The 71,540-nt window shown below is 44.7% G+C and overlaps 2 protein-coding genes and 2 pseudogenes across 4 annotated transcripts in view; 1 reads left to right on the top strand and 3 right to left on the bottom strand.

Moving 5' to 3' along the window:
- SH3BP4 (SH3 domain binding protein 4) overlaps positions 1–3,816 on the top strand; it is a gene marked incomplete at both ends in the record, with an annotated part of 13,401 nt that extends 9,585 nt beyond the window's left edge. The window contains 2 exons of the mRNA XM_080346798.1: positions 3,177–3,365; positions 3,592–3,816. Coding sequence (XP_080202924.1) covers positions 3,177–3,365; positions 3,592–3,816 — 414 coding nt within the window. The remainder of the gene's footprint in view (positions 1–3,176; positions 3,366–3,591) is intronic.
- An 11,896-nt stretch (positions 3,817–15,712) lies between these two features.
- LOC308041800 (UDP-glucuronosyltransferase 1A1-like) lies at positions 15,713–22,648 on the bottom strand (the record flags this gene model as incomplete). Its single annotated transcript, XM_080346709.1, has 5 exons — positions 15,713–16,010; positions 18,287–18,506; positions 19,310–19,397; positions 19,664–19,795; positions 21,797–22,648. 5 exons carry the CDS (start codon positions 22,646–22,648, stop codon positions 15,713–15,715), a joined length of 1,590 nt encoding a protein of 529 aa, XP_080202835.1.
- Positions 22,649–30,604: 7,956 nt separating this feature from the next.
- Positions 30,605–58,439, bottom strand: LOC308041707 (UDP-glucuronosyltransferase 1A8-like; annotated as a pseudogene). The gene is made up of 5 exons: positions 57,599–58,439; positions 33,631–33,762; positions 33,277–33,364; positions 32,254–32,473; positions 30,605–30,902 (listed from the first exon to the last, which is right to left on the bottom strand). The product of its transcript is annotated as a UDP-glucuronosyltransferase 1A8-like (transcript).
- A 1,945-nt stretch (positions 58,440–60,384) lies between these two features.
- LOC308041785 (UDP-glucuronosyltransferase 1A8-like) lies at positions 60,385–69,666 on the bottom strand (annotated as a pseudogene). Its single transcript has 3 exons — positions 68,826–69,666; positions 60,759–60,890; positions 60,385–60,492 (listed from the first exon to the last, which is right to left on the bottom strand). The product of its transcript is annotated as a UDP-glucuronosyltransferase 1A8-like (transcript).
- Between the last annotated feature and the right edge of the window lie 1,874 nt (positions 69,667–71,540).

Below are 71,540 nucleotides of genomic sequence, written 5' to 3'. Positions count from 1 at the left end.
CTGGGCCTTGCATGGTGGGTGCAGGTGAACTTGGTGATGCTCTTCACTCCTGGGACAAAGGAGAAAGGTCTTTACTCCTTTAGTTTGACTGAGGATGGGGGAACAAATGAGACCCACCTCCAGCTCAGACAGCTTCTCTAGATTGCGGGGGTCAGGGCCGTGCATTTGTGCATGGAAGAGCAAGCAGGGCTGGAGGCTTGTGAGGTCAGACCTTGAAGGTTGTGGTGATAGTCATGGGTGGCCATGCATCTGCAGGTGGTCTTTGGGGGTTGCCTTTTCCTTCTGGCTTGGCTTGCTTTCTTCTAGATGCTGGTTTCTGTCTTTAGAGGACAGGAAATGGGATTCTGTGTTTCAGAGCCGAGATGTAAATTCAGCCTCCCCTGGATGCCTTTTAAGTAGAGGCGCTTCTGCGTGGCTTTGAACTGGGATTTGAATATCAAACCATCTCCTTTGCTCGCTTGTCTGGTGGAGCTGCATCAAAGCCAACCTGAGGTTAATAAATGCTTTGGAGGGTGCTGGTCAGGTGCAACCCAGGTCACCCCCTGCAGGGAGCACGGCTGGGTACCAAGGGATGTACCCAGCTACCCAGAGAGGTTTGTCCAGGGCGAGGGAGGAGGGTGGAAAGAAATTGCAATGTAATCCTGAAAGCGTCTGCTGGAGGATTAAGTCTGTGAGTCCTGCTAATCCTGGCCAAGCAGTCAGGGCTTTCAGGAGAGTCCAGTGTCTGCCCGTGTTTCATGTATTTCTGTGACAAGAGAGCAAGTTATGCTCAGGCCAGGGAAAAAAGAAGCATTATGCTTATCACTAATATTGCCACTTTGGCTCTGACTTTAGTGACTGTGTCTTTCTTGCACCCCATCCCCACCTGTCTTTGGTGCTGACCCATCTCTCATCATCTCTGCCTGCTCTCCTGCATTTTCCCCAGCTCCTTATTTGTTTGTTGAGCTCCCTAGGTCAAATGAGGAGGGGCAGAGCACAGGAAGTAGGTGGTTCTGTGGCCATCAGTAGGTTTCAGAGTTAATGTGCTGCACTGCAGGGAGCAATCTCTTCCAAAGCTGTTGCTTTGAGTGATTATGCAATTCTCGACTATGTGGCCTCCCAGCTGCTTGACTTGATGCAGTTTCTTGTTTACATTGAGTGCAGAAGGAACAGGAGAATCCGTCTCCTGCAGCTCTATCCTTCTTAACCCCTGCAGCACACTTGGCTCCAGGTGGCCTCCTCTGCTGCCTCAGGCTGCTCGGCCTCCAGCAAGAGATTAAAGTGGCTCATTTACCCTGCTTTGCTAAATACCAGCTTGTTTTGGGGTTTGCACACAGGTGATCCAAGCTGCCTGGAAAGGCAGGTTTGAGGGTGCTGAATCTGCCCTTCCTTAGGACCATCTGAATCCTCTGCCTGCAGAAGAGAGGGTGATGAGTCTAGGGGCTGGGCAGCAAGGTAGCGTTGTCTGGATAGGAAGCAATAATGGCACAGGTGTGAGATCTAAATGCTTCTTAATGCCCTTTGAAAAAAAAGAATTAATTCTCTTTTAAATGTATTCTCCTTTCTTGCTTAACAAGAGGGTTTATTATTTCTCTTGCTCATACAGGAAACCAGTGTAAGCACTTTGGAGGAGCAAACAGCCTCGTCTGCAGCTGTCATTAGATTCAAGCCCAGCTTTAAGCTGGAAACAGATAAGGGAAAATCAACATACGTTTGCTTTGCAAATTGGTGGAGTGGTTTCAGATGTTCCCATCTTCCCCCAACTGTCCCTGTGAAACTGTCTATGCAAGGATTTAACCCTTCTTCTGCTCCAGAGCCAAAGCAGCTAGGGTTTGCTCAGACCCTCTATGGCAGGAGAAGATGTCAGGACCCATGCTGGCAGAAAATGGGCAGATTCTGGTTGCATGTGGACCACCACATCCACAGTTTCTGTAGTAGCTAGCCCCATGCTGTTGTGAAGGTATGGGTGATGTTCCTCATGGGGACACACAGGCCAATGTGGCTCCTTAGGTGCTTGCTGGTGCTCAGCATCCCTTGGGGGTCTGTCTCCTGCATCCCTGAGGTTTATTGAGGGGGAACCCTGTGTTGAAATGCTGAATCCTTGGTGTTTGCCCATCCTGGAGCCACCATCCTTAGTCTGCTAGTGCCAGAGCTCCAGATCTGGCTGTAGGAAAACAAGAGCATATTCAGCATAATTGAGGGTCTGTTTACTTGCTTTCCATGTTTAAAAACCAAACTACCGTTCTGTAGCCACTTAAGATTTGAAGTGGGATTTGCCCAAGGACTGGAGTTGTTGTTGAGGCTCTTGCAGAAGATGGGGAGCCCTGGATGTTGATTCTGTGGGTCAGATCCTGTCCTCCGATAACTGCCACTTAAACTCTTCCTTGTCATGGATTTGCTGCTGTTGCAGCTTGTTTTCCATCTTGAGCAGATGTAAATGTGATTTGGTACCTAAAGATAGGAGCTAACACTGCTCTGTCACTTCTTTTTCTTGGTTAAGTTATCACTAGTTTGGAAACTGTGACTGCTGCAGTGGCTCTTCTCTGCTTCTTCAAAACCATTTGCAGAGAATCTCAGCATTTAGGTCAGTAAACGATGCAGAAGGTGATGGTTTCTGAACTGGCACAGGAAGGCAGGGGGGTGATGAGAGGAGCAAGAACATCCTAAGCCAAGCAATGGTCCTGTAGTGCTGCCAACTGGCCTTTTGCCTGGGTCTTGTCCCACCCCATCTCCTCCCAAGGCTGATGTCCAGGTCTTGTCCCAAAATGTTCTGGCTGGTCTGTACCCACCCATTCATGCTGAAGGATGGTGCTTCTGCAGGCTCAGGGAGGCAAGCTGCATGGGTTGTGCTGGATTAGTTACTTTGATTAGAGGCATCTGTTTTTCCCAGCCTCTGGGATGCTTTAAACTGCTTATGACGGTGCCTGAACATCTTGAGGGGTTGCCTGGAAAATGAGGCTGCGGTGGCCAGCCCAGGCTGCAAGCCTCATTGGACAGGGGTAGGGCACTTCATTCAATTAATGAGATTACTTTGCTGCCAAGCCTGGTGGCCTAATTTCACCAGCGGTCACTAGAAAGGAGGTGGGAGGATTTTTGGGGTAGCTTCTCAAGGGACTTCCCTGACATGGTCCTCTGGGTCACCTGCTATCTACTACCTGCTTTGACTCTATTGTTTGATTTTCACCGCCGTCCTTCAGGCTCTGCTAAAAATGGACTGCCAAGGTCTGGTCGTCCGGCTCATCCAGGACTTTGTGCTGCTGACCACGGCCGTGGAGGTGGCCCAGCGCTGGAGGGAACTTGCTGAGAAGCTCACCAAGGTCTCCAAGCAGCAGATGGATGCTTACGAGGCCCCGCACCGGGACAAGACAGGGGTGGTGGATAGCGAGGTGAGAGTGGATGAGTCTTAGTCTCCATGGGTCTCCTTGGGTTGCGGATACCTCCAAAGCATGTTCTTCTGGAGCTGCTTTGGAGGATAAAACTGAGTTGGGTGTATTAGGGAAATTTGGGGGTGATTTTCCTTAGGATTGTGCTTATTCTGGGATGGGTGATGGCTTGCTTGCCAGCTATCCAACCTATCTGAGCTCTGATTGCTCCTCTGCCCCATCTCCGCAGGCCATGTGGAAGCCAGCGTATGATTTCCTTCTCACCTGGAGCAGCCAGATGGGTGACAGCTACCGTGATGTTATCCAGGAGCTGCACACGGGGCTGGACAAGATGAAGAACCCCATCACCAAACGCTGGAAGCATCTTACGGGCACCCTGATCCTTGTCAACTCCTTGGACATACTGCGGGCAGCTGCCTTCAGCCCGCAAGACCATGAGGATTTTGCCATCTAGCTCCTGCGGTGATGTTTTTGTCCACATCCTCTTTGCTGGGGTTTTTCCTGTGCTTTTTTCCCCACTTTTTTAAGCAGTTGACTTTAAAAAGAAGTGGAGGTTTCCTTCCTCGGGTTTTAAGAGGCCAAAGTTTGCAAGGTCTCCACCGGGACTGGAAATCAGCAGGAGACGTCCCTCCTTGATGGGAAGGCATCCAGAGGGGGTGGCTTTTCTTATGGCATTGATACCAGTTAAACTATTTCTTACTAAAAAAACTTCAAAGGGGGCAAGAGAGGTGGGGAGGGATCACAAAAAGAGATCACGTTTTTTAGGCATTTACAAATAAAAGTCTAATTTTTGTAATGAGCAGTAAAGATTGTAACCACTTTAGGGGGAAACTGTGGCTGGTTTTTTACGTTATAGAAACCACTTTTAAATTATTGTTTTTGAGACAACCATGAGTCATGTAAATAGGTATTTTAAGAGGAAGCACAGTAAATGCCCTTCCCCACCCCACGGTTAGGCTTTGTCTAACTCCCAGATGTGACCGTAAAGCACAGTATGAACTTGGGATTTGGGATGTCTGCAGCCCAATGAGCATCTTACACCAAAAGAGAGCTGCTGCTTTGCTTTTGTTTTTGTTTTTACACACCCTGTTGTTTGATTTTTGTCTTATTTTCGCATATCTCCAAACATGGATTTTCTCATTTGCCGACAAGAAGATGGTTGTTGCCTCTTGTCAGATGCATGGGTACTGTTTTAACCAGGGGAAGCAGCCACAACCCCTTGCGCTTCATCCTGCCCAGGTGCTGCGGGACATCTCTGGAAGAAACTGGAGGTTTGAGGTTCAGCAGAGACCTCGGGAGATGGAGGATGGTCAGAGTGGTTCACCGTGCCATGGCAGCAAACTCTCCAGATGCTCCTGCTCTGGGGAAGAGGTCAGAAAAAGGAAGGGAACTATTTCAATCCACATCTCTATTTACACACATTTGAGATCTGAGTTCATTAGAGGTGCTCTAGATGCACTACATGACTTAACACTCATTGCTGTTGATATCAGAGGGCTTTGAGTGGGGCTCTTCAAGACTCCTGAAGTCCAGTTTAACTTGTAAATAGTCTTTGCTATAAACCTGGTGCCATCAAGCTAAATATTTGCAGCACCAAGTGCCCATATTTTTCCCCGTCTGTTTTATAGTTGAGTCTTTTGAATGACTCCTCCTCCTCCTCCTCCTCCTTCCCAGCTTTCAAATATTTTACGTGGGAGGGAAATATTTTTGCACAGAAGGATTGTTTTAAGTGCAAAGTCTCTTTATAGTGAAATGCTGCTACCACAGAAAGGTTAGTTGTTACAGGATTTTCTTTCAGGTTAATTAAAAAAAAAAGATAATGGGGAAGGTATCTGACAGATAGTGCTGGTACAGCAGCCTCGAAAGGGAACGATCTTCTTTCATCTTCCCAAAATCATGTTCCCAGAGCCGCTCTTGCTGGATCCCACAAGAAGTAAATAGCACCTTAATTTCTCCTCAGGGGCTTTAAGGAGTTTCCTATGCAACTTGATGTAGCACAGAGAGAGGGTCCCTCAGCAACCGAGCCCACTACATGTCCCCTTTCTCTTTCCTGAAGGTGCCCTAAGAACACATTTTTTCATGCACGAGCAAAAAATCTCGTTTGCTATAAGGAATCCTCCTGCCAGGGCATGCATGCAGGCAGAGGGACAGCTTTCTCCCAGCCGTTTATCCAAATCTTGGCTTTTGCCATTCTCCAGAGTGGAATGTGCTGTAGGAGGGGCCGGTCCATGCAGGCATTGGGGCTCTGCAGAACGGCTGTGCCAGGGACCCTCGAGGGTGTCAGCAGCAGGTGAGGGCAGGAGTTTGAGCCTCCTGTGTTTCAGGGATGCCCCTGAATAATTTCAGTATTTTCTTTTTTCTGTTCGTTTTTTGTTTTTGTTGTTTTTTTTAAATCCCCTTTGATTTTTCTAACTACCTCAGGTACTCTGTATATCCAGCTTAACATTTCAGCAGCAGCCTAAGCCAGGCTGTGCTCAGCCCATTGACAGTGTGCACCCTCCCTGAGACTCGGGGAGCGTGGCTGGCATGTTTTGGGGCCTGTGGGGTGACTGCTGCGTTAATTTGTCCCTGTCCTCAGTCTGAAATCTGGTCCTTCCTCACATGCCAGGACTGGGTGTATGTCCTTCAGATGCCTTCTGCCCACTAAACATCAAGTCCTTCTCCAAAACTTCGGTCTGAGCTTTGCATTACCACTCTGTGCAGTGACTGGTTATTGTACTTACTGTTTAATGTTCTTTTTTTTTTTTTCTTTTTTAAAGAAAAAAATTTTCAGAAAAAAAATACTATTAAAGCTGTTACTATTCCAGTGCTCCTGAGTAGATGTCATCTACTGTTGTCTGTTCATCTCAAAGCAGCTTGGATGTGTGGGATTAATTTAGTGGGTTTTCCACCATGCCCACAGCATGTTTCTTGCAGCACATTTCTACACCTAGAGCCAGTGGTCCTCTGGGTCTGATCCCAATCTGATCTTCCTTCCCTGTTCCTTTCCATCCTGACCTTTCTGGGGGAAAGTCACTGGAAGCAATCTGGCCTCCAAAGGTGCTGCTTATGCTCAATCACAAGGTAAGAAACTTTGTGACGTGGGAAAAAATTGTGTTGCAGGATTTGTTTTGATATGGAGACATTTTTCTGGCTGTTTTCTGAATGGAGAAAAAAATCCTTGTATTTAGCCAAGGCCATGAAAGTGAAATATTCAGATATTTGGCTGAGACATGGTGTTTTGATTTTTATCCTTGGTAAACGTGTCTTGTGGTTCATTATGGGAGGGTGCATCCAGGTTGCTGAGCTGGGACTGCTGCATCTTATGGGTGGTGAGGAGGATGTGTTGTGCACAAGGATGTGCTTGGACCTTGCTTGGCACCCATTGCTCCATCTATGCCTGGGTGGGTGTCACTGGATACCCTCCTGAATGCCTCAGCTGCTCCTTCCAAGGAGGATGAGCTTGCATGAGGATGCGCATTGGTGGCAAAAGACTGCACAGGGCTGTGTACCAGTCCCTGCTGATACCAGGCCATCTGGCTCGTGGAAAGAGGCTGGAAATTTCCTTCTCAGCATAATGTGACTTGATTTCCAATGTGAACCCAAGGTCTAGCCTAGGACAAGGTGAAAAGAGCTGGAGGAGAAAAAATAATCAAGTAACCATTTTGTGGAACTTGTGAGATAAGGATTGTACTGAACATCCTTTGGCATTGTCAAAGGGAGTGAGCAAACAAGTTCATGCCAGACTCTTCCAGGGATGATGCACCAGGAGCCAGCTGTTGGTTCCATCTTTCCTCAGTCCCCTGACCTCAGCAGTCTCTTGTTCCCCAAGCAGATCTTTTTCCATTTAACCCATTTAAGTTTTCAGCCCTACATTCAGGAGGCTGTTGGCCTCCGAAGCAGGGTGATGGATGTACTGCTGGTGTGCTCCTCCGGTCCAGGTTTGCTCAGCCCTTGCAGCATCATCCCCACCCCATTCGGTGCCCAGACCTATGGCTGTCACAGGATTTAGGCTGTGGTTCAGATACCACCCAGGCTCTTGGGGTTTCAGTCAATTCATGACCCTTGGTGAGGTGCCCTGGAGAACAGGGCTGCAGCATGAGCACTGCTACAGCCCGGAGGCTTGGCCATGGCTACTGGAAAGCAGCTGTGTTGTAGCCGACATTTGTGCTATAAAATGGTCCATTTGGGGCAAAGTTGTGATTGGGAGCGGGGATGATGCAGTTTACCCACTGTTTCACTTGCTGCTACTGCTTCTCAGCCTTCTGATGTTTCCTGCAGATGCTTTCCTAGAACAGCTCACTGCTCACTTTGCACAGATACACAGACTTTGAGATGTGTGTAAGCTGAGAGTAAAAACGTGGGCGCAATGATCTTGAACCAGATGACACATGGATCTGCTGATCCAATAATGGTGCATTGTCTTGCTTCCCTGAATCCTGCAAATTTCTGTGTATCCCGTTGCCTGCCTTTTCTCTCATTTCCAATTGCTAGCAAGTGTCTGCTGGTCAGAGAAGGTCTCTTAACTCAGCTGCTCGTCCTTACTTGTTTTCTTTTCTTTGTGAAATTGGTCAGTGCCAGTAACCTGTGGCTGGGGCATTAGTTGATGTTAGAAGCTTCACAACAACGTGGCACAAAAAACAACCCTCCAGCACAGGTACCGCCAGTGAGAAAGCAAAAAGTGAGCATCTGTAAGCTGGTGTCCCACTGATGGTCTGCTGTGGCATTTTCTGAATTATTTGCATAAAAGGTTGGTTTCTGCTTGGATTATTGGTCCCATCCTGACTGCCCTGGCACTGCAGGTTTACGCCCAGGATGGGTGCGAGTGATGCCCCACCATGTGCTTCCTCATTTCTACGTGGTCAGGGCAAGAAAGGCACCAGCCGTCTGATTTGGGCAGTTCCCCGTTAGCTGCTTCACTGCTGACTGACTCCCTCCAGTTTTTCAATGTCAAGGAAAGAATTTGGCTTTTTTTCCTCAGGCCAATCAAGGGAATGACCTGCTTCAGCACAGGTCACCTTGCAAAATGCATTTGCTCCATTTTCTGCTTCAGCCATCAAAATTGAATTATTATCTTGTATCAGCACTAAATGACTGAAGGAGATCTGTCAGAAGGGATGCGGAAAGTCACCTCTGGGTTATCAGTGCCTGTACAGGAAAGCTGCTGTATCTGTGAATTTTGCATTGTCCTCACCAGCTCTTGGTGTCCAGACACCCAGCACAGTTTGCAATGAAAACTAGAGTCTATGATTAAAGACCCTGGAGGTCTCTGGGCATCTGTTTTCATCCCTAGAAATCCCTGCTGAAAATCAATTGCTTTGCTTCCTTCTCAGCTCTCAATTAAATGCTGCTTGTGGATTATCTGCTGTCAAGATGCCCCTGTTTTGCAATGAGGGCCTGGTTGTGAGTGCTAGGAGAAGAGCTGTGGCCGCTCATAGGTCTTCCTCTTGTTGGCAGGTTTCTTTTGCCACCAAAACTCCATCCTTCCAAGGACTGTCCCCTGTGTCTGCCTTTCTCTGATGGCAATATCCCCCCTGCCAGGTGAAAGCACGAGGGTTTGCCCTGTGGAAAACCGTGGTAGAAAACACCTTTAGCAAGGATCATGATGCATCACTTGGACTTCTGCCCTGAGCTTTGTCGGCATCCCAGGCACATCTGGCTCAGCAGTCCTGTTCCAGGTTTGCGTTTCCATGTCTGCTGGACTCTTATTAGCCCAAGCCAACTTAATCAGGCCTGGTCCCTTGTAAAACGTGATGACTGGCTTGGATGACCATAAATTAATGGAGATGGTGATCATGCCTGGTAATGACCCATGCACACCTCCTGACAAAAGTCCCTTTTACTGATAAAGGGCTTTGCCCAAAGCATCCCATGGGGGCTTGTGTCTTCACAACTCCATAGGCTTAATGCGTTGGTGAAATTCAGGGGCTTCAAGCAACAAATGGCACGTTTTATTTTTGTATAATGGGGAGGAAGAAAGCAGAATACAAAGGTGTGTTTTTCCCAAAGGCTGTATGCAGCAAAACGTGGCCAAAAGAGAGGTAAGCTTCGCTCATCAAGTGGTTAGTTCTGCAAGGGGTGACTATTTGATTTGGGGTAGGAAGACCCTGATGTCCTACAAGAAAAGGGAGGAGCCTCTTGGCTGGGAAGATGAATGTGTTATTTTTGTCAGTGTTTAGCAGATTTGCTCAATGTCAGGGGTGTCGCTAGTTGTGGTTTTCTCTTTCTTCCCCTGCCTATCACTGAATCCATCCCGCAGCATCCCTCATGGTATGCTGAAACCATCTCAGACCTACCCATCCAAGTAGTTTGGACCAACCTTTTGCGGCCAAAATTCAAAGGACGGCCTCACCATCTCTTCAGTAGCCTCTTGAAGATAACGAACCTTGGGTTTCTGCCCTGATTTGATTACCTCCTACTGAACGTTAATTAAAGCTTCCAGCAGATGCTTTGTGAAGTCTCTTCCAGCACAAAGTGAGTCGCTGGGATGCAGCCTGGTGCCTTGCTGGGAGAGAGCAATGGGCCACCTTGGAAACAGATGCACTTTGCTTGGATCTGCCCCAGAAAAGGGGTGACCATGTCCCCCCCCCAACGGTAATCTATGGTAGCATTTGAGGGAAGAAATCTGCTCCATTTGTTCAGGCTGGCTTTTGAAGAGAGGTCACGTGGTTAGATAAGCCAGCCAGTATCTGACTGGGAGGGATTTGGGATTTGCTGATGCCTGAACAGCCCGTGCTGATGACTTGCTTTTATCATCCTAAGCAATCAGATCTTGCATATGAAACCTTTCACCCATCCTTAATAGAAAGGGAATTGATGCTGGGAGCACTTGCTACTACCTGTCATAGCAGAATCACAAGATAGCAGCTTTTTTTGTGATGGTTAATGTGAGCCCTGACACCCACCATAGGCAGGGCAGGAGTTTGCTCCATGAAAGATGATCTTGGAGGCAACATCACCTCTCCCAGAAATACCGACATCCTCAGCCAGTGAGGAAACACTTGTGGATGGAGATTTCATTTTCTCTTTCCTTTCTAAGCCTGGTTCAGTCCTGGTAGCCAGCAGCACAATTACGGACTAAGCTATGGACTGAGCCCAGCTCCCACATGGGCTTAACCTGGCTCACTGAGCTTAAATGCTAAAGCTGGAGCAGTTTGTTCCCCTCTCTGTGTTCAGCAGGGCACATTCCTGCCTGGGGAGGGAGAGGCTGTCCTGCATTTTATGCCAGGCTCACTTTGGCAATTGCTTTCCCCAGGTTTCATCAAGCTCACTTATAAATAACTCCTGAAAACACCTCTGCAGGTGATAATTAATCAGAGAGCTGTGTAGCCATTCCAGCTAAAAGTACCTGGCTTGCTGGTGTCAGCTCCTCACTATCCTCCAGGTGTCGCTGGAGACCGGAGCTGGCTGTCACACGGCATGTCACAGGAGGGGACATCTCCAGTGCCAGGCCCCAGGCTCACCCATGGGGATGCTACATGGAGGTCTGCAGGGATGGTGCAGGACTGGCTCTGGAGAAGGATGCAGGGACCAAGGTATGTTTTGGGACAGCCTTGTCCACTTCCCATGGGGACCGTGAAGGGCTGCGTGGTACTGTCCATACCAGCATTACCCCTGTGCTGCTCTGCAGGCTTTTAGGGAGGAGTACAGGACTCTGGACCATCGCAATCATCACACCTATTGTTCTGAAGCAGCCTTGTCTGTGGATGCATGTGGGTATGGATTTTGGTCTTATATTTTTAAAGAAGCTGGTGCTCCTCCTGGCAGGTTGGCATCCATCACCTACATACCTTTGGGAAGCGGCCATGCACACCACGTTTGCTCGTCTCGAGCTTCCAGTGCTTTCCCACAGTGAGCAACAAGGCTGAAAGGTGGTTTGTGACCTCCTGTGAAAATCTCCAGACAGGAGTCATGGCTGGCTGTTGGCAGCAGTAGGTACTTACTTTTTACAAAGCCACCCAAAAGATCTTTAAAGAAATCAAGTTAGGTAATTTCAGGTCTGAGTGTGAGCATCCACGTGAGAGTGCACAGGGTGAGGCAGCACCAGCACCCATCTGTGGGTGTCTGGCCCTGGGTGCCCTGCACAGGGGAGGAGGAAGAGTAGGTGCTCCTTTGCAGGTTGCTGCTGTTTCTCGCTCTGCCCTTGAATAATGGGCATATTTAACTTCTCAGGGTGTCTTGCAAGGGACAGAGTCCTTCTGAGCGCTGTGTCCCTGTGGGCCCGGGGTCTTCTTGGACCCATCCGCCCAGAGCACATATGGCAGTGGAAAAACCTCACTGCTGCCCTTGGGAACTGCCTGTAGCTGCAGAAAAATGTCAGCAATTCCTGTCATTTCCTGCGGTCTGGCTGGTGGGAAGCAGAGAGAGATGCTGAGAGCATCCTCCCAGCAGAACCAGGGCTGCTCTGCCCCCCAGGACACCCCCATCCTGAAGCCAAAGAGGCTCTCACCTGTGTTTTGCAGTGGGGGGGTCTCCAGGTCACCAGAAAAGCCAGAGGCAGCACTGGGTTGCACCGCCTTGTTTATTTTTTTTTTTCCCCCAACCTTTCTTTTGCAAATCTGGATGTTAAAATCCAGGCAAAAATAAACACAAAAAAATATCTCTGGGTGTGAGCAGAACAGATCAGCTCTCCTCTCCTTTCACAGCTTCAAAGGGGTGCTGTGTGAGTGCTTGGGGATGCTGAGAGGCTGCTGGAGGTGGGAGGTGTTTACACCTCCTTTCTCCAAGGGCAGTGAAGGGATTTTGGCTGCTGTCGTCTGGCAGGTGTTTAAAAACAAATTTGGAGGGTTTGCTGGCAAAGCTCAGCCTGCAGTGCCCAGAGCCCTGGGGTGATGTGGAACCTGTGCGGCTCAGGGAGAAGAGCAAGGGCCGGCCCTGCCTCAGCTGCCCCTTTTGGGAAGTGACTCAGTCTCAGCTCTGTTGCTTAGAAATACACCATGGCAAATGACTTCTCCTTCTCTTGATAAGGGAAGCAGAGCCTTGGGGCTCTCTGTCCTGCTAAAAGGGCAGCACAGCTCTATACAGCACCTAACTAAGGGACAATAAGAGGGGACAGCATCCCCAGCGTAACCCTTCACTTGAGAAGGGTTGGAGCGTCGTGTTGTGGTGATGCTGCAGCCACTTCGGCTCTTTCGTCTGCACTGAAGCTGCTTGTGTGGCCCCTAATTCACTCTAAAAATCCTCTCTGTGATTCCAGAGTCCATATTCCGGGAGCACAGGTGGATAAACAAGTTGCTATCAACTTCCACCAGCCCACCTGGGCTGGCTTGGTGGGGAAGCATGGCCTTTTCTGTGCTCTTTCCCATTAGTGATATCGTAGTGTCCTCTGCTGGGCACGATGTTGTGATGTGAGGGCCCCACATGTCGCCTAAGGCCCCTCTCTCCTCATTTCTTCTGTGAGCCAAGGGAAAATAAGGAGCAGGACAAACTTGTCAGGCGAAGGAGAGTGAAGGGAAAAGGAGAGGAGGAGGAGGATACCTGTTTTTTGCTGTTTTGCTTTGGATGTGTTTAAAGGTCTTTCAAAATTAAATTAAAGCCCTGGGATGGGCATTTTGATTCTTCCTCCCTTTCAGTTCCTTTCCTCCACCTACACAAAAGGTTTTGAGTTGAATGAAAAAAGCCCCAAATAGCTGCAATTATGACTTTTTTTTTTTAATTCTATTCATCTGATCTGAAATGAAGGGGATTTTCTTTTGTCCATGCAGAAAAAGTCACCAGATCAATCCAGAGCCTGTTTGCAGCAGTGTACTTGGACATCTCCATAAGAACATTTTAAAGTGCTTTGTGCATCGGACAGCTGCTGGAAGTCAGCGCCATGCTCAGAGATGACTGAAACCAGTGTGGTTGGTGGTGTGATGGGCACTGCGAGGTCTCGCTGGGTGTCATTTCCAGACGCCCTGCTGTCCCCTGGACCATGGGGACCGCAGAAGCTGTCACTTAAGGAGCGTGTGGAGCTGCAAAAGCTGCATTTTAAAAGCAGATCAGCTCTCATGCACCGTGGGGACTCCCTCTGCATGGCCCAAAGAAGAGGTTTCCATGTGTTTACCAAGGGCAGGAGGTGGGGAGGGAAAGGCAAAGGATGAAAAGCAACAGTTGGCATCAGTCCTGGACAGGGTGCAGGTGGTGTGGATGCCCATGAGAACTGGGCACTGCATGGGGACAGGCTGAGGAGCAGAGCGACCATCCTCTTGAACTAAAATACATGCTTTTTCAAGCAGCAATAGAAAATAACAGCAGCAGGAGCTTAGCAGGACACCTGTGCTGCCACAGCGTACCTGGATGCCTCCGTATGTATGCCTCCGAATATTCTTACATTTAAGGTCTTTTCTGACTTTTTCTATATGTAGCAGTGTGGGGACTGTGGCAACCTCAGGATGTGACCTCTCAGCATGGACCAAGTCATGAGCCAGTGAGACAGTAATGCTGAGCAGTGGCTTTTGTGCACTGAGGTGACTTTCACACCACGAGGCATCGAACCTTTCCCTTCTCCAGCTCTCTCTCCATGACCAAACAAGCGTCCAGGTCCGTATCAAGACAGAAGACATAAGAGCCATTAGTGTTAGTATTGTGGATTTATTTATAGGGCTGGGGTTTGGGTCTTTACCTGAGCATCACTTACAAGGAGTAAATCAGTTGGGTTTGATAAACAAAGGTGCTTACAAAGGTCTCATCATCTAACAGGTAAGCTCCAAATACAGCACTCTGCCTGATGGGGAACTTGGGTGAATACCAGTGGCTTTAGAGCCACTTCCCTGCCAAATTCTTAACTGAGTTCAGGATATTGTAAACACACACAAAATCCATTCAAGGTGTGCGTCTAGCTTGGCTTACGTGACGTATACAGTAAGCGTATAACATTTGCCTCTTCTATGACAACAACTACACAAAGATTTCAAAGTGCTTGATAAAGCTGATAGTCTTAGACTAGAGCAAATTGTTCTCCTAAAGTCTTTGAAGCAAAGTCTTATGAAATTCCTATATACCCTCCATATCTCCGTTGCAGCCGCAGGAGATTCAAACAGCCCCAGCGAGCACTAGTGACCAGGAGGGTTGTGAACAAGCCGCGCAGACAGGGATCAAGAGGGCGCAGCAGTTTGTGCAGGAGGGTGGGTGAGAAGGGCCGTGCACCCTCCTCGCAGGCCCACAGCCCAGGGGCCCATGAGCAAGGTCTGCAAGGAGAAACTGGCCCAGCAGCACACATTGGATACCGCAGTGGGTGACTGTCAGTTAAGGGGCGCTGAGGCACCATCTGCTGACCTGACAGGGAGTCAGGACAGGTGTGCTGCCTTCTGGGAGCTAAGGACTGACAAACATTCCTTAGCTGTCCCCTGAGATGAGAACGAGAAGACCAGCCACCTCAAATGTATGTACACCAATGCTCACAGCCTGGGGAGCAAACACGAGGAGCTGGAGCTCCACAGCCAGTCTGAAAGTTGTGATATCATAGGAATAACTGGAAGATGGTGGGATAATTTGCACATCTGCAGGACTGTGATGGATAGCTATAGGCTGTTCTGTAAAGAGAGGCAGGGCAGAAGAGGAAGAGGAGGAGGAGTAGTGCTTTATGTTAAGGAGCGCCTTGAATGTATAGAAGTCAACTATGGTGATTGTGGAAGCCTTTCAAATGCCTCTGGGTCAAGATCACTTCCTATGACAAAGTAGCCTGCTTGGTTGCTGTGGGGAGAGCAGTGGACGTTGTCTGCCTGGATTTCTCCAGTGTTTTAGGTGCTGTTTCCCACAGCCACCTCCTAGAGAAACTGATGTGTTACAGTCCACACAAGTGGTGTCTGCGGTGGGCGGGGAACTGGATGACAGGCTGCACCCAGAGGATGGTGGTAAATAGGTCATTTTCGAACCGGCAACCTGTCATGAGTGGGGGCCCAATGCTGTTTAATGTCTTCATGAATGATCTGGAGGGTGGGATCAAGCATTGGCTGATGAAACGTGCTGATGATACCACACTGAGTGGGGAAGTGGGCACTTTGGAAGGGCAAACCACCCTGCACGGTGGAAAGGTTGGACCAGATGACCCTTGAGGTCCCTTCCAACGTGGTATTCTATGATTCATAGAGAGGTTAAAATAATATGTCACTGTGAGCCCTTTGTACACTAAGACAAGGAAGCCAGGAGCCTTGGACTCGACACTATCTTCCCAAACGACTGGAGCACTTCTATACAACTTATTTTTAACAATCAATTCTTAATTAAAAGCAAAAATTATATCAGTGAAACAACCCCTCCTATGGTGCTATTTAAAGGAACACAATTATTTCCTGACTGAAAGCCAGCAATTATTTGAGTGAAATTTGAGATGTTTCCTGATCCTTCTGGTCTGGAGCAGAGTCCTTATTCCCTACCACCGGTTCCATCTGCTAGTGAGACTTTGCTTTGGTTGGCTTTCTTGCTCTTCCCTTCTTCGAGCAACACCTGCGGCAGCAGAACAGGCAGCACTTCAGAGAAATGAAGAGGGAGAGGAGCACCACGGCCAGGAGGAATGTGACGACGTCCAGGGAGTGGTACTGGACCCAGTTCAAGTCGTGAGCAGCGGGGCGCAGGTGTGGGGCCCCTTTGTGTCTCATTACAAACTCTACCCAGTGCACGGCCAGGTCCAGGGGGTGGATGGGTCTGTCGAGGTGAAGCTCAGAGAGGCGCTTGATGTTCTCTTTGTACCTGCCAAGGAAAGATGTTGGGTGTTTTCAGTGACTCGTGCTGCTGAGACTGAGACCCCAGAAAAAAGGGATGCAGTGTTAGTTGTCTGATGGCCCACTGGAGACTTCTCTGGTGGTGTCCTCCCACCCCATGAGAAGGATCATGGGAAAGATACAGGCCCAGAAAAGTGCTGTTTTCAATGATTAAACAAAGGAGAAAAGGTATGAGAAAAGAAGAAAAAGCTCAATTTGAGCTGTCAGCAAAATCTTTGGGGTAAAAGTACCTGGCTGAAATGTGTGACTGGGTGTAGAAAAGCCATCCAGCTGAAGATCACGATCTATTATTATTGTAATTAGTAGTAGTAGGTATTGTTACAAGAACAGTGGTTAGGAAACCATGGCAAAAGGTGCCATTTCTTAGAAACACACTGGGGGAGAGGATGCCAAGGACTGAGAGGCCCTAAAACCAACAGAGAATGGGAGTGGGGAAGAGGAAGGTATGTCACACACAATATCACACAGTATCACAGTATGTTTGGGATTGGAAGGAATCTCAAAAGATCATCTAGTCCAATCCCCCTGCTGGAGCAGGAACGCCTAGGTGAGGTCGCACAGGAACATGTCCAGGTGGGTTTTGAATGTCTCCAGAGAAGGAGACTCCACAACCCCCCTGGGCAGCCTGTTCCAGTGTCTGTCACCCTCACTGAGAAGAAGTTTTTTCTCAAATTTAAGTGGAACCTCTTGTGTTCCAGCTTGATCCCATTACCCCTTGTCCTATCATTGTTTGCCACCGAGAAGAGCCTGGCTCCGTCCTCGTGGCACTCACCCTTTATATATTTATAAACATTAATAAGGTCACCCCTCAGTCTCCTCTTCTCCAGACTAAAGAGGCACAGCTCCCTCAGCCTTTCCTCACACGGGAGATGCTCCACTCCCTTCATCATCTTTGTTGCCCTACACTGGACCCTCTCCAGCAGTTCCCTGTCCTTCTGGAACTGAGGGGCCCAGAACTGGACAGAATATTCCAGATGTGGTCTCACCAGGGCAGAGTAGAGGGGAAGGAGGACCTCTCTCGATCTACTAACCACCCCCCTTGTAATACACCCCAGGATGCCATTGGCCTTCCTGGCCACAAGGGCACAGTGCTGGCTCATGGTCATCCTGCTGTCCACCAGGACCCCCAGGTCCCTTTCCCCTACACTGCTCTCTAATATGTAGTTTCCCAACCTATACTGGAACCTGGGGTTGTTCCTGCCCAGATGCAGGACTCTACACTTTCCCTTGTTAAATTTCATTAGGTTATTCCCCGCCCAACTCTCCAGCCTGTCCAGGTCTCTGGATGGCAGCACAGCCTCTGGCCTGTCAGCCACTCCTCCCAGCTTGGTGTCATCAGCAAACTTGCTGATAGTACACTCTATTCCCTATGTCCTGCAGCTTCACTTCATTGTGATGCCTTAAAACACGTTGGGCATGCTGTCTGCAAGACATAATGTCTAGTGTGGTTCCAGGTACCTCCTCAGTGTACCCCAAGCACATTTTCACTGCTCTGTGCTGGGATTGTCCAGCCTTGCTGAGCCAGGGAGCAGCTGACTGTGCTCATACAGCTCCTCATGAGCACTGTGTGTGTTGGGGGGGAAATGACTGAGAAAACGAGTCTGTAAAATAAATGAACGATAATAGCTATGTTTAGGGAACCCTGCCAGCTGGAGGGCAAAGTTTCTTGATGCAGAACAGCCTCAGGACTATACAGAGGCACTGCAACTTGTCTCCTTCTTCCTGCTGCTGTGCAGGCAGCATCTCTGGACAAGCCTCATGCAAAGAAAACCAGCCAGGCAGCTGAGCCTTTCAATCTTTTCAGGCTGCCCACTGACTCATGTCACCACTGACTGGGGGAACAAAAGCAGTGTGCCACATCTGCCTTCACCGACTGCATTTTCTACCACATTGTATCAAAACCCTCTAGGTCACTGCCTGGTAAATTTGACTTTAAGCAGGCGACATATTTTTTTGTCAACTTGATTTCTTCTACTGCACTTCTAACCCATGTTCTCTGATACCTGCATCCTCTCACATCAGCCAGTTCTTGTCACCTAATGATTATGATCCTGGGCAGTGAGAAGGACAGTGCTGTTACAGGGACAGGACAAGGTTAACCCTGGGTAAGCATCAGCTTCTCAGTGATGTAGCTTTGATATAAGAAAGCATATAAGAACAGATTAGCATTCTGTTAAGCTGGAAGCCAGAGTGCTGGTGTTACACAACAGTAAAAGGAGAAGAGCTGTTTTTCTATATACTGACTTCTTATCATTAATAACTGCTTTCAGGGCAGTGGATATGTCCTGTGAAGTCATTTCAAGTATATTCAGCATCAGTCCTGCTCCCCGTGACTCTACTCGCTTGGCGTTGTCTATCTGGTCTCCAAATAACGGCATTAGTACCATTGGCACTGCGTTGCATATGCCCTCGTAGATACCGTGTGAGCCTCCATGGGTAATAAAGGCACGAGCCTTAGGGTGAGCTGTAGAGGAAAGAAAGACTTGCTTAGCTTTTTGGTTTCTTAAGTCACAGTAATGCATCCCCGGGGAAAGAACTTGGGCAAAATTAGCACTGGCAGTCATAAAACAAGAACTTAGGGCTGTCACATGTATCATTACTTATGGACAGACTCAGGGCTGCAGAGAATGGGGCATTACAAGGGACTGAGTGAACCTTGGGTTGTAGAGCCCTTTCTTGGTTTGGGTAATCTCTGGCAAGCCCTGGATAATCCTCCAAAGCTTCTCAGATTTTTGAGTGAAATCAGAGCCAAGTGATGTTAAGGAGGATGTTACCGTCGCTTACTTTTTTACCATGTCTTCCATTTGCTGGCTTTTCAGATGGCCCACAGCTGAGTTCTGTTGTCTAACAAACAAGTGTACACCTGCCAACAGCATGTACTATTTTCTTACTTCAAAGCCTGATGACTCGCCTGGAAATGCTCTCTCGGGCTCCTTAAATTTTAGTTTCAGTCCAGTAGACAAAAACATGACAACACCCCACAGCTGGCTAGTCAGACGTAAAGACCCCCGTTGTTGACAGAAAGAGTAGAGTCAATTGGTGGAACACCTTTCCAAACAGTGTTGTTTCATAATTTGGCAAATTTGAAGTTGCAACCAGGTAAGTTTCTAAGGGACGAGCTCTGGTTCAAACAGCAAGGGCCAAAACTAAATCCTGTGACCCACAGTGACACAGGGACTCAGCAGAGATGATGCTCATGGGGCCTTACCGCAGCAGTATCAGACTAAAAGAAACACGCTGGAGTCACTCAGGGTATCTCAGACCTACCTAGAAGATCCTTCTGTGGCAGCCATTTGACGAGCTTCACGTTCTTTGGCAGGTTGGGTGGTGCCTTTCCCGTGTATCTCCACAAAACCTGTCAAGACAAGTAAGCACAACATCAGTTCTCAGCAACTGGTCTCTTGCTGCTCCTCAGTGGGTTTGCAAAGCACAGCTAAAAACCTCCACGATGCACAAAAGCTGTTCTGTCTTGCGGAGCAGCTGGGCTGATACTTCCTTCTGGCATCAGGGAGCAGGAGAAAGAAGGGAAGACCAAGCACACCAAAAAGCAAAGGTAATCATGTACTGTATTTGAAGAGAGCATTGAATTGCTGTGCTGGAATTGGGAGAGGGAAACCGTACCGTCTGAGGGACAGAGCCCAAGGCATCTGCAATTTCTTCGGCTTTCTTCATAGGAATCTCAGAGACCATGGAGCCCAGCGAGAAGACAACAATGCCATGTTCTCCAGAGGCATTCACAATAGCTTCAAATTCCTGCCAACACAGAGTGCATCCCGAGTCAAAGTCCTTTCCACGTTACGTGCTGTACTTCGTCACATTTGCACAAAACTAGGAAGGCAATAAAATGAGCAGCTGACACATCAAGATTATGATCAGGAAATTTAGTTCTCTATAGGAAAATGAGTCCTGGGTGAAAAAAAATCGGCACAGGTGGATGAACAGAGTTATGGAGGTGTGTGAGTGTTTGCAGAATTGAAGCCTGAGCCATAATACAGTATGGTCATGAGAAAATATTTACTCTAAAACCTTCATGCAGCAAAGCCTGCGTGCTCACAGACAGCAGTTTCTGTGCACTAAACAAGATCCTGTAGCAATACCCAGGTGAATATATTGTGCTTTATTTTCACATATATTACAAGTCAGGTGCTCTGGATTTGGAGTTGATGCTCTTCTTTTCAGACCATGTAGCTGCAAGAGAAAATGAAGAGTTTTGCAAAGTGTTCTGATAGCAGAAAGCTCTAACTTCTAATATCTGCATGTTTTGGGCCTGCTTTGAGTATAATCATATTGAATCACTGCCAATTTTTTAATCTGTTTTGTTTGTTTGATTAAAATACGAGAAGGACTAGGAGATCTGCCACTGGAATTCAAGAACAAAAGGATTCTGTTGAAGCATAAAAACAGCCAAAGGCTGGAGCAAAAATGTTGCACCTTAGCAAAATATTTGATAAGGCCAGGTAAGGACAGACAAAACTGGAGGGAATTACTGCAGGCATCAGAGTTAAGTGGAATAAAATGAACTAAATGTCCCTATAAGTCTGGCAACTGAAAAGTTATATCTAAGGTCTGAGGGGATAACAGGGATCGACCCTCTTAGTTTATGCCCCATAATGTATTTTTGTGGCTGACCAGAATGCCAAGGCTCTCTGCTTGAGACTGGATCCCACAGAGAAGGAGCCATAGAAGGTGTGGTGACAGCCACATCCCGAAGAGCAGACGTCGTGCTCTCCTGGGGGCAAGCAAGGTGAAACGCAGTTCTAATTTCAGGGCTTGGTTGTGTCTTAGCAGACTTCTCAGAAGACGTGCTCTACATTAAGGCACCATAGATATCTGTTTGGGAGTGCAGTTCTGTGTAAACTCACAGGCATCTGGGAACTGCAAAATCCTCCTTGAATTACCAATGTGCTTTTGATACGAAATTCTTCGGCACTTCCTGATGCAGTGGAATGGGTATGGCTATTTCAGATCATATTTAGCACTGTTTATTCTCTATGGGACCAGTCACATCAGTTTTACTCCTTTCTTTAAATGTTTTTGTGTACCAAGGTCTGACTCTCTCCTCAGGAACGCCACTACCATTAAGAAACTTTTTGTAACACTGCTTTGGAAATAGGTGGGTTATTGTACTAAAGTCTTTTTAACCAGGCTCTGCTTGCATAGGTGGGTGCTACACATGACCTTTATGAAATATCTGCAGTAGACATTAACTGAAAAATAAGAGAAAGCGTTAAGAATTAGGAGGATTTCTTTGGGGAAAGTGACAGATATTCTATACTTAAGAAGCTGGCCATAGTTCTAGCAAAACATAGTTGCAGTCCAGATCTGGGACGAGTATTTTGCACAGAAGACCTCTCGCTCCTTCACTGGGTAATGGGGGTTTCACTCAGGTCTGCCACTGTCTGAAATTCCTGCAGAAATGGTCCTCTGCTCAAGGGCAGAAGACTATAGCATTACCCCAGCTAGCACCAAGTCCTATAAACAGGCATACAAAATGGAATTACTGGAAATAGGCTGCTGGAAAATACTGAGGGAAAAGCCCACCTTTTCATGCACGCTTCTGTGGGAATCTGGAGGCCTCCCACAAAATAACATATTCCTCATTGCCCAAGGGATGCAGAGGTGCAAAATGCTTTCCTAGCCACTTCTACCTCACTCTTTCTCTTATTATTTGTTACTGCCAGGAGCTCCACCCAACGGTGAAAGCGAACGGTGCAGTCATAGCTAAGCTAGAGGGGGTAAAAAAAGGTAACTAACCTGTGGTAATGCTTTTTCCTGAGTGCAGCTTATGCCTCCAATCAAGACCATATTAGGCATTAAGGGCCTGGGGTACTCAAAGACAAAGTCATATTTCATGAGCCAAACAGATGCATGGCTGAACAGCTCGAGCATTGTGGCCTCTTGTTGGAGGAATTCCCTGATCAAACCGTCATATGGTGAATAAAGAAAGCTGCAAGCCAGGGAACTGCTCAGGCTAGCTAGGAGGTTGCTGGTGCGCTGCAGGAATGCCATGCGGTCTGTGTGGCGAGTGTAGAACCTAGGAACGTAAGAAGGAGGATTTGGGCACAGGGTGGCGTGGAAGTCTAGGCTGCACGGCAGTCCCCGTAGGAGGTACACAGAAGGTAGGGAGAGGTGTTCAGCCACTATTTGTCCACATGGGAAAAAAGGATCCATAAAGACAGCATCAAATTTGCTTTCTTCAAGGTATTCAATCAGCTCTTTGTTAGACAGAAGATGTTTGCAGGAATCAAAGAACATGCTTGAAATATTTGCTATTTTTGAGAATTTTTCAAAGAAGGATTGGGGTGTGAAACTGCTATACCCCAGCTTTTTAAATTCTGCCTCCACATACTCCCTGGTATAAGACACAGAGTACGTTTTCATGCTATAATGCACCGATGAATCTATCCGCAAATTTATCTCTGGCGCAAGCACCGTGATTTCATGTCCCCTCTGTCTGAGCCGCTCCACAACCGGGCGCATGCTGAGCCAGTGGCTGCCATCGATAGGGACAACCAAAAGCTTTCCTCCTTCAGAAGAGGTCCACAGGAGCAGGAAAAACACAGCCCAGGAGGCAAGAGGATTAAATCCGGGATTTGAAGAAGCCATTTTCTGTGAGCTGTCAGCAAAGTTTTAACCAGCTGCAAAACTGCTGTAGGGGATGAGGAATGAATCGTGGCATATTTTGCACTTTGTTCTTCACTAAGGTGAGTGTTTAATGTTTAACGGACTGTACGATGGTGGGCAGAAACAAGGGTAATTTTTAACTGTGGGTAAAGACTGGATTTGTCTTCTCTGCAGAGTGAAGGCTTTAAGCAACTGGGCCCACAGCAGTCAGCGATGTCTAACAGTGAAAGGCTGAACAGAGTTATGAATGGGAGGTATCAGCTGACTGAGCATTCTCTATCTTATTAGCAAACAGTTAATGATGAACTCCCTGCCTTGAGTCTGCTCAACTGATTGGACGCAGAACTTGGAACAGAAGTCTGACCTGTGGATTAACTTGTGCTCTCAGAGCCTAAACGGGAAGCAATGAATTGACAGAGATTTGATATCCAGTGGGTTGATAAGGTTTATCTTCGGATTTGTTTCTATACTGTACCAGTTATCAAAGCAAAAGCCCTGAGTCTACAGTAGTAAAAGTGATACAAGCTCAGCAATAACTTCTGCTGTTGCAACACCACCGCGGTCTGAAAAACGCAATAAATGACAGGCATCTGCATTATATGCACAGCCCACTAGGGAGATTTGAACAAGTTAGGGAAAGAGGGTAGATACTTACACTCCTGAAGGTTTCTGTTTCCCATCATCCTCTTCTACGCTTTCTTCCACAAATGTGGAAGGAGCTCCCTCTACTGTTTTTGATTGCCTACCCTGCTAGGATTTGGGGTATTCATGCACATTATTGATCTCTGTCGCACACATATGAAAGCAAAATATCATTGCACCTCAGTTATAACTTCGTGGTCTTTATAACTTCGTGGTCTTTAATCTCTGTCTCCACAAAATGTTTACTGACAGAGGTTGGCGTTCAAAGATCACTTTTTAAACTGTGATAAAGGCGTTTATAACAGTACTATCAAGGGATCTAAAGCAAGAAGTACTTCCGTGCATTTGTGTTATCTTAAATGATTCAGAACAATTAGCGGGGCTTTCCATTTGCAGAGGTAGCAGTTGTTTGTAAAGGGATTTTTCTGGATCAGGGCTGTTAGAGGTGAGTCACTGTGCCTGGAGTTCACACGCGATGTTCTACACGCTGAGCAGGAGCTGGCACGCCAAGCAGTGGTGTCACCAAAGTTTGTGTAACACATTAACCAAACACCTCTTTGTGTAGACAGTGATGCAGCAGAATATGCAGCTCTTGCTCAAGAGGGGAGCTCAACTCCAAAAGAGTCCATAGGTGAGTAGCTCAAGGTCAAAGATCTTTTAGAAGGCAATGATACCACAGAATATGTGGTCCTTGCTCAAGAAGGGCCATAAGAGTTCATAGGTGAGGAACTGTTTCAGACTCCAAATGAAGCAGACTTGATCAGAGAGAGCTCTGAACGTTTTCTTCGTGCTGTGCAGCAGCCTGGAAGAGTCGTCGTGGAGCAGGTAAGAGTGACAGGAAATCTGGTTCATGGATGTCTACCTTTGCTGAAGGTAGTTGGGTGTGACAAGCACATTTTGAGGCTAATACCAAGTGTGTCCTAAAAAGGTTCTCCATATGGCACAATAAAAAAGGTGATTCTCATAAGCCAGCAAGAAGGACTATAACATCTAAGAACACTTCATTTGAGAGGAAGGAGTTTCAGGCACGAATACAGTCCCTTTCTGCAGCCTGTTTTAGTGCCACAGGACAGGCTGTGCTCCAGATGGACAGACAGCAGCTCTGCAGAAAATGACCTGGAGTCTTTGTGGACAAGAAGATAAGTAAGATAAATAAGAATCAGCAGTGTGGCCTGCATCCTTGAGACAATACTGTCCTGAGCTATACAGGTGAGACTGCAGCCAGCTGGCTGAGGAGGGGATCCTTCTGTGTTCAGCACTTGGGAGACATGTGAAGATATGTACCTAGTCTGGGGCTCTCCAGTACAAGAAAGACATTGATGTGCTGGAGCAGGTCCAGCAAAAGCCAAGGGGATGGTTAGGGGCTGGGGACCACTGAGAAACATGAGCTTGCTCAGGATTCAGAAGAGAAGGCTGCCAGGAGATCTTACTGCTGTCTTCAACTCCCCTTGTGGGAGAGCATAACGAAGACAGAACCCAGCTCTTCTCAGGGACTCACGGTGACAGGACAAGAGGCAACAGACACAAGCAGCCACATGGAAAATTGGAACTGGATACAATAATAAATTTTAGATATATTGAAGTGTTTTCACTATAATGGTCATAGGAAGTATTCAAATACATTCAATATGACATGGAATGGAACAACTTGAACTGGATATGCTTTGACTAGGAGGCTGGCCGAGAGTCCTGCAAATGACCTTCCAAATGAAAGTATTTAAGGGGTCTATGATATTTCAAAACATAGAGAATCCTTCTTTAAAGAAAAAAAGACAGGAATGTAGAGGAAATCAGCAATGACAAGTTGGTCCACAGGATGTGTTGAAGGTCTCTTGAAATGAAAATCTGCCTTTGCAGCACATCAACAGCCCTGGGTGATGAGGCACTGAGCAACCTGCTCTAATGTCCAAGCTGGCTTTGAGCAGAGGCGCAAGGCCAACGGCGAGTTTCCCAGAGCTAATTCCAGACACAGCTCTTTATCTGTCTTTATACTGTGACAGTAGGATGTCTTTACTGAAACAAGCACTGGTATCTCTTTGCAAAGCAATAGTAGTTTGAAATCCTGCTACTGTCAATTACCCACAGAAAGAGACTTTTCTAACTAAACCTACCTTACGAATTTTCAAGGGTACGTGAGAACCTGCGAGAAGGACAAGAAAAAGGAGAGTATGACCCACCTGTGTTAGCTTCTTGTGAGCACAAGTTACTCCACTAACCATGACCATGTTGGGCATCAATGGTCTCGGATACTGAAAAACAAAGTCTGTCCTCAAGAGCCAAATGGAAGCCTGGCGTAATAGATCCATCACAGTCACATCCCGCTGGAGGAATTCTGAAGCCAGTGTTGCGTACGGTTGAAAAACAAAATTACAGAGAATATAATTTGGGATGTCATTGTCCTGGTTTTGTTAAAAACAAGTTTCTCTTTCAGTGAATTTTGCCTGTCAGCTACAGCCTTCATATTAACTGCATTTTTCCTGGAGAACCAGACACGTGTTTTGGTAAAACCTAGCAATGGAATGCAAACTTATTGATAAGCATGGATGGACATCTCGCGAGAGGGGCGACGAGAGACAGCTGACCAACTGTGTATAACATTCCATTCACGTGAATACTTCATATAAAATGGGAGATCACGAGGATCTCGGCCCTTCTTTTCCCCTCTTGTTCTCATGACCGACATTAGGAGAGGACCTTGCTGGTTGTCCCTGTGAACTGAGGCCTAGTGACAGACTGAATCCAGCTCTGGTTGGCTGTGGAGTCTAATCCAGGACTTTGGGTGCAGGCTCTACAGTTGCTGAGACTTTCAAGATTGGTTTTGTATATTTTGTATTATTTTCTCTATTCTTATTAGTAGCATTAGTAAAACATCTTTAATTTTTCCAACTCTCTTTTCTCTGTCCTTCTTTTTTCCTTCCAATCGCCTCTCCTGAGTGGAAGGGGGGAGAGGGAGGGGCAAAAAGCGGGAAGTGGGGGGGAGAGGGGGTTAACGATACATCTGCCAGGGTTTTATTGTCACCCCGCAATCTTAACCCTCGACAGTCATATATTAGGTTCTTCACCCGCTGGAGAAAGTTCATGCGATCTGTATGACCTGTGAATGCCCTGGGGACATAAGAAGGGGGACTGGGACACTGAGTGGCTTGTAAGTCTAAATCACATGGTAAGCGTTGCAAAAAAAACACAGAAGGGAGTGAAAGATGCTCAGCCAGTATCGGCCCACAGAGTAGGAAAGGATCTGTAAAGACAGCATCAAACTGACTCTCCTTAAGATATGCGACAAGCTCTTTGTTGTACAGTAAGTCTGAACAGGTAGACAGGAACAAGGCAGAGGAATTTTTCAGTAGTTCATGTGTTTTAAAAAGTCTTTCCAGAAAAGATCCTTCTTCAAACGCATTCTGGCCAGTTCTCCAGAAGGTGCGATCCAGCTCTTCCTGCGTGAAAGGCACTGGGTACGTTTTCATAACAAAATTCTTTGTTGGCTTTATGTGGAGAGTGACTTCAGGTGCTACGACAACTATTTCATGTCCCTTCTGCTTCAGACCATCCAACACTTCCCACATGCTGAGCCAATGGCTCCCATCCACCGGCACCACCAGCAGCTTCCCCCCAGCAGCCAAGCTGAGCATGGACAGGAGCAGAACCAGCGTCGCTGTGACTCGTGCATGAGCACTAAGCACCGGGACCATTTCTGCAGAAACCTGGTGAGTACTGCCCACAAAGAAAACCGCTGGTGACACTGAAGGAAGAGCACCAGCTCTGCGCCTTTAAGCAATCTGTGCTTCTCTTTAACTTTTGATCCTTGGAGTTATTTGCTGTCTGGTAAATGTATAATCACACTTTTGATTAAAGGCTGGAGAACAAGAGATCCGTAATCTACATCGTTGCATAGTAAATGTGGTGAGAGTGCCAGATATGCTCTGCCTGGTTCTATTAGAAAAGCTTTGGCAGCTCTGCTGCCTTTGAGCAGATTCTGCCAGGCCACCATAGCCCCTTCAGGCAAAGTGAGATTGACTTTTCTCTCAGATCTCACATAGCCGTCACCACGGTCAAACCTTGTACATGGAGACAGTGCTTCTTAGCCTCAGGGTCCACAACCTGCAGCATTCCTGCTGAATCCAGCTTTAGAAATAGCCTTGGGAAGCAGACAAGTTCATTGACAAAGAAACAAGTGGTAAGGCAGCAAGGGTGCACCAGGGCAGAAGCCTGATGTGCCTTTCTCAGTAAGTAGCGGACCCTGCAACGATTTGCAAAGTTGTATGGATTACACCTGACTGCAAGACTTTGACAGCCCCTCAGACTTGCCTGCTGCTCATCCATCACTCACAAAGGAAGAGAGTACCAAGTAACTCAGCACCCAAGTGAGAGTGCACAGGGTGAGGCAGCACCAGCACCCATCTGTGGGTGTCTGGCCTTGGGAGCCCTGCACAGAGGAGGAGGAGGAGTAGCTGCTCCTTTGCAGGTTGCTGCTGTTTCTTGCTCTGCCCTTGAATAATGGGCATATTTAACTTCTGAGGGTGTCTTACAAGGGATAGAGTCCTTCTGAGCGCTGTGTCCCTGTGGGCCCGGGGTCTTCTTGGACCCATCCGCCCAGAGCACATATGGCAGTGGAAAAACCTCACTGCTGCCCTTGGGAACTGCCTGTAGCTGCAGAAAAATGTCAGCAATTCCTGTCATTTCCCGCGGTCTGGCTGGTGGGAAGCAGAGAGAGATGCTGAGAGCATCCTTCCAGTAGAACCAAGGCTGCTGTGCCCCCCAGGACACCCCCATCCTGAAGCCAAAGAGGCTCTCACCTGTGTTTTGCAGTGGGGGGGTCTCCAGGTCACCAGAAAAGCCAGAGGCAGCACTGGGTTGCACCGCCTTGTTTATTTTTCTTTTTTTTCTCCCAGCCTTTCTTTTGCAAATCTGGATGTTAAAATCCAGGCAAAAATAAACACAAAAAAATATCTCTGGGTGTGAGCAGAACAGATCAGCTCTCCTCTCCTTTCACAGCTTCAAAGGGGTGCTGTGTGAGTGCTCGGCCATGCTGAGAGGCTGCTGGAGACGGGAGGTGATGGATGAGGTGCAGGTGGTGTGGATGCCCATGAGAATTGGGCACTGCATGGGGACAGGCTGAGGAGCAGAGCGACCATCCTCTTGAACTAAAGTACATGCTTTTTCAAGCAGCAATAGAAAATAACAGCAGCAGGAGCTTAGCAGGACACCTGTGCTGCCACAACGTACCTGGATGCCTCCGTCTGTTTTGAGCCCCAAATATTAACTTACATTTAAGGTCTTTTCTGACTTTTTCTATATGTAGCAGTGTGGGGACTGTGGCAACCTCAGGATGTGACCTCTCAGCATGGACCAAGTCATGAGCCAGTGAGACAGTAACGCTGAGCCGTGGCTTTTGTGCACTGAGGTGACTTTCACACCATGAGGCATCGAACCTTTCCTTTCTCCAGCTCTCTCTCCATGACCAAACAGTATCAAGAAAGAAGACGTAAGCACCGGTACTGTTAGCATTCTGGATTTATTTATAGGGCTGGGGTTTGGGTTTTTACCTGAGCATCACTTACAAAGAGTAAATCAGTTGGGTTTGATAAACAAAGGTGCTTACAAAGGTCTCATCACCTAACAGGTAAGCTCCAAATACAGCACTCTGCCTGATGGGGAACTTGGGTGAATACCAGTGGCTTTAGAGCCACTTCCCTGCCGAAACTTTAATTGAGTTCAGGATATTGTAAACACACACAAAACCCATTCAAGGTGTGCGTATGTGACGTATACAGTAAGCGTATAACATTTGCCTCTTCTGTGACAGCGCCTACACACAGATTTCAAAGTGCTTGATAAACCCGACAGTTCTACAGTAGAGCAAATTGTTCTCCTAAAGCCCTTGAAGCAAAGTCTTATGGAATCCCTATATACCCTCCATATCTCCGTTGCAGCCGCAGGAGATTCAAACAGCCCCAGCGAGCACTAGTGACCAGGAGGGTTGTGAACAAGCTGTGCAGACAGGGATCAAGAGGGCGCAGCAGTTTGTGCAGGAGGGTGGGTGAGAAGGGCCGTGCACCCTCCTCGCAGGCCCACAGCCCAGGGGCCCATGAGCAAGGTCTGCAAGGAGAAACTGGCCCAGCAGCACACATTGGATACCGCAGTGGGTGACTGTCAGTTAAGGGGCGCTGAGGCACCATCTGCTGACCTGACAGGGAGTCAGGACAGGTGTGCTGCCTTCTGGGAGCTAAGGACTGACAAACATTCCTTAGCTGTCCCCTGAGATGAGAACGAGAAGACCAGCCACCTCAAATGTATGTACACCAATGCTCACAGCCTGGGGAGCAAACACGAGGAGCTGGAGCTCCACAGCCAGTCTGAAAGCTGTGATATCATAGGAATAACTGGAAGATGGTGGGATAATTTACACATCTGCAGGACTGTGATGGATGGCTATAGGCTGTTCTGTAAAGAGAGACAGGGCAGAAGAGGAGGAGGAGGAGTAGTGCTTTATGTTAAGGAGCGCCTTGAATGTATAGAAGTCAACTATGGTGATTGTGGAAGCCTTTCAAATGCCTCTGGGTCAAGATCACTTCCTATGACAAAGTAGCCTGCTTGGTTGCTGTGGGGAGAGCAGTGGACGTTGTCTGCCTGGATTTCTCCAGTGTTTTAGGTGCTGTTTCCCACAGCCACCTCCTAGAGAAACTGATGTGTTACAGTCCACACAAGTGGTCTCTGCGGTGGGTGGGGAACTGGATGACAGGCTGCACCCAGAGGATGGTGGTAAATAGGTCATTTTCGAACCGGCAACCTGTCATGAGTGGGGGCCCAATGCTGTTTAATGTCTTCATGAATGATCTGGAGGGTGGGATCAAGCATTGGCTGATGAAACGTGCTGATGATACCACACTGAGTGGGGAAGTGGGCACTTTGGAAGGGCAAACCACCCTGCACGGTGGAAAGGTTGGACCAGATGACCCTTGAGGTCCCTTCCAACGTGGTATTCTATGATTCATAGAGAGGTTAAAATAATATGTCACTGTGAGCCCTTTGTACACTAAGACAAGGAAGCCAGGAGCCTTGGACTCGACACTATCTTCCCAAACGACTGGAGCACTTCTATACAACTTATTTTTAACAATCAATTCTTAATTAAAAGCAAAAATTATATCAGTGAAACAACCCCTCCTATGGTGCTATTTAAAGGAACACAATTATTTCCTGACTGAAAGCCAGCAATTATTTGAGTGAAATTTGAGATGTTTCCTGATCCTTCTGGTCTGGAGCAGAGTCCTTATTCCCTACCACCGGTTCCATCTGCTAGTGAGACTTTGCTTTGGTTGGCTTTCTTGCTCTTCCCTTCTTCGAGCAACACCTGCGGCAGCAGAACAGGCAGCACTTCAGAGAAATGAAGAGGGAGAGGAGCACCACGGCCAGGAGGAATGTGACGACGTCCAGGGAGTGGTACTGGACCCAGTTCAAGTCGTGAGCAGCGGGGCGCAGGTGTGGGGCCCCTTTGTGTCTCATTACAAACTCTACCCAGTGCACGGCCAGGTCCAGGGGGTGGATGGGTCTGTCGAGGTGAAGCTCAGAGAGGCGCTTGATGTTCTCTTTGTACCTGCCAAGGAAAGATGTTGGGTGTTTTCAGTGACTCGTGCTGCTGAGACTGAGACCCCAGAAAAAAGGGATGCAGTGTTAGTTGTCTGATGGCCCACTGGAGACTTCTCTGGTGGTGTCCTCCCACCCCATGAGAAGGATCATGGGAAAGATACAGGCCCAGAAAAGTGCTGTTTTCAATGATTAAACAAAGGAGAAAAGGTATGAGAAAAGAAGAAAAAGCTCAATTTGAGCTGTCAGCAAAATCTTTGGGGTAAAAGTACCTGGCTGAAATGTGTGACTGGGTGTAGAAAAGCCATCCAGCTGAAGATCACGATCTATTATTATTGTAATTAGTAGTAGTAGGTATTGTTACAAGAACAGTGGTTAGGAAACCATGGCAAAAGGTGCCATTTCTTAGAAACACACTGGGGGAGAGGATGCCAAGGACTGAGAGGCCCTAAAACCAACAGACAATGGCAGTGGAGAAGAGGAAGGTATGTCCTGCAGCTCCACTTCATTGTGATGCCTTAAAACACGTTGGGCATGCTGTCTGCAAGACATAATGTCTAGTGTGGTTCCAGGTACCTCCTCAGTGTACCCAAGCACATTTTCCTTGCTCTGTGCTGGGATTGTCCAGCCTTGCTGAGCCAGGGAGCAGCTGACTGTGCTCATACAGCTCCTCCTGAGCACTGTGTGTGTGTTGGGGGGGAAATGACTGAGAAAACGAGTCTGTAAATAAATGAACGATAATAGCTATGTTTAGGGAACCCTGCCAGCTGGAGGGCAAAGTTTCTTGATGCAGAACAGCCTCAGGACTATACAGAGGCACTGCAACTTGTCTCCTTCTTCCTGCTGCTGTGCAGGCAGCATCTCTGGACAAGCCTCATGCAAAGAAAACCAGCCAGGCAGCTGAGCCTTTCAATCTTTTCAGGCTGCCCACTGACTCATGTCACCACTGACTGGGGGAACAAAAGCAGTTTGCCACATTTGCCTTCACCAATTGCATTTTCTACCACATTGTATCAAAATCCTCTAGGTCACTGCCTGGTAAATTTGGCTTTAAGCAGGCGACATATTTTTTGTCAACTTGATTTCTTCTACTGCACTTCTAACCCATGTTCTCTGATACCTGCATCCTCTCACATCAGCCAGTTCTTGTCACCTAATGATTATGATCCTGGGCAGTGAGAAGGACAGTGCTGTTACAGGGACAGGACAAGGTTAACCCTGGGTAAGCATCAGCTTCTCAGTGATGTAGCTTTGATATAAGAAAGCATATAAGAACAGATTAGCATTCTGTTAAGCTGGAAGCCAGAGTGCTGGTGTTACACAACAGTAAAAGGAGAAGAGCTGTTTTTCTATATACTGACTTCTTATCATTAATAACTGCTTTCAGGGCAGTGGATATGTCCTGTGAAGTCATTTCAAGTATATTCAGCGTCAGTCCTGCTCCCCGTGACTCTACTCGCTTGACGTTGTCCATCTGGTCTGCAAATAACGGCATTAGTACCATTGGCACTGCGTTGCATATGCCCTCGTAGATACCGTGTGAGCCTCCATGGGTAATAAAGGCACGAGCCTTAGGGTGAGCTGTAGAGGAAAGAAAGACTTGCTTAGCGTTTTGAATTCTTAAGTCACAGTAACGCATCCCCGGGGAAAGAACTTGGGCAAAATTAGCATTGGCAGTCATAAAACAAGAACTTAGGGCTGTCACATGTATCATTACTTATGGACAGACTCAGGGCTGCAGAGAATGGGGCATTACAAGGGACTGAGTGAACCTTGGGTTGTAGAGCCCTTTCTTGGTTTGGGTAATCTCTGGCAAGCCCTGGATAATCCTCCAAAGCTTCTCAGATTTTTGAGTGAAATCAGAGCCAAGTGATGTTAAGGAGGATGTTACCATCACTTACTTTTTTACCATGTCTTCCATTTGCTGGCTTTTCAGATGGCCCACAGCTGAGTCCTGTTGTCTAACCAACAAGTGTACACCTGCCAACAGCATGTACTATTTTACCACTTCAAAGCCTGATGACTCGCCTGGAAATGCTCTCTCAGGCTCCTTAAATTTTAGTTTCAGTCCAGTAGACAAAAACATGACAACACCCCACAGCTGACTAGTCAGAGGTAAAGACCCCCGTTACTGACAGAAGGAGTAGAGTCAATTGGTGGAACACCTTTCCAAACAGTGTTGTTTCATAATTTGGCAAATTTGAAGCTGCAACCAGGTAAGTTTCTAAAAGACGAGCTCTGGTTCAAACAGCAAGGGCCAAAACTAAATCCTGTGACCCACAGTGACACAGGGACTCAGCAGAGATGATGCTCATGGGGCCTTACCGCAGCAGTATCAGACTAAAAGAAACACGCTGGAGTCACTCAGGGTATCTCAGACCTACCTAGAAGATCATTCTGTGGCAGCCATTTGACGAGCTTCACGTTCTTTGGCAGGTTGGGTGGTGCCTTTCCCGTGTATCTCCACAAAACCTGTCAAAAGAATTAAGCACAACATCAGTTCTCAGCAACTGGTCTCTTGCTGCTCCTCAGTGGGTTTGCAAAGCACAGCTAAAAACCTGCACGATGCACAAAAGAAGCTTTGTCTTGTGGAGCAGCTGGGCTGATACTTCCTTCTGGCATCAGGGAGCAGGAGAAAGAAGGGAAGACCAAGCACACCAAAAAGCAAAGATAATCATGTGCAGTATTTGGAAAGAGCATTGAATTGCTGTGCTGGAATTGGGAGAGGGAAACCGTACCGTCTGAGGGACAGAGCCCAAGGCATCTGCAATTTCTTCGGCTTTCTTCATAGGAATCTCAGAGACCATGGAGCCCAGCGAGAAGACAACAATGCCATGTTCTCCAGAGGCATTCACAATAGCTTCAAATTCCTGCCAACACAGAGTGCATCCCGAGTCAAAGTCCTTTCCATGTTACATGCTGTACTTTGTCACATTTGCACAAAACTGGGAAGGCAATAAAATGAGCAGCTGACATATCAAAATTATGATCAGAAAATTTAGTTCTCTATAGGAAAATGAGTCCTGGGTGAAAAAAAATCGGCACAGGTGGATGAACAGAGTTATGGAGGTGTGTGAGTGTTTGCAGAATTGAAGCCTGAGCCATAATACAGTATGGTCATGAGAAAATATTTACTCTAAAACCTTCATGTAGCAAAGCCTGCGTGCTCACAGACAGCAGTTTCTGTGCACTAAACAAGATCCTGTAGCAATACCCAGGTGAATATATTGTGCTTTATTTTCACACATATTACAAGTCAGGTGCTCTGGATTTGGAGTTGATGCTCTTCTTTTCAGACCATGTAGCTGCAAGAGAAAATGAAGAGTTTTGCAAAGTGTTCTGATAGCAGAAAGCTCTAACTTCTAATATCTGCATGTTTTGGGCCTGCTTTGAGTATAATCATATTGAATCACTGCCAATTTTTTAATCTGTTTTGTTTGTTTGATTATAATACGAGAAGGACTAGGAGATCTGCCACTGGAATTCAAGAATAAAAGGATTCTGTTGAAGCATAAAAACAGCCAAAGGCTGGAGCAAAAATGTTGCACCTTAGAAAAATATTTGATAAGGCCAGGGAAGGAAAGGCAAAACTGGAGGGAATTACTGCAGGCATCAGAGTTAAGTGGAATAAAATGAAATAAATGTCCCTATAAGTCTGGCAACTGAAAAGTTATATCTAAGGTCTGAGGGGATAACAGGGATCGACCCTCTTAGTTTATGCCCCATAATGTATTTTTGTGGCTGACCAGAATGCCAAGGCTCTCTGCTTGAGACTGGATCCCACAGAGAAGGAACCATTGAAGGTGTGGTGACAGCCACATCCCGAAGAGCAGACGTCGTGCTCTCCTGGGGGCAAGCAAGGTGAAACGCAGTTCTAATTTCAGGGCTTGGTTGTGTCTTAGCAGACTTCTCAGAAGACGTGCTCTACATTAAGGCACCATAGATATCTGTTTGGGAGTGCAGTTCTGTGTAAACTCACAGGCATCTGGGAACTGCAAAATCCTCCTTGAATTACCAATGTGCTTTTGATACGAAATTCTTCGGCACTTCCTGATGCAGTGGAATGGGTATGGCTATTTCAGAGTATATTTAGCACTGTTTATTCTCTATGGGACCAGTCACATCAGTTTTACTCCTTTCTTTAAATGTTTTTGTGTACCAAGGTCTGACTCTCTCCTCAGGAACGCCACTACCATTAAGAAACTTTTTGTAACACTGCTTTGGAAATAGGTGGGTTATTGTACTAAAGTCTTTTTAACCAGGCTCTGCTTGCATAGGTGGGTGCTACACATGACCTTTATGAAATATCTGCAGTAGACATTAACTGAAAAATAAGAGAAAGCGTTAAGAATTAGGAGGATTTCTTTGGGGAAAGTGACAGATATTCTATACTTAAGAAGCTGGCCATAGTTCTAGCAAAACATAGTTGCAGTCCAGATCTGGGACAGAGTATTTTGCACAAAAGACCTCTGGCTCCTTTGCTGGGTGATGGGGGTTTCACTCAGGTCTGCCACTGTCTGAAATTCCTGCAGAAATGGTCCTCTGCTCAAGGGCAGAAGACTATAGCATTACCCCAGCTAGCACCAAGTCCTATAAACAGGCATACAAAATGGAATTACTGGAAATAGGCTGCTGGAAAATACTGAGGGAAAAGCCCACCTTTTCATGCACGCTTCTGTGGGAATCTGGAGGTCTCCCACAAAATAACATATTCCTCATTGTCCAAGGGATGCAGAGGTGCAAAATGCTTCCTAGCCACTTCTACCTCACTCTTTCTCTTATTATTTGTTACTGCCAGGAGCTCCACCCAACGGTGAAAGCGAACGGTGCAGTCATAGCTAAGCTAGAGGGGGTAAAAAAAGGTAACTAACCTGTGGTAATGCTTTTTCCTGAGTGCAGCTTATGCCTCCAATCAAGACCATATTAGGCATTAAGGGCCTGGGGTACTCAAAGACAAAGTCATATTTCATGAGCCAAACAGATGCATGGCTGAACAGCTCGAGCATTGTGGCCTCTTGTTGGAGGAATTCCCTGATCAAACCGTCATATGGTGAATAAAGAAAGCTGCAAGCCAGGGAACTGCTCAGGCTAGCTAGGAGGTTGCTGGTGCGCTGCAGGAATGCCATGCGGTCTGTGTGGCGAGTGTAGAACCTAGGAACGTAAGAAGGAGGATTTGGGCACAGGGTGGCGTGGAAGTCTAGGCTGCACGGCAGTCCCCGTAGGAGGTACACAGAAGGTAGGGAGAGGTGTTCAGCCACTATTTGTCCACATGGGAAAAAAGGATCCATAAAGACAGCATCAAATTTGCTTTCTTCAAGGTATTCAATCAGCTCTTTGTTAGACAGAAGATGTTTGCAGGAATCAAAGAACATGCTTGAAATATTTGCCATTTTTGAGAATTTTTCAAAGAAGGATTGGGGTGTGAAACTGCTATACCCCAGCTTTTTAAATTCTGCCTCCACATACTCCCTGGTATAAGACACAGAGTACGTTTTCATGCTATAATGCACCGATGAATCTATCCGCAAATTTATCTCTGGCGCAAGCACCGTGATTTCATGTCCCCTCTGTCTGAGCCGCTCCACAACCGGGCGCATGCTGAGCCAGTGGCTGCCATCGATAGGGACAACCAAAAGCTTTCCTCCTTCAGAAGAGGTCCACAGGAGCAGGAAAAACACAGCCCAGGAAGCAAGAGCATTAAATCCTCGATTTGAAGAAGCCATTTTCTGTGAGCTGTCAGCAAAGTTTTAACCAGCTGCAAAACTGCTGCAGGGGATGAGGAATGAATCGTGGGGTACTTTGCACTTTGTTCTTCACTAAGGTGAGTGTTTAATGTTTAACGGACTGTACGATGGTGGGCAGAAACAAGGGTAATTTTTAACTGTGGGTAAAGACTGGATTTGTCTTCTCTGCAGAGTGAAGGCTTTAAGCAACTGGGCCCACAGCAGTCAGCGATGTCTAACAGTGAAAGGCTGAACAGAGTTATGAATGGGAGGTATCAGCTGACTGAGCATTCTCTATCTTATTAGCAAACAGTTAATGATGAACTCCCTGCCTTGAGTCTGCTCAACTGATTGGATGCAGAACTTGGAACAGAAGTCTGACCTGTGGATTAACTTGTGCTCTCAGAGCCTAAACGGGAAGCAATGAATTGACAGAGATTTGATATCCAGTGAGTTGATAAGGTTTATCTTCGGATTTGTTTCTATACTGTACCAGTTATCAAAGCAAAAGCCCTGAGTCTACAGTAGTAAAGGTGATACAAGCTCAGCAATAACTTCTGCTGTTGCAACACCACCGCGGTCTGAAAAACGCAATAAATGACAGGCATCTGCATTATATGCACAGCCCACTAGGGAGATTTGAACAAGTTAGGGAAAGAGGGTAGATACTTACACTCCTGAAGGTTTCTGTTTCCCATCATCCTCTTCTACGCTTTCTTCCACAAATGTGGAAGGAGCTCCCTCTACTGTTTTTGATTGCCTACCCTGCTAGGATTTGGGGTATTCATGCACATTATTGATCTCTGTCGCACACTGCCAGTGCCTGGGTATACCCACAGAGTTAATTCCACATTTCTACTTTGTGCCCAGTTAAGTCTCCTACAATTAATCAATATTCCACAACTGTTAGGGGTATGAATATGATCTAGCATGATTTTGTCATTTATCTAGATACAGTAGAACTGCCATGATTGTCTGACATTACTTGATATGCTTCCAACAAGCTAAGCTATACCTAGGCAGCTGTATAGCTTAGACAACTTCACCTAAGCTCTTCCGGAGAGAAACCCTTCAGCTGCTCACAGTGCAACGAAGCTAAGGTCTTGTGATCATCTATCAGAGCTACTTCCAAATCAAGCCATCCTGGTATTCGATCACATTTGTGCTCAAGCACAAATACTACTATAGGAAGCATTTAAAAAGGCAAATCTTAAATAATCACTAATAAATGCTATAATGCCCTTAATGGAAACAGTGACAAACCTTCGGTAATGACTTCCTCTGAGCGCAGTTGATACCTCCAACATAGACCATATTGGGCATTATTGGGCGCGGGTACTCAAAAACGAAGTCATATCTCATCAGCCAAACGGATGCTTTGCTAAACAGTTCCAGTACTGTTACTTCTCTTTGAAGAACCTCAGAAGCTAAGTTCTCATATTTTAAATAAAAGAGATAGCATAACAAATCTTCTGAAATCCCAACCAGAAGGTTCTTCACACGCTCTGTAAATGTCATGTCATCTGCACTGGCTGTGAAAGTCTTCGGCACATAAGAGAGAGGACTGGGGCACTGAGCGGCTTTGTAGTCCAAGGTACATGGAAGACCACGCATAAAGTACACTGAAGGGAGAGAGAGATTCTCAGCAACAATCGGTCCACAGGGCAATACAGGATCCGTCATAATGGCATCAAATTTGGTATCATTGAGGTACTTCATTAGTTCTTTATTATATAAGAGATGCCGACAAGCAGAAGAGAATATGTTGGTCGCTTCTGACATATTGATGAGTAAAAATGCAAATCTTTCTAGAGTGGGAGAGTTATCAAAACTGTTTTCACCAATGGACTTGTAGTTTTCATCCAGAAACTCCTGTGTGTAAGGCACAGGGTATGTTTTGATGGTGAACGACTGTGAGCTGTTCAGCAGCAAAGTGGCTTCAGGAATCACTGCAACAATTTCATGCCCTCTCTCCCAGAGTTTCTCCAGAACCACGCGCATGCTCAGCCAGTGACTTCCATCCTGAGGCACGACCAAGAGCTTCCCACCTTCTGCCAAACTCCAGAAAGAAAGGAAAAGAACAAGCCCATTGGATATCTGGTATCTCCGCACAAATACCATGGTGCTGTTGGCAGGAAAATAAACAAACGCACTGTTCCTTCTTCTTCCAGGTCACATATGAAAGCAAAATATCATTGCACCTCAGTTATAACTTCGTGGTCTTTATAACTTCGTGGTCTTTAATCTCTGTCTCCACAAAATGTTTACTGACAGAGGTTGGCGTTCAAAGATCACGTTTTAAACTGTGATAAAAGCATTTATAACAGTACTATCAAGGGATCTAAAGCAAGAAGTACTTCCATGCATTTGTGTTATCTAAAATGATTCAGAACAATTAGCGGGGCTTTCCATTTGCAGAGGTAGCAGTTGTTTGTAAAGGGATTTTTCTGGATCAGGGCTGTTAGAGGTGAGTCACTGTGCCTGGAGTTCACACGCGATGTTCTACACGCTGAGCAGGAGCTGGCACGCCAAGCAGTGGTGTCACCAAAGTTTGTGTAACACATTAACCAAACACCTCTTTGTGTAGACAGTGATGCAGCAGAATATGCAGCTCTTGCTCAAGAGGGGAGCTCAACTCCAAAAGAGTCCATAGGTGAGTAGCTCAAGGTCAAAGATCTTTTAGAAGGCAATGATACCACAGAATATGTGGTCCTTGCTCAAGAAGGGCCATAAGAGTTCATAGGTGAGAGGCTACAGGCCAAAGGTTTATAAATGTTCTTAATAATACATGCTTTTCAAAAGAACTTAATAAGGCTTGGCTGTGGTATAAGCCAAGATAGTCCCACTCCAAGGACTTGTTTAGATAGCCAAATCACATTGATTTGCAGGGGATTTCAGTGACTTATTAAATTATTCTTAAGAAACTGAGTTGACACAACAGCAAATGATGCAATGGATAGTCAAGGGGTAGATGGGTGAATTAAATAGGCCCTGGTAAACAAAGCAGTGGGAGCACATGTGAAGGCACATGAAAACTTTCATGATAAACCTAGGAGAGCAGATATCTGCAGTTTGTCCTTAAAGAAGTGCCTGGCCAAGCAGATTTTATCTGCCATTAAGGAATATTCCATGGAAAGGGAAAAGGTGGATGCCAAAAGTTGGCAAATTTACAAATCCCAACAAGATAAAGGAATGGTATGGTAGCTAAAAAAGAGCAGTTTCTGGGTGGAGAAGAGGAACTGTTTCAGACTCCAAATGAAGCAGACTTGATCAGAGAAAGCTCTGAACATTTTCTTCGTGCTGTGCAGCAGCCTGGAAGAGTCGTCGTGGAGCAGGTAAGAGTGACAGGAAATCCGTTTCATGGATGTCTACCTTTGCTGAAGGTAGTTGGGTGTGACAAGCACATTTTGAGGCTAATACCAAGTGTGTCCTAAAAAGGTTCTCCATATGGCACAATAAAAAAGGTGATTCTCATAAGCCAGCAAGAAGGACTATAACATCTAAGAACACTTCATTTGAGAGGAAGGAGTTTCAGGCACGAATACAGTCCCTTTCTGCAGCCTGTTTTAGTGCCACAGGACAGGCTGTGCTCCAGATGGACAGACAGCAGCTCTGCAGAAAATGACCTGGAGTCTTTGTGGACAAGAAGATAAGTAAGATAAATAAGAATCAGCAGTATGGCCTGCACCCTTGAGACAATACTGTCCTGAGCTATACAGGTGAGACTGCAGCCAGCTGGCTGAGGAGGTGATCCTTCTGTGTTCAGCACTTGGGAGACATGTGAAGATATGTACCTAGTCTGGGGCTCTCCAGTACAAGAAAGACATTGATGTGCTGGAGCAGGTCCAGCAAAAGCCAAGGGGATGGTTAGGGGCTGGGGACCACTGAGAAACATGAGCTTGCTCAGGATTCAGAAGAGAAGGCTGCCAGAAGATCTTACTGCTGTCTTCAACTCCCCTTGTGAGAGAGCATAACGAAGACAGAACCCAGCTCTTCTCAGGGACTCACGGTGACAGGACAAGAGGCAACAGACACAAGCAGCCACATGGAAAATTGGAACTGGATACAATAATAAATTTTAGATATATTGAAGTGTTTTCACTATAATGGTCATAGGAGGTATTCAAATACATTCAACATGACATGGAATGGAACAACTTGAACTGGATATGCTTTGACTAGGAGGCTGGCTGAGAGTCCTGCAAATGACCTTCCCAATGAAAGTGTTTAAGGGGTCTATGATATTTCAAAACATCCTTCTTTAAAGAAAAAAAGACAGGAATGTAGAGGAAATCAGCAATGACAAGTTGGTCCACAGGATGTGTTGAAGGTCTCTTGAAATGAAAATCTGCCTTTGCAGCACATCAACAGCCCTGGGTGATGAGGCACTGAGCAACCTGCTCTAATGTCCAAGCTGGCTTTGGGCAGAGGCGCAAGGCCAACGGCGAGTTTCCCAGAGCTAATTCCAGACACAGCTCTTTATCTGTCTTTATACTGTGACAGTAGGATGTCTTTACTGAAACAAGCACTGGTATCTCTTTGCAAAGCAATAGTAGTTTGAAATCCTGCTACTGTCAATTACCCACAGAAAGAGACTTTTCTAACTAAACCTACCTTACGAATTTTCAAGGGTACGTGAGAACCTGCGAGAAGGACAAGAAAAAGGAGAGTATGACCCACCTGTGTTAGCTTCTTGTGAGCACAAGTTACTACACTAACCATGACCATGTTGGGCATCAATGGTCTCGGATACTGAAAAACAAAGTCTGTCCTCAAGAGCCAAATGGAAGCCTGGCGTAATAGATCCATCACAGTCACATCCCGCTGGAGGAATTCTGAAGCCAGTGTTGCGTACGGTTGAAAAACAAAATTACAGAGAAAAAAATTTGGGATGTCAAATATTAGGTTCTTCACCCGCTGGAGAAAGTTCATGCGATCTGTATGATCTGTGAATGCCCTGGGGACATAAAAGGGGGACTGGGACACTGAGTGGCTTGTAAGTCTAAATCACATGGTAAGCGTTGCAAAAAAAACACAGAAGGGAGTGAAAGATGCTCAGCCAGTATCGGCCCACAGAGTAGGAAAGGATCTGTAAAGACAGCATCAAACTGACTCTCCTTAAGATATGTGACAAGCTCTTTGTTGTACAGCAAGTGTGAACAGGTAGAGAGGAACAAGACAGAGGAATTTTTCCGTAGTTCACGTGTTTTAAAAAATCTTTCCAGAAAAGATCCTTCTTCAAACGCATTCTGGCCAGTTCTCCAGAAGGTGCGATCCAGCTCTTCCTGCGTGAAAGGCACTGGGTACGTTTTCATAACAAAATTCTTTGTTGGCTTTATGTGGAGAGTGATTTCAGGTGCTACGACGACTATTTCATGTCCCTTCTGCTTCAGACCATCCAACACTTCCCTCATGCTGAGCCAATGGCTCCCATCCACCGGCACCACCAGCAGCTTCCCCCCAGCAGCCAAGCTGAGCATGGACAGGAGCAGAACCAGCGTCGCTGTGACTCGTGCATGAGCACTAAGCACCGGGACCATTTCTGCAGAAACCTGGTGAGTGCTGCCCACAAAGAAAACCGCTGGTGACACTGAAGGAAGAGCACCAGCTCTGCACTTTTAAGCAATCTGTGCTTCTGTTTGACTTTTGATCCTTGGAGTTATTTGCTGTCTGGTAAATGTATAACCACTGTTTTGATAAAGGCTGGAGAACAAGAGATCAGTAATCTACATCGTTGCATAGTAAATGTGGTGAGAGTGCCAGATATGCTCTGCCTGGTTCTATTAGAAAAGCTTTGGCAGCTCTGCTGCCTTTGAGCAGAATCTGCCAGGCCACCGTAGCCCCTTCAGGCAAAGTGAGATTGACTTTTCTCTCAGATCTCACATAGCCGTCACCACGGTCAAACCTTGTACATGGAGACAGTGCTTCTTAGCCCCAGAGTCCACAACCTGCAGCATTCCTGCTGATTCCAGCTTTGGAAATAGCCTTGGGAAGCAGACAAGTTCATTGACAAAGAAACAAGTGGTAAGGCAGCAAGGGTGCACCAGGACAGAAGCCTGATGTGCCTTTCTCAGTAAGTAGCGGACCCTGCAACGATTTGCAAAGTTGTATGGATTATACCTGACTGCAAGACTTTGACAGCCCCTCAGACTTGCCTGCTGCTCATCCATCACTCACAAAGGAAGAGAGTACCAATTTACTCAATGTTACACAAAATGGCTTGAAATACACATAATGAAAAGGCATCAACTGAGCCTAATTTATAAGAGAAAAGATATGGCTGCCTAATAGCTGCCTAAAAAAGTAGAGAAAAATAATTTATTTCATGAGTATTTGCCTAAATCACTCAAACAGGAACTTGATTCCTATCCACAATACAAAATTCCACACTTGTGAACACGTACGTCTATCAGAGCAAGAACTAAAAACACAGCATGACCCACCTGTGTTAGCTTCTTGTGAGCACAGTTTACTCCTCCAATTACAATGATGTTGGGCATCAAAGGTCTTGGATAATCTAACACAAAGTCAAACCTCAAGAGCCAAATGGAACCCTGGCGTAAGAGATCCATCACAGTCACGTCCCGGTGGAGGAATTCGGAGGCCAGTTTTGTGAACGGTTGAAAGGCAAAATCACAGAGAAAATAATTTGATATTTCAAAGATTAGATTCTTCACTCGCTGGAGAAAGTTCATGCGATCTGTAAGATCTGTGTACATCCTGGGGACATAAGAAGTGGGACCGGGACACTGAGTGGCTTGAAGGTCTAAACTACATGGTAAGCCTCGCAAAAAAAACACAGAAGGGAGTGAAAGATGCTCAGCCAGTATCGGCCCACACGGTAGTACAGGGTCTGTAAGAACGGCATCAAACTGACTCTCCTTGAGATACCTGAGAAGCTCTTCGTTGTACAGTAAGTGTGAACAGCTAGAGAGTCCAAGATCAGAGAATCTTTTCATGTTGTTGTATATTTTAAGAAGTCTTTCCAGAAAAGATCCTTCTTCAAGTACAGTTTGTACAAATGCTTCGAAAGATTCATGCATCTCTTCCTGTGTGTAAGGCACTGGGTACATTTTCATAACAAAATTATCTGTCGGCTTTATGTGGAGAGTGACTTCAGGTGCTACGACGACTATTTCATGTCCCTTCTGCTTCAGACCATCCAACACTTCCCTCATGCTGAGCCAATGACTCCCATCCACCGGCACCACCAGCAGCTTCCCCCCAGCAGCCAAGCTGAGCATGGACAGGAGCAGAACCAGCGTCGCTGTGACTCGTGCATGAGCACTAAGCACCGGGACCATTTCTGCAGAAACCTGGTGAGTGCTGCCCACAAAGAAAACCACTGGTGACACTGAAGGAAGAGCACCAGCTCTGCGCCTTTAAGCAATCTGTGCTTCTGTTTGACTTTTGATCTTTGGAGTTATTTGCTATGTGGTAAATGGATAATCATTTAATTGATAAAGGGCTGCGTAATAAACATTTAATTCCAGCCAAGCCCACAGGCTGGTGGTGCGTGGTGGATGCACCAAATAAACCCTATCAATTTTTATTAGAGTAACAGTAAAGAGTGTCCTAGGAAGCAGGCAGGGTTGATTCTGGGTGGGACTGCACTTCTTCCCTCTGGATGAACCTTTTGCAAGTGCAGGAGATATGTCATGTGCTGCCCAGATAAAATATTCCCGGCTCTGTGCTTGTAAGCAAGCTGTGCTGTGGTTCTCTGAGCGGTCTTTAGATTTATTTGCTGTGTGGTAAATGTATAACTATGCGTATGACAAAGATGGAATAAGGGGTGTTAAGGTACAGCCGATTTGGCAGACAACAATCAGAGTGGCAGCTAAACTGGGAAACACCCACCTCTTTATAGTGGAGGAACACTAGGATTTAAGAAAGTGTGGGATCCTTAAATAAACGGTCTGCTCAAAAATGCACAATAATTCCACAATTAACAGATCATTAATTTTCCAAACAAAGATTTTCAGTATGAGGAAAATCTTCCCCTCCTACCAGTTCAAATCATTTTTTATTTGTTAAAGGCTGGAAAAATATTAATGCTTCACATAGGAAATAGTCTGGTTTCTTATCCAGTTTTATATCTTGACACTGTAATGGAAATGGAAAATTGGCTACCGAAGTTCATTTCCCTGAAAGGCCTCTTTCTAGAAGGATGAAGTAGGAGTTGGAGGGAGGAAGGATAAAGGCATATTGTTTTGCCAGATACATTTAAAACTGGATTAGCAACTTTGAAATTCCATTCTGGATCAGCCTAGGAAGAGCACGCCCTAGGGTCACGAAAGCAAACAACACTAATGCATAGACAGGATTTGCAGACAATCAGACATAATTATAATAATTATTGCACATAAGTAATTTTGACCATAGTGTAATTTATGATAGAGGTTGATGGTATGCACTAGAACTTTTTTAAGGACATTTACCAAATTATTGGATTTCTAGGTACACCCTTTGCAGGGAAATGTTTCAGAAGGCAGTGTGAGCTGCTGCAGATGGCTCAGTGCTGGGTAGCAGCTATGAAAACCTCCAATGGTTCTGCAGAAAATTGCGTAAGGAATCCATACAATAGAAGGATAAGCCTAGACTGACAAAGCAACTAGTCATGCATCATGACACTTTATTTCTAGATTATGGAAGGACGGTTCTCCTAACCAAAAAGATTCATTGTTTTTAAAAATCAGTTGTGAAAGTAAAACAAATAGTTTCAGATAATACCGACCTGGTAAAAATAAGCAGCAGAGTTGCCTGCTAAGTTGGGGATCACCCTCACTGGTGGGTGTGTGGCTTGTTAGGGAGAGTTCACTGATAAACTACGTCCAGCTCGCCCAAAGAAAACAACTGCATAAGCAAAAATGCTTAGATCCTGCTAATGCTATAGAAGACTACCTGCAAGAGTGGGAGAGAATTAAAATCAACCCAGTTTTTCACCTGTTTTGTCTTTACAGTATACCTTAATGCAAGTATAAATCCCACAAACTCAATACCTCCAATGAAAACTATGTTGGGCATCGCTGGCATGGGATACTCAAAACCAAAATCCATTCTTTTAAGCTAAATAGATCCGTGGCTTAAGAGCTCTTTCATTGTTACTGGTCTGTGGAGAACATCTGAGGCCAGAAATTCAAATGGCAAATAGGCAAAATTGCAAAGAAAGGATTCTGATGATTTCAGAAATAAGTTTTCCACATGCTGCAGAAACATCATGTGGTCTGAGCTGTCTGTAAATGTTCTTGGGACGTAGGAAGGAGAGTCTGGACACTGGGTAGCCTGCAAACCAAAACTGCAGGGAAGTCCCCGCAAAAAAAAAAAAACAGATGGGATAGAGAGATGCAGAGCCAGTATTTGTCCGCATGGTACAGTGGGATCTGTGAGAACAGCATTAAATTTACTCCCTTCAAGATATAGCATCAGTAAATTGGTACAGGAAGAAATGTAGAGACTGGAGATGACTTTAACTTCTTCATAAAGCACAGCAATCCTTTGAAGAAAAGGTCTTCTCTCAAAAAGATCATTCGCAAATGAATGCATGCTTGCTCCCAGTTCTTCCCTCGTTAAAGGCACTGGATACATTTTGAGAGTGTTATTCAGACGCCTTCATGTTCAAGCTTACTTCTGGTGTGACAACGACAATTTCATGACCTTTCTGGCTGAGGGCCACCAGCAATGAGCACATGCTGAGCCAGTGACTCCCATCCATTGGCACCACCAACAACTTTCCACCAAGGGCTAAGCAAAACAGAGACAGGAAAACCACAACTCCTATAGAAACTAAATAACTGGATATACTTACATGAGCCATGTTGCTAGAAATCCAAGGCTCATCTGCCCTGACGTAACAGATTTTAAGGAGACCCCACAGCCCCTTGCCAGATTCTTGCATTCCTCTTAATGATCTGTTTTTTCCAGCAAAACCAGTCATTGTTCAAGGCACTGATGAATCATTTAAGTAACAGTGATAAATCAGCTTGGGTTGGGCAGAACTGGGCTTGGTATCTGAGGCAGCCTTGTGATGAATCCTTTCTGATTCATTCCCTGAGCTGATGGATGTTGAATTGAAAATACAATCAGACTGTGTAAAAACAATATCCCAAGTCTTTGAATAGTACTGACACTTGGAAGTTAACTGCGCTTGCAGATGTTAAAATGGCTTTCTTGCTTTCCTTCTTCCCTTTCTTCTCGATAAGCGTTTTACAGTTGTTCTGAAATGCTTGTCAAGATTATATTTAAATCTAATTATAAAATTATGCCACTATACAGCACAATATCTATGCAAATCCTAAGGAGGAGGCTCTGTGATTTATAGAGAGCTCAGCACTGGGGCCAGGGACACCACAAGGTACAAATTTATTACAATAAACAACATTGCAGCAGAGGCTTGTATCAGCAAAGGAAAACCCCTGAATCTGTGCTGTCAAGCACAATACTTCTTTGTTTTCATCCTGACCTACATCTCTGTGCTGCTCTCATTTCTTTTCTTTCTCCAGGAACAACAGAAAGGAAAAGCCACTCAGTTCTTCTTGTAGCTAGTTAAATATAGGAAAGCCTGGACAGAAATAGCCAGCAACAGCCCTCTTGTTTCAGGACAGGAATTGATTTTAAATGGTAAGAGGTGGTGTTACTACTTCAAATGAAAAACTAAAAGTAAGATACTGTGTCTGAGCAGTTAATAAGTATTTCTGATAAACTTGGCAACCTGCAGGATTATATTGTTCCGTGAGATGTAACTGTGTGATTTAGAGGCATAGGCGGAAGACAAGAAGAAATCAGGATGGAAGAATCAGTACTTCTGCAATAAATATTGCTGCTGGACTATGATCTTTATCCCTTGAGCACCATGAGAGTGAGTTTGTCTTCAGAGGAAAGTCTGATTTTAATCTGGAGCTGCCACATGGCTTCTCCTGGAGGGTCTGCCTGGGATTGGCCCTGAGGAGCCCTTAAGCAGCTCTGATGGACAGGACAGATAGGAAAAAACTCCTCTCATAAAAGCAGCGGTGTGGGGGGCTGGTGGTAATTTGAAAGGCTTTTGTGAAACAGCAAGTTCTGAACACTAGCAGCTCAACAGAAATGGGCAGTACTTTCAATGGGCAGCATCAGCTCTGGCAAGGTGTGCCAGGCTTGTAAAATGCAAATCTATTTTCTTGTGAAGCTTCACTCATTTGTGTTCAAAAAGGCCCATGAATTTGGGGGAAGAGTAGGAGTGGTGATAGGCAGGAGGAATCCATCCCCTAAGACTCAAGGAAGGCTGGCAAGTGAAAACAGTTCAAGGAAAAAATAGAAGAAAGTCTGTTTCTTTTTAAGCAGCATTTACAAAGGATAAAACTTTATCCTTTCTAGAAAACAAAGCAATTTAGTGCATTTTTTGCATTATTTCCTGGGTGAGATGCTGTTTGTGTACCTGACTTCAGCTGGAATTGAACGCAGCATAGCATGTGATCCCCTCATTGAACGAAATCCCTGTGTTGGGCAGACCCAAGGAAGGGAGATGGAATCATATCTTGTTCTCCTGGTCCACCATATCACTCAGTTTTTGGCTATAGAGAAAGCATTAACCTAAATTATCTCTTTAGGCAAGCAATGTCCATATCAAACACACCATTGGACCTCGCTCAGATGGTACAGGTGTATGACTGCCAGAACTTTTCCCATGTTATACCTTTCCCAGCCAGACACTGACCTGAGATAATGGTTTCCTCTGTCCACAGTTTATGCCTCCAATGAAAACCATATTGGGCATGACAGGCATAGGATATTCAAAGACAAAGTCAGTTCTCTTCAGCCAAATGGATCCATGACTTAAAAGCTGTGTAACTGTCATTGGCTTTTGGAGAAAGTTTGAGGCCAGGCTTTCAAATGGTGAGAAGAATATACTGCAGGTGAGATAGTCCGCAGTGGCGAGCAAGAAGTTCCTCATTCTCTGAGGAAATGTCATATGATCTGTATAGAGTGAGAAAAGTCGTGGGACGTAGGATGCTGGGTCTGGACACTGAGCAGCTTGAATGTCTATACCACACGGGATGCCCCGCAAGAAGAAAACAGTAGGGATAGAGAAGTGCAAAGCAACTATCTGTCCACAGGGTGTCAGAGGATCTGTAAAGATGGCGTCAAATTTACTTTCTTCGATGTATTTCATAATCTCTTCGTTGTACAGTAAGGAACTGCAGAAGGCTTCAAACATGGCAACAGTCTTTCTGAAATGAACCCAGGTATTCACAAATCTCGTCAGGAAGGGCTCTTCACTAAAACAGTTTTCACTGAATGAGCGCATATGTTTTTCCATGTCTTCCTTTTTGAAAGGCACAGGATACATTTTCATTTCGTACATCTCCGAGGAATCTATCAGGATCCTGCTGTCTGGGGTGAGAACGACTATTTCATGGCCTCTCGCGCCCAGCTCAGCCAGCACCTCCTTCATGCTCAGCCAGTGGCTGCCCTCCATGGGGATCACCAGCAGCTTCCCGGCGGCGGCAGCGCCCGGGCAGCACAGGAATGGCAGCAGCACTGCCAGCAACATGCTGCGAGTCCGACAGTCAGGGACTCGTGCACAGAGGGGCTGGGTGGGTTCACAGGCTTTTGTAGCTATAGTCCACCTCTGCAAACAGCGCTTTCTGATGTTGCTTTGCCCTTTGGCTTGCCTGGTGTTTCAGGCCCTCACATGTTTGTACACAATGGCAGTTGCACTAGGTGATTAATGATTATAAAAGGTTGAGGAGGAGGTTCGTACTTCAGAAGCGGGCTTGTGTGAGCATGAGAAAGGTGTGTTTCCCGTCATATGCTTCACTCTCCTAAGCTGTGAGTACATCTCATTGCCACAGCCTTCTCCTTCCCATAGTAGGTCCATGATACTTCTTCCCACCAGCCACATTTACTGACATGACATTTACTGACAGCGTGCTCTGAGATATATGGGAACCCCAGAAGGAAACACATCCACAGAGCAGATGAGCAAAAACACTGCTGGGATTACCCTACATGGTAGTACTGAGTCTAGGAAGCATGCATCAAAATTAGGTTTTTTCCATCTAGTATTGGAGTTCTCTACATCACTGAAGGCTGAGAGTGTTGTCACAGAGTGTAGTAAACTGATATTCTTTTAATAAGTATTTTCTAAAGCAGCTAAGGCAAGTTGTACAGCAAAACATAACTTATAGTGAAGATAAATATGAGGAATCAATGTTAAAGTACCTTGGTTTTGGGTTTTGCTTTTTTTTAATAACCAAAACCAGTTGGTACAACTGAAAAATTGAATTATTTTTTTCATTGATGCAAACACGCTCTTTTTTAAAGATAAGTAGCCAACAGAAAATCTTTCCACATCTCTGTATATCTATCTAACCTCTTATCGAGTATAAAACTAAATTGCAAAACAGCAGGTCAACATTGTACCTCAGATAACATAAACTAACAACAGGTTTCGAATAATGAACCCAAGAGTTCATGGTCCATGTCAGTTTAGTTCATGACTGAAACAGTTAACGGACTCTGATCCTTCTTGATTGTAAACTGCTGGGGTTTTAGATGTTGGTGATAATCTCTCATCATAAAAATTTAAAAATGGGTGGCTGGGCAGGTGCCTTTGGGTTACAATTTGCTTGTCCAGAACATTCAGGGCTGTACATTACTGGTGGATCTTTCTGCATGCTTATATTCTCTAGCCTGGTGGGAAAGCTTTGATGTTATTGAGAACATGCCCTCCAAAAAGAACAGCCAGCTCCATCACATGCACAGTCCCCGTATCAGTAGTTTACAACACAGGACTAACTTAATGGGAATTTTTCAAACAGCCCAGGAGACGGTGATGTGCAGAAACAGATCTGCTGCTCATAACCTCTGAAAATGCTGTCAAATGAACACTAGAAGATGATGCCTTTAAGCTAGACTGACAGATGAAGGCATCCCCACCCAGAAAAGCTTAAAAACAATTAAATAGCCTACAAAAGAAGGAGCAGATTCATTTTTAAAAGGCTTTCCTTGACAGCTTCACATAACAGGAAGGATGTAAATGAATCAATCTGGCAGATGGATATGACAGAAAAAGAACTGATGAATAGCTAAAATCTTATTTCCTATGACCTTCAAAGTATATGAAAGGAAAATGGGTACACAGAGGTATGGATGGACAGTCCATGAGACAGCTGGAAAGGGAGGACACCATGGGGCAGACAGAGGGCAGACTGTGCTTATGGATGTTCTGCAGGCTCTTTCAGAGCAATATAGCCAAGTCCTTGGAGCCTGGTCTTGGTTGTAGGGACAGCTCTTACGGAGATGGACATGGCATAAAAAACTTCGATGAAATGGAAGCTACTACGTCTGGCTCCTGTTAGTAAAGAAAGTTTGCAGCTCACCAAAATCCAGGTGAGCTTCAGTTCAACAAAACAGCTTATTATTTGCATTAAAGTTACATGTCACTTGGATTTTCATATCTGATAAGACATTGGCTTTGCCAGGATATGATCTAACCTGAATGTTGGATACTAGGAAATAACATTTCTGCATCATGCAAGATTTCTCATTAGCTTTCTATCTTTAAATACCAAGGTGCTGCCAGTTAGGTTTTGATCTAAGGATGCTTAAACATTTATGTTCTTGCCTTTTCAATAAAAACAAAATGAAATTTCATACCTGAGACAGTTTTTTCTTCTGATCACAGTTTATCCCTCCAATAAAAACCATGTTTGGCATCACCGGTCTTGGGAACTCAAACACAAAATCAAATCTCATTAGCCAAACAGATCCACGGCGTAGAAGGTCTGTAGCTGTCATTTTCTTTTGTAGTATCTCATTTGCAAGTTCTTCAAATAGAAATAATATAGGCTTACAGTAAATGACCTCCAGCAAATGGACTACTGTGTTCTTCACGCGTTGAGTAAATGTCATCTGATCTGAATGATTTAGGAAGGGTCTGGGGATATAAGAAGGAGGGTTTGGACACTGGGTAGCTTCAGAATCCATACTGCAAAAAAGTCCCCGCAAGAAGTACACAGAAGGAACTGAAAGATACTCAGCAATTATTGGTCCACACATCAGAACTGGATCCGTGAAAACCACATCAAATTTGCTCTCTCTCAAATACTGCATCATGTCTTTGTTGTGAAAAAGGCTCTCGCAGTTGCTCAAAAAGAATTTGGTAATTTCTACCATGCTTTGATGTATTGAAATAATTTTATTCAAAATAGATTCTTCAGAAAGATGAGCATTAACAAAGGACTTGAGCACAACAGAATAATTTTCGTCTGTGTAATGTACTGGATATTCTTTCACTGTATAATTCTGAGGCTCCTTTGGCTTCAAATACAAATTTGTTGATGGTACAACCACAACAACTTCATGTCCATTTTGCTGGAGTTTCTCCACCACTGGGCGCATGCTGAGCCAGTGACTTCCATCTTGAGGTACCACCAGGATCTTTCCACCTTCAGCAAAGATTAGAGATGATACCAGAAGAAGAAATATCCCAGTATGTTGGTAAAAACACTGAAATGGAAGACCCATTTCAGTGGAAGTAAACTGGAGAGTTCTGCTCTGTACACATCCGACACAGATCCATGCAAGCTCTAACTTGTCTGCAGGAAACTTATTCACTGCAGAAGTAAATGTTTAACTTCCCAGTATCATTGCGGTTATCTGTCAATATTTAACTGCAATACAGGAAATGGGAGCATACTGCTCTTGAAAAGAGATGTCCCTCTTTGTACTTGTTATTAATTTTCAAGCTTGAAAGTATGTTAGCACGTTCCTTCCTTCATGAAACTAAGAAGAGTGAGATTGTCATCATGTAATAATGTTTGTAGTTAATGCCATTGACTTGGTAGGTACCCAGTGAGAAAAACCTGGTTTTACTTTCAAAAGGCAACCTGTAAAATACACCCAGCAGAAGGAATGGAAATTGCAACATCATTTGTTTTATGGGCTAGCCTGAAAATACCTGACCAGTATGTGAAGGCTGATAGATTCCCACCCCCTGGAAGCTGTCAATACTGCATGTCCTATGAATATATCAGAGCTACCGGGATGTACCATGCAATTCCAAATCTGAGGAGAAGAAAAGTCCTGTTTGGCTTTTCTCTCCATGGTACTAGACAAAAAAAAACCCAACAAAAATACAAAAAACAAAACAAAACAAAACAAAAAATCCAAAACACACCAACAAAACAAAACAAAACAAACTCCTACACACACAAAAACAAACAAACAAACAAGCAAACAAAAAAACCCATCTAAATGATGGTTTCAGGGCAAGTGAATGGAAAGGAGGCCAGTGGAGACTTTTTTGGGATACAAAGAAGGAGCCTTGGTCTTTGGTCACTGTCCTGAAAACCCTTTTTATATATTGTGAGCGAGACAAAATTTAGGAGGAGCTATAATATTTTTTACTAATCACACTGATAATACACATAGAAAACCCCAACTTTGATGAGAAGTGGGGTCATCTCTTGGTTAAATTAGCCAGGAACTTGGTAGTCAGTCCTGTGGGTTTGAATCCACTCACAGGAAGGCACAAGCTATCGCTGGAGTTCATGTCTCCTGAGAGAGGAACTGATTTCTGGGCTGTTATAAAAAAAATAGGTGGTAATACCCTGGTTAGTGTTTTCACTAAAGCTCTATTAGGGTGGTGTGACTCCTCCTTTGCCAGCATTCACTGCCATCCCCTGGGAACATGCACTGAACTGAGGCCCTCAAGGCTTTGCTGGAGGAAGGTTTTGTCTTTATGCAAGTAAAAGCAATGCCAGAGCAGTGTTTTGGGTAGTGCTAAGGAAAAAATCCTTGCAAAGGGCACCTCTACCCCTTTCAGGTTTGAAGGGTGTGGTGCTCATTATCAATTCCTGTGGTATGTGCAGGTGAGCAGCATGGAGTAGTTGGAGAAAAAAGGGCTCAAAGAGAGAGAACTCTTTGTGTTGTGCCTGCTTCTGGCATCTAGGAGGTAAAGCTTCCCCGCTGGATACTGAAGGAGAGATATTTTATGTTAAACACAGCTGAAGCTCGGGTGACTCAGGACTGCAATTTATTTTCCTCCCAGGAGCATCTCTCACCACAGGACTTGTGTGGGTTACTCCAGGCTGTCTCTTTGAGCTTGCAAGGAGCATTGCTGTGCTGGAGCTTATCTCTGACTGGGACTGGTGGTGACCTGTGGATTTCTTCTAAGCTGAGCAACAAACAGTGAGTGGCACTAAGGAAAGAGGATATAGCAAATGGATACCTCAGCAGCTACTTGCTGTATGAGCAACACTAAAACTAAACTAAATGTTTTTGAGACAGCATGGAAATGTTGGTTTCAATGCTGGATTTGTTTTCCTGTTGGTAGGTGAGATTGCTTGCCTCCTTGTGCTCTGGGTCTTGCAAACAGGATCAGGTTGCTAAAATGCACAAGCGATGATCTAGTTTCATTTCCCAGGATTTGGATGATGGATGAGGCTTATATATGGACAAATCCTTGTGCAACTGAACCTACTCTTCTTATTTTTAATTTTTTATTTTTAATGCTAAAGTGCATCAGGCAAAGGGATTCCAGTAAATGCAGAGTGGTAGCTGCTGATGCGAACCTGTCTGCTTTACCCTGTTATATTTTGCATAGCTATGCAGAGACACTGGCATTTGCCAACACAGGATAAGATAGAATGTAGTTTGGCTAGCATGACTTTGGAGGAAAAACAACCCACAGAAGTGATGAGATGTTGACAGCCAGGAACAGAGGGCTCAAAGAGTGAGAACCGTACACTGAAGAACTATGTTTTCCAGCTTCTTTCAATATCTCTTCAAAATATGAGAGGCACAGGGCTGTGGACAAAAGCAGACTGAGGAGGACAGTGAGATGACGTGTTTGGTTAAAGCAGCTGTTTCAGGTTTATATATACTGCACACTAAAGATGTACAACGCACAACGGCTAAACTTTCTTTTTCAAAAGTAGTGCTGATTGTATTGTCTGACACTGTGTATTTTGATTTTGCAATATAAAGCAGATGAACATTATTGTCAGCTTTAAAAGTGCTCAACTTCCTTTACAAAAACATAAACAGTGAAAGCTGGCTGCTCTGAACTGTCACTAGGTTCATCAACACCTTGAATATTGCATGAAAAAAGCAACCCTAGCATTTGGTTCATGAACAGTGTGATGACTACTGCTCCAGTGCTGAAAATGAAGAGTACCGCTATAGCTGTACTAGTCTGGTTAGCAAAGTAACAGTACCCGCAGACACAACAGGGTCCCTTCTGAGGTCCCATAAAGTGGCTTTTGTGTTGAACAGGCTTTTCAAAAGTGTTGCTCTGTGTACCAGGTATGTGTGCGTGCTTTGGTACTGCTTACTGTATTCTTCGGCTTCTTGTCAGAGTCTTTGTATTCGCTTTAATTGCATGTTTCAGAGAACCAGTTAGGAATGCCTCCTTATCAGTGTCCTAAGTGCTGCTGGCTCTGGCAGGAGGGTTTCAGAACAGGACCTATTTGCTTAATCCTTGTGCTAGAGGGACAAACCACAGGGTCTTTATTCAGCTCTACTTCTCCATTTCTTAACTACCTACTTAAACACAACTTAAAACTTAATGTCTCACTCTTTGAGCCCTTTGTTTCTCCAACTACTCCATGCTGCTCACCTGCACTTACCACAGGAATTGATAACGAGCACCACACCCTTGAAACCAGAATGGGGTACAGGTGCCCTTTGCAAGGATTTTTTCCTTAGCACCACCGAAACAATGTTTTAAGTTAACCAGTTTGAACAAGTAACATGAACACAAGAAGCATTTTGAAAGGCTGCTATAGCTTACATTTCTGAACTTTGCTTTGATCTAACTTTGATTTTACGTGCTGCACAAAATAGCAACTTCACAGTAAGTTTGGCCAAAAGTGTCTCAGGGCTCACAGTCTGAGTTCATTTGCAATGTTCTCTTAATGAGGGACCATTTATCCTGCCAGCCTTCAGGTCCTTCTGGAGTCATTAAAGGCTGATGCTGGCATGGGACCTCTGCTCAGCCGAGATACTGGCTCTGACTTCCTGCGAACCTTGTATTAGACTTCCAGACACACTGGGATTTGGCAAGTGGATTTATGTGTTTGTTAATGAATATGTACTTGCTACTGAGACAGATGTCTATGCAAAGTGGGACATGAGGAAGCCCAGCCTGCGGCAGCCAGTGCAGTTATCTTAGTCAATAAGTGCAGTTTGTGTTCCCCCAGGCCCAGTCCTGTAGTCGCATGTTCTCCCACTCCTTTTACACAAGAGCACTGCAGGATGGAGAGGATTCTTATAGCTCAGGAGGGTCAGGGAACGCGGGATTTAATTCCCAGCTCGGTGCTGGATAAGACACACTTGCCCAGTTCTGCAGAGGCAGGAGCTCCACAGCACCCTGGTGCAGGTTCTCCACAGAACCGTGTGAGATATGGCAGCGAGGAGTCCTCTTCTGGAATGAGGCCACAGCGCCTGGTTTTTCTGCCTGTGCAAAACTGTGAACAGTGTTGAATGGTCTGTGGCTTAAGCTTCTCGTCTCAGAAAATAAAATGCGTCTTCAATCTCTTGTTCTCTCTCCCTTTTCTGGTCATCCTTTTTGTTTTCTTGTTGAATAACGGGCTACTGTGTTTCAGAGAACTATCTATTCTAATAATACAATTGTATTTCTGAAAAGTCGTGACCAGCCCAGGGTTTACTACTGTGTACAGATCAGCAGATTGGTTTTTTTTCCCCATGCATGACCCACTTCACATTTGTTTACACTCTGCTGCATTATTGCCTTGCTACTGGGCACTGTTTGAAGTGAAATAGGAGAAATTCTTCTGCTCTCTGCAGAACATGTTGCTGTAAAAGGTGGACTGAAGATACTCAAGTACTTTCAAGGTTTGGAACATGTGGTTTCCACCAGATGACAAATGTCAGTGTGAAGATGGGAGATGCCAGGTATAAAATGAGGGCAGGATGGCACTACCCTTGTAGTAAGCAACAAACTGCAGCTCTGAGACCTTCAGATATAGAAGTAAAGACTTAAGTCATGCAACCAGCAAGAATTTACATCTTAAATCTCAAACTATGAAGCAACAGTTTCTTGAGCCTAATGGAAGACAACGTCATATTTATAATACTATTCTAGGATTTGAATTTACAATGTTATTCTTTATCAAGTTCAGTGGACTCTGCAGAAGCCTGTCAAAGAGTATGAAAGAAATGGGAAAGAATGAAAAAAACATCAGCTCAAAACTGCTGTCCTGCAATTGTACAGTGAAATTGTGTGACCACAATTCAGAAGCAAGGCAGTAATTTCCTATCATAGGAAAGAGATCTGTGTCCTGCTTTGTGCCTGGAAAGAAGTGTCCAGTGCTATTAACTCTTTAGAGACCATAGAGTAACTATCAAAATAGATCTAAATTTCTAGATTAGGATTAAAAACCCTGCAGAACAATTCTGGCAAAAGCAAATGTCAAGAAACAGGTATGAAAACTTAGCTGAGTTTTGCATACAAGTGTATTTCACCAAATACACTCTTCCAGATTAATTTTTCCCATTTCAACATGGCATTTATGTTTCACCATGACCTACAAACAGAAACAACATACTTTGGAAGCCACAAGTCATCAAAACACAGACAAGGCAACTTAACTGACTTTACTGAGCACAGAGTTAAAAACAAAAGATGACTCTCAGGGCATGGTCTTTGGGGTTTTGGTCAGGTCAAAGAAAGATGTCAGACTCCAGGAAATCAAAATAAAAATGCATTTAGTCAGTGAATATACATTCACAGAGGAAGGTAATTTGTAGCTGGCCGATGAAGTCCATTTCTTGTTGGACTTGCCCAAAAATCCTCATTAATTCAAATAGGTCACCTACCTCCATGATGATAATTTGATTTCAGCCTGTGCAAAACAACTGCAAAAATCTGGCTGCATTAAATCATTACCAGAAATAGAAAACTTAATTAGCACTAGATTTCCAGACAAGATGTAATCACATTCCGTTGCAAAATGTGTAATTTGGAGGAAAAAGAACATACCTTAGGCAGTGGTTTCTTCTCAGCACAGTTTATACCTCCAATAAAGACCATATTGGGCATCACTGGTCTGACATACTCAAACACAAAGTCTCAGAAGCCAAATGGAAGCAGAGTTGAACGTGTCTAGCAGGGATACATCTCTCTGAAGAACTTCGGAGGAAAACGCTAGTGCTTCTTTGTAGAAACCATTACAGTACACAAGCTCCAGGAGGGAAACCAGTGCATTTTCCACTCTCTGGAAAAAAGTCATGCGGTCCGAGTTGAAGGTGAACAGTCTCGGAGCATAAGACAGAGGGCTTGGGCACTGCGCTGCTTCGTAGTGTAAGTTGCAAGGCAATCCTCTCATGAAGAACACAAACGGAAGAGCAAGATAATTAGAAATTGTTGCTCCACACATAAGGATGGGGTCGGTTAGGACAGCATCAAAGCCGCTTTGATTCAAGTACTGCAAAGTCTCCTTGTTCCTGAAAAGTTCCTTGCACTGAGCAAAGAATATATGGAAAACATGCACAGAGCTGTTGTACATCGCTAGAGTGTTCAGCGGAAAAGGCAAGTCCTTCAGGTGAGCAGCAAGGTAGTCACGAAAGCTATTATCCAGGTCTTCTACTGTGTAAGACACGGGGTATGTTTTTACTGTGTATGCCTCTGTCTTTCTTACCTGCCAGCTTACTTCTGGTGTAAGCACCACCACTTCATGTCCTCTCTCGCTGAGCTTTTCAACCACAGGCTTCATGCTAAGCCAGTGGCTTCCATCCATGGGCACCACCAGGAGTTTCCCTCCATCTGAGAGGCTGGGAATGAGGAGGATAAAAATCCAGGCACAGCAAAGCCGCAAAGTCATGTTCCTGTGGTGAGAGTACACACTGTGAAAGTCTTCTTCAAACTGTAGCTTGAAGACACTTTTGAAGGACGCCAGTTGGTTTATCTGTTGAATTGTCCTTCTCTGTCTAGTTAATAATTTAGTGCTCTGGGTTGTGGGTTGGTTTTTTTTTATTAATCATTATTTGTAAAGCCAAATGCCATGACCCCTTTCTGTGCTGTGTCATTGGATTTCCTCAGCGTTCAATGGAGAACTAGCTCCTCAACCTGCCAGTCAGATTCATTCAGATTTCTCTCTTGATCACGGATGTTCAGATAATTTCTCCAAGGACAGAACAAGACACTCTCAAGATAAAGGGAAAGGGCTGATAAGCCAACTCTTTGAGCTGACAGGAATCTCCAGAGTCTGCAAGGACACCAAGAAGAGACACTGAGAGAGGCTGACTGAGGGGAAAAGCTCTGAGATAGGAGTGAAAAAAAAATACTCTCCTAATCTTTTGTGTTATAAAATGTAAGGGAAAAAACATGAACACCTGAAATACGTTATTTCCAGATTTACATAAAACACACATTTGATCATTGGGAAGATGACCAGTTTAGTAAACAGTGTTTTCTCGTGAAAAGTTCTTTGTGTTTTGTTTTGGTTTTTGGTTTAGTTTTGGGGTTTGGTTTGGCGTTGGTATGGTTTGGGGTTTTTTTTGGCCACTCTGCATTTGCCAAAAAGAGGTAAGCAGAGAGCTGTTAGGAAAAAGTCCTCTCCTCCTTTCTGCAGCTGGAAGAATTTGCCATCCAAACCTCACAGCACCATCCAAACCTCGCAGCACCCTTAATGTGAAGGGAGCGGCTGCAAAGGCAAGTGCAGGACAAGCCGGGTGAAGTTAATCAGTACCTCAGAGGTGTTTCTGAGCATTTGAGAGTTTGCTCGAAATATAAGTCCTGCTCCAAAAATAAGCCCTAGTTGCAGTTCATAAAAAACCATCAATTTAAATAGAGTCCAGGCAGCTATGCATGCCAATTAATTTTACTTTTGTTGCTATAGAATGCAGCAGGACAGATAGGGTTTGGAGAGTTATCATGATGTTCCAGAAGATGGTGATATCACTGTATTTGAAAAAATGTTGATTTTTGTTCTTGAATATGGGTAGGTTGTCATACATGGAAAAAGGAAATCGAGTATAAGAAATCCATGATGGAAATCAGCATTTGGAGAGTTATAATGCTGCTCCAGAATGTGAGATGTGACTATACTTAGATAAATGTTGATTTTTTTTTTTTTTTGTTCAAGAATAAATGTAAATTGCTGCTCATGGAAAAATAAGACATTCCCTGAAAATAAGCCCTAATGCATCTTTTGGAGCAAAAATTAATATAAGACCCGGCCTTACTTTTGGGCAAACAGGGTAGGATGGCAGCTGTGAGCACCTGCTTGTTGAAATGCGATGTATTTGATTCCAAGTTAAAAGTCTATTCAGTCCTGTGCTAACAGGTGTTACCGTCACTTACTTTTTTACCATGTCTTCCATTTGCTGGCTTTTCAGATGGCCCACAGCTGAGTCCTGTTGTCTAACCAACAAGTGTACACCTGCCAACAGCATGTACTATTTTACCACTTGAAAAGCCTGATGACCCATCTGGAAATGCTCTCTCGGGCTCCTTAAACTTTATTTTCAGTCCAGTAGACAAAAACATGACAAAAACCCACAGCTGGCTAGTCAGAGGTAAAGACCCCCGTTATTGACAGAAAGAGTAGAGTCAATTGGTGGAACACCTTTCCAAACTGTGTTGTTTGATAATTTGGGAATTTTGAAGTTGCAACCAGATATGTTTCTAAAAGACGAGCTCTGGTTCAAACAGCAAGGGCCAAAAGTAAATCCTGTGACCCACAGTGACACAGGGACTCAGCAGAGATGATGCTCATGGGGCCTTACCGCAGCAGTATCAGACTAAAAGAAAGATGCTGGAGTCACTCAGGGTATCTCAGACCTACCTAGAAGATCCTTCTGTGGCAGCCATTTGACGAGCTTCACGTTCTTTGGCAGGTTGGGTGGTGCCTTTCCCGTGTATCTCCACAAAACCTGTCAAGACAATTAAGCACAACATCAGTTCTCAGCAACTGGTCTCTTGCTGCTCCTCAGTGGGTTTGAAAAGCACAGCTAAAAACCTGCACGATGCACAAAAGCTGTTTTGTCTTGTGGAGCAGCTGGGCTGATACTTCCTTCTGGCATCAGGGAGCAGGAGAAAGAAGGGAAGACCAAGCACACCAAAAAGCAAAGGTAATCATGTACTGTATTTGAAAAGAGCATTGAATTGCTGTGCTGGAATTGGGAGAGGGAAACCATACCGTCTGAGGGACAGAGCCCAAGGCATCTGCAATTTCTTCGGCTTTCTTCATAGGAATGTCAGAAACCATGGAGCCCAGCGAGAAGACAACAATGCCATGTTCTCCAGAGGCATTCACAATAGCTTCAAATTCCTGCCAACACAGAGTGCATCCCGAGTCAAATTCCTTTCCACGTTACGTGCTGTACTTCGTCACATTTGCACAAAAATGGAAAGGCAATAAAATGAGCAGCTGACACATCAAAATTATGATCAGAAAATTTAGTTCCCTGTAGGAAAATGAGTTCTGGGTCAAAAAAATTCGGCACAGGTGGATGAACCTGTGGAGGTGTGTGAGTGTTTGCAGAATTGAAGCCTGAGCCAAGATGGACACGAGAAAATATTTACTCTAAAACCTTCATGCAGCAAAGCCTGCGTGCTCACAGACAGCAGTTTCTGTGCACTAAACAAGATCCTGTAGCAATACCCAGGTGAATATATTGTGCTTTATTTTCACATTTATTCCAAGTCAGGTGCTCTGGATTTGGAGTTGATGCTCTTCTTTTCAGACCATGTAGCTGCAAGAGAAAATGAAGAGTTTTGCAAAGTGTTCTGACAGCAGAAAGCTCTAACTCCTAATATCTGCATTTTTTAGGCCTGCTTTGAGTATAATCATATTGAATCACTGCCAATTTTTTAATCTGTTTTGTTTGTTTGATTTAAATACAAGAAGGACTAGGAGATCTGCCACTGGAATCCAGGAAAAATATTTGGTAAGGCCAGGTAAGGACAGACAAAACTGGAGGGAATTACTGCAGGCATCAGAGTTAAGTGGAATAAAATGAACTAAATGTCCCTATAAGTATGGCAACTGAAAAGTTATATCTAAGGTCTGAGGGGATAACAGAGATCGATCCTCTTAGTTTATGCCCCTTAATGTATTTTTGTGGCTGACCAGAATGCCAAGGCTCTCTGCTTGAGACTGGATCCCACAGAGAAGGAGCCATTGAAGATTTGGTGACAGTCGCATCCTGAAGAGCAGACGTCGTGCTCTCCTGGGGGCAAGCAAGGTGAAACGCAGTTCTAATTTCAGGGCTTGGTTCTGTTTTGGCAGACTTCTCAGAAGACGTGCTCTACATTAAGGCACCATAGATATCTGGTTGGGAGTGCAGTTCTGTGTAAACTCACAGGCATCTGGGAACTGCAAAATCCTCCCTGAATTACCAATGTGCTTTTGATACGAAATTCTTCGGCACTTCCTAATGCAGTGGAATGGGTATGGCTATTTCAGAGTATATTTAGCACTGTTTATTCTCTATGGGACCAGTCACATCAGTTTTACTCCTTTCTTTAAATGTTTTTGTGTACCAAGGTCTGACTCTCTCCTCAGGAACGCCACTACCATTAAGAAACTTTTTGTAACACTGCTTTGGAAATAGGTGGGTTATTGTACTAAAGTCTTTTTAACCAGGCTCTGCTTGCATAGGTGGATGCTACACATAACCTTTATGAAATATCTGCAGTAGACATTAACTGAAAAATAAGAGAAAGCATTAAGAATTAGGAGGATTTCTTTGGGGAAAGTGACAGATATTCTATACTTAAGAAGCTGGCCATAGTTCTAGCAAAACATAGTTGCAGCCCAGATCTGGGACAGAGTATTTTGCACAAAAGACCTCTGGCTCCTTCGCTGGGTGATGGGGGTTTCACTCAGGTCTGCCACTGTCTGACATTCCTGCAGAAATGGTCCTCTGCTCAAGGGCAGAAGACTATAGCATTACCCCAGCTAGCACCAAGTCCTATAAACAGGCATACAAAATGGAATTACTGGAAATAGGCTGCTGGAAAATACTGAGGGAAAAGCCCACCTTTTCATGCATGCTTCTGTGGGAATCTGGAGGCCTCCCACCAAATAACATATTCCTCATTGCCCAAGGGATGCAGAAGTGCAAAATGTATGTTTGTAGGCAGATACAATGGTAATTTTTACTGTATGTAAAGAGTGGTTTTATCTTCAGACAACTTCACCTAAGCTCTTTGGAGAGAAACCCTTCAGCTGCTCACAGTGCAACGAAGCTAAGGTCTTGTGATCATCTATCAGAGCCTGAGATTGCTGCTTCCAAATCAAGCCATCCTGGTATTCGATCACATTGGTGCTCAAGCACAAATACTACTATAGGAAGCATTTTAAAAAGCAAATCTTAAATAATCACTAATAAATGCTATAATGCCCTTAATGGTTTTATCTTCAGTGCAGAGTGAAGGCTTTAAGCAACTGGGCACTGCAAGGTAAACCTGAACGCTTGAATTAATATTACAGTATTCAAATGCTCAAAATGAAGCCTCAAGCAGTCAGCGATGTCTAACAGTGAAAGGCTGAACAGAGTTATGATTGGGAGATATCATCTGACTGAGCATTCTCTATCTTATTAGCAAACAGTTAATGATGAACTCCCTGCCTTGAGTCTGCTCAACTGTTTGGACGCAGAACTTGGAACAGAAGTCTGACCTGTGGATTAACTTGTGCTCTCAGAGCCTAAACGGGAAGCAATGAATTGACAGAGATTTGATATCCAGTGGGTGGATAAGGTTTATCTTCGGATTTGTTTCTATACTGTACCAGTTATCAAAGCAAAAGCCCTGAGTCTACAGTAGTAAAGGTGATACAAGCTGAACAATAACTTCTGCTGTTGCAACACCACCGCGATCTGAAAAACAGAATAAAGGACGGACATCTGCATTATATGCACCGCCCACTAGGGAGATTTGAACAAGTTAGGGAAGGAGAGTAGATAATTATATCCCTGAAGGTTTCTGTTTCCAATCATCCTCTTCTATGCTTTCTTCCACAAATGTGGAAGGAGCTCCCTCTACTGTTTTTGATTGCCTACCCTGCTAGGATTTGGGGTATTCATGCACATTATTGATCTCTGTCGCACACTGTCAGTGCCTGGGTATACCCACAGAGTTAATTCCACATTTCTACTTTGTGCCCAGTTAAGTCTCCTACAATTAATCAATATTCCACAACTGTTAGGGGTATGAATATGATCTAGCATGATTTTGTCATTTATCTAGATACAGTAGAACTGCCATGATTGTCTGACATTACTTGATATGCTTCCAACAAGCTAAGCTATACCTAGGCAGCTGTATAGCTTAGACAACTTCACCTAAGCTCTTTGGAGAGAAACCCTTCAGCTGCTCACAGTGCAACGAAGCTAAGGTCTTGTGATCATCTATCAGAGCCTGAGATTGCTACTTCCAAATCAAGCCATCCTGGTATTCAATCACATTTGTGCTCAAGCACAAATACTACTATAGGAAGCATTTAAAAAAGCAAATCTTAAATAATCACTAATAAATGCTATAATGCCCTTAATGGAAACAGCGACAAACCTTCGATAATGACTTCCTCTAAGCGCAGTTGATGCCTCCAACATAGACCATATTGGGCATTCTTGGGCACGGGTACTCAAAAGTCATATCTCATCAGCCAAATGGATGCTTTGCTAAACAGTTCCAGTACTGTTACTTCTCTTTGAACAACCTCAGAAGCTAAGTTCTCATATTTTAAATAAAAGAGATAGCATAAGAAATCTTCTGAAATCCCAACCAGAAGGTTCTTCACACGCTCTGTAAATGTCATGTGATCTGCACTGGATGTGAGTGTCTTCGGCACATAAGAGAGAGGACTGGGGCACTGGGCAGCTTTATAGTCCAAGGTACATGGAAGACCACGCATAAAGTACACTGAAGGGAGAGAGAGATTCTCAGCAACAATCGGTCCACAGGGCAATACAGGATCCGTCATAATGGCATCAAATTTGAGGTACTTCATTAGTTCTTTATTATACAAGATATGCTGACAAGCAGAAGAGAATATGTTGGTCAATTCTGACATATTGATGAGTAAAAATGCAGATTTTTCTAGAATGAGAGAGTTATCAAAACTGTTTTCACCAATGGAATTGTAGCTTTCATCCAGAAACTCCTGTGTGTAAGGCACAGGGTATGTTTTGATGAAAGGAAAATATCATTGCACCTCAGTTATAACTTTGTGGTCTTTATATCTTCGTGGTTATCTTAAATGATTCAGAACAATTAGCAGGGCCTTCAATTTGCAGAGGTAGCAGTTGTTTTGAAAGGGATTTTTCTGGATCAGGGCTGTTTGAGGTGAGTCACTGTGCACATGACTGTCCTGTGCCAGATTTAAAGTCAGGAGCACTTCTTTCCAGCTTTTATGGCCATTGGGTTTCTCCAGAGAGTTTATAGCACAAGAAGCATGTGGTACTATTGACACAGAAGACCTTGATCTCCAACCTTCCCTCTTACACCCTCGTTCAGAAAGGTGCCTGGAGGTCACAGGCAATGTTCTACATGCTGAGCAGGAGCTGGCACGCCAAGCAGTGGTGTCACCAAAGTTTGTGTAACACATTAACCAAACGCCTCTTTGTGTAGACAGTGATGCAGCAGAATATGCAGCTCTTGCTCAAGAGGGGAGCTCAACTCCGTAAGAGTCCATAGGTGAGTAGCTCAAGGTCAAAGATCTTTTAGAAGGCAATGATACCACAGAATATGTGGTCCTTGCTGAGGAAGGGCCATAAGAGTTCATAGGTGAGAGGCTACAGGCCAAATGTTTTTAAATGTTCTTAATAATACCTGCTTTTCAAAAGAAGTTAAGACTTGGCTGTGGTATAAGTCAAGAGAAGTCCCCATTTGTGTCCTGTGCTTACCAGAAGGGTTGGGCAGAATTTCTGAGCTGCTTCCACATGTGTTATGATAAGATTTTTAAGGAAAAAGAAAACAAACCATGTTGGAGATCCTGTTCCCTATAACACTTGTCTACAGCCTACAGTTATTCCATGGGAAGTAACAATGATGACAGAGCCCAACTTCTCTGGCTATCAGTAAATGGTATAATATGGGCTCCAAATGGCAGTTTGAAAGATTCAGACTGAACATTTGAAAAAAGCTTTTTACCTCTAAGCTTTTGAACTGAGGCCCTCAGGGCTTTGCTGGAGGAATGTTTTGTCTTCGTGCCGGTAAAAGCAATGCCAGAGCAGTCTCTTGGCTGGTGCTAAGGAAAAGATCCTTGTCAAGAAAAAAGGTGATGCAAAACTATCAGCAGCACGAAGGTTCTCCTGTTCCTTCCTTTTATAAGTGGTGGTGGGCTTCCCAGCATATTTAGTATGGAGGAACTAAACCCTGACAGGGTTTGTCTCGGTAGACCCCCAAAGGATGCCAGCACTGTTCTGTGTAGCTCCCCACTGTCTCGCTGACATGGAGGAACCACCTTTAGATATGGAGAACTGATTTCTAGAAAGGACTAAATATGGAGGAGTGAGAGGCTGGAGATAGTTTTGTAAGGCACAGACTGAATGTGAACACTGAACAGATTTACAAATAATTCTCATTAAATGCTGGAGATTCAGAGATAAAGAGTATTTCAAGTGATGATAAGAAGTGACCAAATCCATTTGGAACTTGCTGTTATGTTACTTTCTCTGAACTTGGTATAACCTTCAAGAGCAAAATTAGCTGGCTGTAAACAGCCAATACAGTCTCTGTATGAGCACAAGTCTCTTGCCAGCATGGCTACATTTTCTTACGGACTCAAAAGATTACCTAGTTTTTATACCAGACCATCAGAGAAAAGCTGTGGAAAAGGGGAGGCAGCGACAGGAAGAATTAAAAAAAAAAAAATAGGCGTTAACAAAGAATAGACAGACAAAGAAAGTATGCAGTTCTTCAGCTAGGACAGAAATGTTTCATTCATTTCTCAAAATAGTCTGTGTTATGTTCATTATCCAGTAGCAAAGAGCACTTAATGTTTTAAGTTAACCAGTTGTTTGAATAAGTAACATGAACACAAGAAGCATTTTGAAAGCCTGCTATAGCTTACATTTCTGAACTTTGATCAAATTTTGTTTTTGCACGCTGCACAAAATAGCGACTTCACAGTAACTTTGGCCGAAAGTGTCTCAGGGCTCACAGTCTGAGTTCATTTGCAATGTTCTCTTAATGAGGGACCATTTATCCTGCCAGCATTCAGGTCCTTCTGGAGGCATTAGAGGCTGATGCTGGCACGGGACCTCTGCTCAGCCGAGATACTGGCTCTGACTTCCTGCGAGCCTTGTATTAGACTTCCAGACACACTGGGATTTGGCAAGTGGATTTATGTGTCTGTTAATGAATACGTACTTGCTGCTGAGACAGATGCCTATGCAAAGTGGGACATGAGGAAGCCCAGCCTGCGGCAGCCAGTGCATTTATCTTGGTCAGTAAGTGCAGTTTGTGTTCCCCCAGGCCCAGTCCTGTAGTCGCATGTTCTCCCACTCCTTTTACACAAGAGCACTGCAGGATGGAGAGGATTCTTATAGCTCAGGAGGGTCCAGCTCGGTGCTGGACAAGACACACTTGCCCAGTTCTGCAGAGGCAGGAGCTCCACAGCACCCTGGTGCAGGTTCTCCACAGCACCGTGTGAGATATGGCAGCGAGGAGTCCTCTTCTGGAATGAGGCCACAGCGCCTGGTTTTTCTGCCTGTGCAAAACTGTGGACAGTGTTGAATGGTCTGTGGCTTAAGCTTCTCGTCTCAGAAAATAAAATGCGTCTTCAATCTCTTGTTCTCTCTCCCTTTTCTGGTCATCCTTTTTGTTTTCTTGTTGAATAACGGGCTACTGTGTTTCAGAGAACTATCTATTCTAATAATACAATTGTATTTCTGAAAAGTCGTGACCAGCCCAGGGTTTACTACTGTGTACAGATCAGCAGATTGGTTTTTTTTCCCCATGCATGACCCACTTCACATTTGTTTACACTCTGCTGCATTATTGCCTTGCTACTGGGCACTGTTTGAAGTGAAATAGGAGAAATTCTTCTGCTCTCTGCAGAACATGTTGCTGTAACAGGTGGACTGAAGAAACGCAAGTACTTTCAAGGTTTGGAACATGTGGTTTCCACCAAATGACAAATGTCAGTGTGAAGATGGGAGATGCCAGGTATAAAATGAGGGCAGGATGGCACTACCCTTGTAGTAAGCAACAAACTGCAGCTCTGAGACCTTCAGATATAGAAGTAAAGACTTAAGTCATGCAACCAGCAAGAATTTACATCTTAAATCTCAAACTATGAAGCAACAGTTTCTTGAGCCTAATGGAAGACAACGTCATATTTATAATACTATTCTAGGATTTGAATTTACAATGTTATTCTTTATCAAGTTCAGTGGACTCTGCAGAAGCCTGTCAAAGAGTATGAAAGAAATGGGAAAGAATGAAAAAAACATCAGCTCAAAACTGCTGTCCTGCAATTGTACAGTGAAATTGTGTGACCACAATTCAGAAGCAAGGCAGTAATTTCCTATCATAGGAAAGAGATCTGTGTCCTGCTTTGTGCCTGGAAAGAAGTGTCCAGTGCTATTAACTCTTTAGAGACCATAGAGTAACTATCAAAATAGATCTAAATTTCTAGATTAGGATTAAAAACCCTGCAGAACAATTCTGGCAAAAGCAAATGTCAAGAAACAGGTATGAAAACTTAGCTGAGTTTTGCATACAAGTGTATTTCACCAAATACACTCTTCCAGATTAATTTTTCCCATTTCAACATGGCATTTATGTTTCACCATGACCTACAAACAGAAACAACATACTTTGGAAGCCACAAGTCATCAAAACACAGACAAGGCAACTTAACTGACTTTACTGAGCACAGAGTTAAAAACAAAAGATGACTCTCAGGGCATGGTCTTTGGGGTTTTGGCCAGGTCAAAGAAAGATGTCAGACTCCAGGAAATCAAAATAAAAATGCATTTAGTCAGTGAATATACATTCACAGAGGAAGGTAATTTGTAGCTGGCCGATGAAGTCCATTTCTTGTTGGACTTGCCCAAAAATCCTCATTAATTCAAATAGGTCACCTACCTCCATGATGATAATTTGATTTCAGCCTGTGCAAAACAACTGCAAAAATCTGGCTGCATTAAATCATTACCAGAAATAGAAAACTTAATTAGCACTAGATTTCCAGACAAGATGTAATCACATTCCGTTGCAAAATGTGTAATTTGGAGGAAAAAGAACATACCTTAGGCAGTGGTTTCTTCTCAGCACAGTTTATACCTCCAATAAAGACCATATTGGGCATCACTGGTCTGACATACTCAAACACAAAGTCTCAGAAGCCAAATGGAAGCAGAGTTGAACGTGTCTAGCAGGGATACATCTCTCTGAAGAACTTCGGAGGAAAACGCTAGTGCTTCTTTGTAGAAACCATTACAGTACACAAGCTCCAGGAGGGAAACCAGTGCATTTTCCACTCTCTGGAAAAAAGTCATGCGGTCCGAGTTGAAGGTGAACAGTCTCGGAGCATAAGACAGAGGGCTTGGGCACTGCGCTGCTTCGTAGTGTAAGTTGCAAGGCAATCCTCTCATGAAGAACACAAACGGAAGAGCAAGATAATTAGAAATTGTTGCTCCACACATAAGGATGGGGTCGGTTAGGACAGCATCAAAGCCGCTTTGATTCAAGTACTGCAAAGTCTCCTTGTTCCTGAAAAGTTCCTTGCACTGAGCAAAGAATATATGGAAAACATGCACAGAGCTGTTGTACATCGCTAGAGTGTTCAGCGGAAAAGGCAAGTCCTTCAGGTGAGCAGCAAGGTAGTCACGAAAGCTATTATCCAGGTCTTCTACTGTGTAAGACACGGGGTATGTTTTTACTGTGTATGCCTCTGTCTTTCTTACCTGCCAGCTTACTTCTGGTGTAAGCACCACCACTTCATGTCCTCTCTCGCTGAGCTTTTCAACCACAGGCTTCATGCTAAGCCAGTGGCTTCCATCCATGGGCACCACCAGGAGTTTCCCTCCATCTGAGAGGCTGGGAATGAGGAGGATAAAAATCCAGGCACAGCAAAGCCGCAAAGTCATGTTCCTGTGGTGAGAGTACACACTGTGAAAGTCTTCTTCAAACTGTAGCTTGAAGACACTTTTGAAGGACGCCAGTTGGTTTATCTGTTGAATTGTCCTTCTCTGTCTAGTTAATAATTTAGTGCTCTGGGTTGTGGGTTGGTTTTTTTTTATTAATCATTATTTGTAAAGCCAAATGCCATGACCCCTTTCTGTGCTGTGTCATTGGATTTCCTCAGCGTTCAATGGAGAACTAGCTCCTCAACCTGCCAGTCAGATTCATTCAGATTTCTCTCTTGATCACGGATGTTCAGATAATTTCTCCAAGGACAGAACAAGACACTCTCAAGATAAAGGGAAAGGGCTGATAAGCCAACTCTTTGAGCTGACAGGAATCTCCAGAGTCTGCAAGGACACCAAGAAGAGACACTGAGAGAGGCTGACTGAGGGGAAAAGCTCTGAGATAGGAGTGAAAAAAAAATACTCTCCTAATCTTTTGTGTTATAAAATGTAAGGGAAAAAACATGAACACCTGAAATACGTTATTTCCAGATTTACATAAAACACACATTTGATCATTGGGAAGATGACCAGTTTAGTAAACAGTGTTTTCTCGTGAAAAGTTCTTTGTGTTTTGTTTTGGTTTTTGGTTTAGTTTTGGGGTTTGGTTTGGCGTTGGTATGGTTTGGGGTTTTTTTTGGCCACTCTGCATTTGCCAAAAAGAGGTAAGCAGAGAGCTGTTAGGAAAAAGTCCTCTCCTCCTTTCTGCAGCTGGAAGAATTTGCCATCCAAACCTCACAGCACCATCCAAACCTCGCAGCACCCTTAATGTGAAGGGAGCGGCTGCAAAGGCAAGTGCAGGACAAGCCGGGTGAAGTTAATCAGTACCTCAGAGGTGTTTCTGAGCATTTGAGAGTTTGCTCGAAATATAAGTCCTGCTCCAAAAATAAGCCCTAGTTGCAGTTCATAAAAAACCATCAATTTAAATAGAGTCCAGGCAGCTATGCATGCCAATTAATTTTACTTTTGTTGCTATAGAATGCAGCAGGACAGATAGGGTTTGGAGAGTTATCATGATGTTCCAGAAGATGGTGATATCACTGTATTTGAAAAAATGTTGATTTTTGTTCTTGAATATGGGTAGGTTGTCATACATGGAAAAAGGAAATCGAGTATAAGAAATCCATGATGGAAATCAGCATTTGGAGAGTTATAATGCTGCTCCAGAATGTGAGATGTGACTATACTTAGATAAATGTTGATTTTTTTTTTTTTTTGTTCAAGAATAAATGTAAATTGCTGCTCATGGAAAAATAAGACATTCCCTGAAAATAAGCCCTAATGCATCTTTTGGAGCAAAAATTAATATAAGACCCGGCCTTACTTTTGGGCAAACAGGGTAGGATGGCAGCTGTGAGCACCTGCTTGTTGAAATGCGATGTATTTGATTCCAAGTTAAAAGTCTATTCAGTCCTGTGCTAACAGGTGTTACCGTCACTTACTTTTTTACCATGTCTTCCATTTGCTGGCTTTTCAGATGGCCCACAGCTGAGTCCTGTTGTCTAACCAACAAGTGTACACCTGCCAACAGCATGTACTATTTTACCACTTGAAAAGCCTGATGACCCATCTGGAAATGCTCTCTCGGGCTCCTTAAATTTTATTTTCAGTCCAGTAGACAAAAACATCATAAAAATGCACAGCTGGCTAGTCAGAGGTAAAGACCCCCGTTTTTGACAGAAAGGGTAGTGAAACGTTGGAACACCTTCCAAACAGTGTTGTTTCATAATTTGGCAAATTTGAAGTCACAACCAGATAAGTTTCTAAACAGCAAAGGCCAAAAGTAAATCCTGTGACCCACAGTGACACAGGGACTCAGCAGAGATGATGCTCGT

Source organism: Nesoenas mayeri, assembly GCF_963082525.1.
Source record: "Nesoenas mayeri genome assembly, chromosome: 6".
In the NCBI taxonomy this organism is placed as follows: domain Eukaryota; kingdom Metazoa; phylum Chordata; class Aves; order Columbiformes; family Columbidae; genus Nesoenas; species Nesoenas mayeri.
Note: the sequence above shows the minus strand (reverse complement) of the source record. Positions and strands in the feature narration are given on the sequence as shown.